This window comes from Octopus bimaculoides, chromosome 25 (assembly GCF_046866305.1).
Source record: "Octopus bimaculoides isolate indiv1 chromosome 25, ASM4686630v1, whole genome shotgun sequence".
Classification (NCBI taxonomy): Eukaryota; Metazoa; Mollusca; class Cephalopoda; order Octopoda; family Octopodidae; genus Octopus; species Octopus bimaculoides.
The window spans coordinates 33,688,371-33,760,459 of record NC_142952.1 but is presented as its reverse complement, the minus strand read 5'-3'; the positions used below and the strand labels follow the sequence as shown (position 1 = coordinate 33,760,459).

Genomic DNA, 72,089 nt, shown 5'->3' with positions numbered 1-72,089 from the left:
ACGTGGGACCATGTGGTTGGTAAGCAAGCTTCTTAACACACAACCACACCTTGAATTTTTTTTTTTTTTTTTTTTTTATGTTTTCAAATTTAAATTTATTGCAGATGAATTACAAATCAAAACTGAGAAAATTTCATACATATTATCAAAGTGAATACAGTTTATCATCATCGTGTAACATCCTTTTTCCCTGCTGGCAAGGATTGGACAGTTTGATGACAAGAGCTGACCAGATACCAGTTGTCTGTTGTGGCATGGTTTCTATGTCTGGATGCCCTTTTTAACGCCAATCAATTTACTGAGTGTGCTGGGTACCTTTTATGCGCCACTGGCATGGGTGCATTTATGCAATGCCAGTATGAGTACATTTTTAAGTGGTACCAGTACCTGTGAAAGACAAGCCGTATTTATAGGACGGCAGTGATTCTACTTGGCTTGGTGTGTTTTTTCTCAAGTACAGCAGATCGCTGCAACTCTCGGCCCCTTCTCATTTCCTCAGTGAGATTCCGCATCCAAAGCTATATATATGTACATACACACACATGATGGGCTTCTTTCAGTTTCCGCCTACCAAATCCACTCGCAAGGCTTTGGTCGGCCTGAGGCTATAGCAGAAGACACTTGCCCAAGGTACCACACAGCGGAATTGAACCCAGAACCATGTGGTTGGGAAGCAAGCTTCTTACCACAGTCATCACCATAATTATTTAATGTCCGTTTTCTATGCTGGCATGGGTTGGATGAGTTTGACAAGAGCTGGCAAGCCAGAGGGCTGTGTCAAGCCCCATTGTCTGTTTTGACATGATTTCGATGGTTAGATACCTCTTTCTAACGCCAACTACTTTACTAAGTGTGCTGGGTGCTTCTATCGTGGTACCAACACCAGTAGGGGTCACCAAGTAATTTGTAAGATACGAAAAAGAAATTCCCCTTGACCAGAGGTGGAGTGGAGGTAGTATTGAGGGAGGTGGCTTTGAGCCAGTTGATGAGAAGTTAAAAGAATAATAGAGAGAGAGAGATAAGGGTTTTTGTGTTTGCCCTACCCATAACTTAGCAGTTCAGGAAAAGAGAATAATAGAAAACGTATCAGGTTTTAAAAAAGTTTGGCTGAAACCCTTCAAAGGCAGTGCTCCAGCATGGTCATAGTCAAATGACTGAAAGATTGTGTGAGTGAGCCTTGTACTTCCTTGTGTCGTGTATGTAAACAATGGCGTTGTTTTGTCTATTGACCGTGCAGGTATATCGACATGTCCTGACATGTTGTGCAACTTGTGTAAATAAAAGACCTGTTTGTGTTGTGTTGTTTGTTTCCTGTTCTCTGTGTAAACTTATCTGAGCTGTTTGTTGTTCAGTAAATTGGGAGAGGATTGACTTACTTGGAAACAATTGGGGATTGATGATCGGAAGGATATCTGGCCCTAGAAAAACTCTTGTCTGAGCCATGCAAACATAGAAAAGCAGACGTGACAATGACGAAGGTGAGTGGACAAGGAGAACATGAGTAGGACCAAGGGTCATCGTAATCATCATTTGATATCCATTTTCCATGCTGGCATGGGTTGGACGGCTTGACAGGGGCCCACATCGATTGCCTGATTTGGCATGGTTTCTATGGCTGGATGCCCTTCCTAACACCACCCACTTCAAACAGTGTACTGGGTGTTTTTTTTTCATAGCACCAGCACTTTTTATGTGGTACCAGTACCAATGCTCTTTATGTGGCACCAGTGCTTTTTACGTGGCACCAGCACCGGTCCTTTTCATGTGGCACCACCACCAATGCTTCTTATATGTGGCGATCCACGATATTCAAAATGCCGAGAATGGTTGGTACCTGATGATGAAGAATCCCAATACACAATTCTGTGGCCTGGCTTCAGAACACTTGGAAATTCTTGCCACTTCATTCTATTTTTGTGTAAATGTTTCCATCTAGAGTTGAAGTAATTGGTTGGTTCTCTCTTTGATTCTCAGGAGTCTTTTTAGCTCCGTTTCTGAGAGATTCTGTAGATTGGGCAGAAATACTCTCATCATCAGAATCTGTAAAATGTCTTTTATTTACCCCACCCTCCACCTTCCCTCAAATACACTTTCCACTCAATCAAAGCAAACTTTTCCTTTTCTTTACTTTGCCTTGCAAGTTCTTTGGTGACCTCTCTGGTGCCAGTGTCACAAAAAAAAAAAAGTACCCAGTACATTCTGTAGAGTGGTCAGCATTAGGAAGTGCATCCAAGTGTAGAAACCATGCCAAGGCGGACATCAGGGCCTGATGTACCTCTGTGACTCATTGGACGTTGTCAAACCGTCCAACCCATGCCCGCATGGAAAATGGATGTTAAATGATAAGGATGATACCTCGATGCTGTCACCATATTTACCATCCCCTCCAAGCTGGTTTACATGGGCAGACTGGAGTCCATTCCTCTGACATTCTTGGAATAAAGTAGCTGCCATAATGTTCTCCAGTGTCAGTGATTTTGGTCAAGAATAGGTATGAGGAATGATTTCTTTGTATTTGGTTCCACTCCACCCAAAAAATGTTTCTTTTTTGCTTCTTTTATTCAGCAAATTCCAGTAACAGCAATGGAACTTCGTTTAAACGAGCGAAAACAATATCCATTCCCGTGGATATGTTACCTGAGATTGATGGATTCACAGTAAGGTGGGATTATGAAGATTCTGGCAAATGGTTGCCTCATTCGGACAGTATTTCTGAACAGTTGACTGACCGCTATAATGGTGGTGACACCGAAGTAAGCTTGTTTGCTTTTTTATGTTTTTGTTACTTCCATGTTGACTCTCAGCAGGTCTTTCATCAAGTGTTCTCTCTATCTGTCTGTCTGTCTATCTATCTATCTAACTATCCATCCATCATCACTTTAATGTCCACTTTTCCGTGCTTGCCAGTCCCCAGTCAAACCATCCAACCCATACCAGCATGGAAAGCAGACGTTAAACGATGATGCTGATGATGTCAGATAAAAAAAAAAAAACAGTAATGGGTGTGGTCATGATGATGATAGTATTGTTTGGGTGGGTAGTTAAGTATGGGGTGGTGGTGGTGGTGGTGGTAACAACAATTGATAATAAAATTTTTTTTATTTTTAAATGTTTTCATCAACAACAACAACAGGTTGAAGTCACAGATAACTCAGGACGAAAGCTGCTGATATCATTAGACCATCTCATTCAGAAGACAGCAAACAAACCAGTCCGTCAGGGACGGATTCGCTGTTGTTTCCAGGATGAAAAAGATAAAGGTCAGTTTATAACCTTAACCTCAAACCAATACATTTTGTATTTTCTTAGACTCTCTTATCCTATTTGTGTGTGTGTGTGTGCCTCTTAGCATGACTGTTTGGCAAGACATTTGGTTCCAGGTTCAGTCCCACTGTGTGGCACTTTTGTCAAGTGTCTTTTACTGTAGCCTTACGCTGACCAAAGCTTTGTGAGTGGATTTGGTAAGCAGAAACTGAAAGAAGCCCCTTGTATCTCTCTCTCTGTTTATTCACCACTATTGCTTGACAACCATTGATGGTTTGTTTACGTTCCTGTAACTTAGCAGTTCAGCAAAAGAAACTGATAGAAAAAGCACCAGGGCCGATTAGTTTCCCTAAATCGGTCAAGGCAATGCTCCAGCATGGCTACAGGCTGATGACTGAAGCAAGGAAAAAATAAAGATACACTCACATCGCATGTACATTAAACATAGTGGTATAATACTCTGCTCATATCTTCAAACACAGAAACTCCCTTTATATAGACACCGATCAAGCCCCACCGTATGTGTAAGGTGGAGTTACAGATATGTCCCTGATGATCCTTCATAGCAACTTTGCATTGATATAAGCCTCACACAAATATAACATTATCAAACTTGTTCTCCAAAAACTAGACTTTTTCTTGAAGAATCGAAGATCTGATTAGCTGCTGATGTTCTTCAAAACTGATGTACAATCTACAGCACTGCACATGTATCTGGTCTCGTGTTGTAGTTACACAAACACAAACATCTTAATCCTTTTGACATCGTATTTCTGTTGAAATACCCTGTCTTTGTTTAAATTAATTTTGAAAATAATGAGGAATTTAGTAAAATAACTTTGTCATTTATTAAGATGGTGTTTGGAACATAAATTAACATGTAATTTCTATGGAAGGTTTTAATTTAGATCACTTTAGCTCTTTTTTTTAACATGTTTCTGTTGAAATACATTGCTTCAGTTGCAATTTTGAAGAATTTAGGAAAAGCTGGAGTTTGTAACATGAAGTCTTGAAGGAAGTTTAATTTCGATCACTTTAATTCTTTTTGTTACCAAATATCTATTGAAATTCATTGCCTTTGTTTTACTTAATTTTGAAAATAATAAAGAAATTAGTAAAATAACTTTGTCGTTATTAAGCTGGAATTTAGAACGTAAAATTAACATGAAATTTTAATGGAAAGATTTAATTTATTGTAAAACCAAGGTTAGTCTCAAGCAAGATGGCACCAAATGGGTTAAACTTTTTTTTTCTTTCTTATTTCTGTTATTTACATGTTTTGATATTTTGTTTCTTTACTTTCAAGAATACTACTCTTGGCAGTGGCAGGCTAAGAATGGAACATGGCAAACATACTGTATCCCATCCAGTCTGGCATTGGAGAAGGCTTTCAGGAAGTCGGTGCCAACAGTAGACATTGTAACAAGTAATCAATCATTCCTAATTGACCTTCAGACGCTGAAGCAGTCAAACGAAGTGGACAATGTCATCTCGTCAGTGCAAAGAATTAAAAGTATGTCAACTTAAACCATTTGCCTGTCCAAAGTCATTTTTACAAATTTGTCCTAAGCATCCATGTTTGTTTCAGACTTTTAGTTATTCCTTGTTTCATGTTCTGGGCATTTTATAAAACTTTCTTTTCAGAAATCCCCAAATATTCTGGGGGTTGAAAGAAATTGGGGATGTGTATCATGTATCATGCATGGACACCGGGGAAATATGTCTGGTGGGTCATCAGATGTGATACACAGGACAAGGGAATAGTCAAAACCTTTTATAATGTTGCAGTAAACAGATGTTGATGTATATCTTGATCCAGCAGACTCATGATGAAGAGTATTCCAGCTGTAACTACTCCCCCCCCTTTTCTTTTCATTGGGTAGAGTGCCTTGGGTTATTTCAGTTTCTTGCATTCCTGGTTCAAATCTAGCCATGGCTGGCCTTATCCTTTTATTCTTCTGGGATCATTAAATACACTCCAAGATTTAACAGGATCTGATGGTCCAAAAATTTCATTGAACTCCAGTGTCCACTTTGACAGGGTCTCTATAGCTAGATACTTTTCCTAAAGCCAACCACTCTTTTGCATTAGATGAGATGCCCCATGGAATCTTAAAGATTTGCATGCTCCAAGTTCAAGTCCTGTCTCCCCCTCACTAGAAAATGAATCAAAAACAAAGAAGAAATAAAACTCAGATCTTCCAGGACTCAGGAAAAAGCAATGATAGGATTGAAAAGTCCTTAAGTAAGTACCTCAAATGATTAATCACCAGTGACTAGTGAGCAACACAACCTCTCTGGTGTGGGTGCACCCAGCATAAACTGTAAAGTGTTTAACAAATGAGTTTAGAAAGCATAGAGTTGAAAGGTGTCTTTTTTGTTAGCCTGGTGTATTTGTATTAGGAGCTTCTGAAGTGTTTTGTCCAGATTGATAATCCCTTATTAATAACTCCTTCTGTATGACACACACTTGCTGGAGGTCCCTGGCATGGTCCCAGTTTGCTAATGGAAACCAGTGAAAGAATACGTCTGTCTCTTCCATTCCACAGGTGGAGCTTCGTCATCGACTTCAGACGACACGGTAGATAACTCTTGTAATAGCAGTACTAGTAGTAGCGCCAGCAGTCGGAATGGTCGTAAGACGAATGCAACACAGTCGCAGGCGACGACGAACCGCAAGAAAAGTGGTAAACCCTGTACTCAGTCTGCGGACAAAGTGAAGAAGGAATGTCCTGAAGAGAATGGTCACAGCAATGAAGACAAGAAGAAAAGTAAGTAGTCTCCCTTCTAAACTCTTTAGCTCCAGATTACTTACGTCATTACTTTTTTGCACATGGCTCAGTGGTTAGGGTGTTCGGCTCAGGATCATAAGATCGTGAGTTCAATTCCTGGCAGCGTGTTGTGTCCTTGAGCAAGACACTTTATTTCATGTTGCTGCAGTCCACCCAGCTGGGAAAAATGAGATGTACCTGTAACTCAGAAGTGCCAACCGTTTCATATTTTATGTCCTGCTGAATCATCCTGCAGACTACATCAATTTCACAAGCAGGCTGTTCCGTTGATTGGATCAACTGGGACACGAGTGGCATTTCGTTTGTTTTTGCATTTTAAGCTCGAATTCTGCTGAGGTCGATTTTGCTTTTCGTCCTTTCGAGGTCAATAAAACAAGTGCTCGTCAAGCACTGGGCTTGATGTTATCTACCTCCCCCCCCCCTCAAAAACTACTAGTCCCCCGTCAAAATTTAAAAATATTACTATTATTAAGGCAGCGAACTGGCAGAACCATTAGTACACCGGACAAAATGCTGAGCAGTATTTCCATCCATCTTTACATTCTGAGTTCAAATTCTGCCAAAGTCGATTTTACCTTTCATCCTTTTGGGGTTGATGAAATCGACTTATCCTGCCTCCACCAAAATTTCAGGCCTTGTGCCTATAGTAGAAAAGATTATTATTATTAGGGCATCCAGGTGTAGAAACTCTGCCAAATCAGACTGGAGCCTGCTGTTGCCATCCGGTTTCATCAGTCAAATCGTCCAACCCATGCTAGCATGGAAAGCGGACGTTAAACGATGATGATGATGATGATGATGATTAAGGTGGCAATCTGGCAGACTCGTTAGCATGCTGTGCAAAAGGCTTAGTGGCATTTCGTCCATCTTTATGTTCTGAGTTCAAATTCCACTGGAGTCAACTTTGCCTTTCATCCTTTTGGGGTTGATATAAGTACCAGTTGAACACTGGGGCTGATTTAATCGACTTAAGTCCTCCCCCAAAAACTGCTGGCCTTGTGTGAAAATTTGAAACCATTTTTATCATTATTATTATTATTATTATTATTGTGATGAGCTGGCAGAATCATGAGTGTGTGGGACAAAATGCTTTGCTGTTTTATGTTGGAACTGTCAACATCTGGCCTCTTACACTTACCCTACAATGTCATTGAAAAAAATATACACTCACATCATTGAAATCTTGAAGTTGCAACATAATGCTTGCTTAATTTAAAACAATGGGAATAAATAAAGATTACATTTAATAGAATAATCTGAATATACTAAAGGGTTACAATATCTACTGCAATGTCATACGTTTTGTGTAATTCTCTGTTACTATTCTTCTGGTTTCTTACAAATGATTTCTTAGATTGCTCGTAATAAAACGGTTAATTTATATTCCAGTCAAGACAGTGGTGGTCAGAGGAATGGCGTCAGTAGACGATGAGTGTCCTTTATTGGGTCGTGTCCATGTTTATACCCAAGGAAATGATGTCTGGGACTGTATGCTTAACCAGGTAGAGTTCAAATTTCTCGTTTATTTGTATTTTATGCTAGAAATAGTAGCCATCAATAAGACTGCAGTTTGATCTGGAAGGTGGGGGTGTATCCTAAACAAAATGGCATTACTTTTTGACTCACCCTCGTATGTATGTATGTATGTCTTATACATCCAGGCAGTTCAACTTACGTCCTTCTTTTTTTCTGTAGACCAATGCACTCAACAACAACAACAAGTTCTATTTGATCCAACTTCTGCAACAAGACAACAGTCGTCACTACTACGTGTGGCTGCGATGGGGCCGCGTTGGATACAAGGGCCAGACCAATCTTATAGACTGTGCCTTAGACTTAAACAATGCCATCGATGTGTTCACCAAAAAGTAAGTAACCCATCACTCTTCAAACACTACTCAGCCACGTATTTACTTAAGAACACAATGCACTGCCTGATCTGGGAATTGAACCCATGATCTTGTGAGCTTCAGTACAATACTTTAATCACAAGGTCATCATTAACGTAAGACATCTTTTGTGAATTTCTCTTTTCCTAACATAACATGATCTTGGCACCATTGTGAATCTTCCTACAAATGGAATAATATTCCTGCTAACAATAATATAGGTTCATGAAGACTCCTACTATGTAATAATGCACCTTTTGTGGGGGTCACTCCCTCTAACACCTTTAGGGTCCATGTAAGATTTTGTTGTTAAAATTTCTGAGCAATAAATTGGTTATGCAGGGTGGGCCAAAAGTCACAAAGGTGTTTCAATATTTAATAAGTTCTGTCTGATTTAACATGTTTTTTATGGTTGGATACCGTTTCTAATACCAACAACTTTATCGAGTGTACTGGGTACTTTATACATGGCAGCAACACCTGTATATGTGTGTGACAGGATTCTTTTAATCTCCGTTAGCAAATTCACTCAAGGACTTGGTCATCCTGGGTCTGTAGTAGCAGACCCTTGCCTAAGGTGCCACACAGTGGGACTGAACCCGAAACCACGTGGTTACAAAACAAACTTTTTACCACATAGCTGTTCTTTCATCTGTAACACATCTATATTAAGTACTTCTTCTGTTGTGTTTCATTCATTCCTGCACGGTTGAGCATTTTCGTTCCTTTTCTTTCAGATTTCACGATAAGACAAAAAACGATTGGAGTGAACGACACAAATTTAAACAAGTCTCAGGAAAATATGATCTGATTCAAATGGATTACAGTACTCAGGTATATATTAATTAACAACTGATGATTACCTTAGATTCCTCTCATCACACTGAACCATTAATTACAGGTGTTCAGATAAAGTTTCTGCTTGTTTGTTCTTATATCCATTTTCCCATTCTTTATATATGTGTTAAATGATGATGATGATGATGATATATGTATATATGAACAACGTCATAACATATATATGTATGTATATATATATATATATATATATATATATGTTTTGATGCTGTTCAAATGCTGCAAGTGATTTAACACCATTTTTCCATCTTCAACCATGTATGTGTATATAAAACAAACTGAAGCACATGTCTAAGCACCAGTCTATGGGAGATGCAACTTCCATTAAGAATTGGTCATCAGTCCATGGTGACCAATCCAGCTTAGCATGGAAAGTAGACAGACAACAATGATGATGATGATGGTGGTGGCAGCAATTAAATAGACAGACATAATAAATGATGTGCTTTTTATTTTTGTTAGGGAAAAGATGATGTTGATGGGAATAATACGAAAAAAGAAAGTGTCTGCAAAGTTCCTGACTCCAAACTTGACCCCTCTCTGCAAGTAAGTTTCATTTTCCTTCTGTAAGTCCCCCCTCCCCATCTCTCTTTTTCTTTCACCACAAACAATGTTGTTCTGTCTACTCTTACACTATAGGCAACACTGTCTATGTCCTGTCACTGTGTTATGTTACTTTATCCATGTTCTGTCTGTAAGCTACATTATCCATGTTCTGTTTCTAAGTTACTTTATCAATGTTCTGTTGCAGAAATTGATAAAGTTAATATCTGACATTGATTCGATGAAAGAAACGGTCATTGAGATGAAATATGATGCACAGAAAGCTCCACTGGGTAAGTTGTGTTGTTGATGTATTTGTGTATGTGTGTGTATTCATAGGTAGGGTTAAAATCGAAGCTGTGTCTTCTTGAAGCACATCAGCTTGTTCCAATTCCATATGGAGATGTCTTATTCATGTGAGGTACACATTACAGTTGAAAATTACTTACAGAGTAATTTATATCATGACAGGAGATTGGAAAATTGTTTGGTATTACTTATTCATGATTACACATATTTCATTTGCTTATGGGAGTTACAAAATGGTACATGCGATAGAAAACAAGTAAGATATCTACTATCAGAAATTCTTCAGACAGAGAATTGAATATTTCTCTGTTTGAAGAATTTCTAATAGTAGATATCTTACAAGTTTACCTAACATGTACACCTATTAGCCATGAGTGCTTTCCACTAAAAAGTTCTTGGCTTTGGGTAAAAGAAAATACAGGAGGATCAATTAATTATTATTTTATTCAATAAAGTAGACAGACAGTTGACCGACAGAACAATTGACCGATTGGACAATTTGTGGTTCTATCAATATAGACATATAGACATATCCTTTGTATAGAAGCATTCTGTTTTGATGAACTCCATGATCGATACTTCCGCATGTCGACTTATTGTCCAATCGGTGAATTGTCTGTCAACAAATTGTCTGCACAAGATTCAACCTATTCCCCTCTCAGATTCACACACCTACTGCAGTGGTCCTTCAGTTTTTTTAAGCCCTTTAAAATAACTCAGAAGGTTGGGCCTCCAACCATGCTTTTTGCAATATCCTTAAAGCCAGGAACTTTTCAGCCCCCCCCCCCCCTCGTACATCTAAAACAAAATATTTTCATGAACCCTTAACATACTTCTGTGTTTACCCAATTTACTATTTTGCTGGTGTGGACCCCCTAAAATTTTATATTGACCCCAGTTGAGAACCATTTACCTAGAAGATAAAACTGTCTGTGATACAACAATGTGAAAGAATAATTAGTAAACAAAAACCCTGCTTTGAATTTGAAGCTTTACAATTAATCTGTTTAATTAAACTTTGCTAGGTCGTTTAACGGTGAAACAGATCCAAGCTGGTTACCAAGCTTTGAAAAAAATTGCTGCCTGTATAGAAAAGAAGAACTTTGGTGCTAGCTTGTCTTCAGCATGCGATGAATTTTACACAAGAATTCCACACACTTTTGGGTAGGTATAGAAGAATTTTTCAAAGCTTTTATGTGGTTATTCAATCTTCTAGAAATAGCAGTTAAACCACCCAGGCAGGGTAGACAGTCTTGTGCTTGCATTTCCCAGATATCGTGGTTGATCCCAAAGCTCTTCAGTGAGGCTTTGAGTGTATTCTAGAAGCGTTTTTTCTCTTGGGATCTCCAACCATGTCTCCCATTCCTCTGGTGACAGTGTTCTCAATTACCCTGCAGAGAACTTACCATTCCTTCTTCCCAACTTAGTTAGCTTATAGAATTGAATAATTTTTCACTCTTGAACTTGTCTTGCTTTGAAGATGGAATTTATGTTTTTCTCTTTTTGTTTTTTGATGTGTTGTGAATGAATTTGTCCATGGAAACCATCTGTCTCACTCATTCTGTTGTGTTGATGTGTGTCCAGCATGAGAAAACCCCCTGTAATCCGTGATGAGCAGACAGTCAAAGAAAAGATCCAGTTACTCGAGGTAGGAAGCATTTTTTTTATTCCTTTGTTGTTGAAATGTTAAATACAGGCGCAAGAGCGGGAGTGTGGTAAGTAGCTCGCTTACCAACCACATGGTTCCAGGTTCAGTCCCACTCCGTGGCACCTTGGCAAGTGTCTTCTACTACAGCCTCGGGCTGACCAAAGCCATGTGAGTGGATTTGGTAGACGGAAACTGAAAGAAGCCCATCGTATATATATATATATATATATATATATATATGTGTGTGTGTGTGTTTGTGTTTGTTCCCCCCATCATCGCTTGACAACTGGTGCTGGTGTGTTTATGTCCATGTAACTTAGCAGTTCGGCAAAAGAGACCGATAGAATAAGTACTAGGCTTACAAAAACCAAGTCCTGGGGTCAATTTGCTTGACTAAAGGCAGCGCTCCAGCTTGGCCGCAGTCAAAAGACTGACACAAGTAAAAGAATACAAAGAATAAATAGGAAAAATGCAAAACTGATTCTGACACACACGCACACATCAAGTTCTGTTCCATGGCATGACATCTTGGGCAAGTATCTTATGCTATAGGCCTGGGCTTACCAATGCCTTGTCAGTGGATCTGGTACATGAAAACTGAAAGAAGCCCATTTTGTGTATGTGTGTATATCTTTTATTTTTTTACTTGTTTTAGTCATTTGACTGTGGCCATGCTGGGGCACCACCTTGAAGGGTTTTAGTTGAATAAATCACCCTAGGACTTATTAACTTTTGAAGCCTAGTACTTAATCAATCAGTCTCTTTTGACAAACTGCTAAGTTATGGGGATGTAAACACACCATCACCGGTTGTCAAGCAGTGGTGGGGGACAGACACAAAGACACACACACACACACAAACACACATATATATATATATATATATATATATATATATATATATACACACACACACACATACATATATATGACGAGGTTCTTTCAGTTTCACAAGGCTTTGGTCGGCCCAATGCTATAAAAGAAGACACTTGCCTAAGGTGCCACACAGTAGGACTGAACCTGGAACCATGTGGTTGGGAAGCAAGTTTCTCACCACACAGCCATGCCTGCATATGGATATAGATGTATGTATGTGTGATGGGTGTAAACAAGTGTCACCGTCTTTTATGGAAAGCATATTTGGCCGTGGTGAGGAATATTTACTTTGCTTGAAAACAAGAAAGGCGTTGGCATCGGGTTGGACATTCAGCCATAAAAAATCTCTTTGGCCCATGCAAGTATGGATGAGTGGACATGAAAAACCATGATAACGATGAAGAATTAGATATATGTAATAAGTTTTCTCATCGTTTCCATTTACCAAACTTCATTCCCAAGGCACTGATCAACTTGATGCTGGTGTAGAATCTATTTGTCCAAGATACAAGCAGCAGGATTGAACCTGTTGCCATACAGCCATCATATGTCAACATCATAACAATCACCATCATTATCAACCACACTATTTCTTAAATGTTTTACTTTTTTTATTTTCCCAGGCCTTAGGGGATATAGAGATTGCCATCAATATCTTGAAACAAGGGGACATGTCAGAAAACCCCATCGACAAGACTTACAAATCCCTGGAATGCGAGCTCACACTCGTCTCTTCAGATCATCCAGATTTCAAGGTAAGACACGTCACAGCTCATCCCAAGATCATTGGAGGACTTTCAAAACATAATCATTAACCCTTCTGTTATATTTCTAACCAAAATATTTTTTTAAAAAATACCTTGTGTCTAGATGTTGTCATGGTAACTAAGTAGATGGCCTCAAACTGTTTTGTTGTCTGTATTTTCCCAGCTTGTGAGCAACTACCTCCAAAACACTCATGCTGTCACCCACAACAGTTATAGAATGCAGCTCATGGAAGTGTACAGCTGCACGAAAATGGCTGAACACAACCAGTTTGTTGATTATGGGAACAGGTAAGACAATTACTACTACTACTACTACTACTACTACTACTATAACAATCATTATCATGATCCCAACCACTACTACTATCACCACCACCACCACTACTACCTGGCATGCAACCACTTGGGGAATGACTTGGTCACTAGAAATAACAATGAAATCTTCCTCAAATCGTAACCTCCTCTCTTATGATAACAGCTCATTAGATGCTGTGTCTGAGGAAATGACAGGATGTTCATGGTTGCATTACCTTTCATCACAGTTTTCCTTAATATGGGTAAACAACAGCAATTTTAACATCCTATGAACGTCCCTGGTCAGGTGAATTATCTCATGAGGCTGTAATAGATTTCACAGCGAAAAAAATGTTGCTGAACAATGGTTAAATAATGTTGTGTGTGTTTAGTAATATACTGGGTTGAAGGTCACTATCTGTGAAGACCTATTTACAACTAAGTGGATAAAAGCTCCCAGCACACTCTGTAAAGGGGTTGGCGTTAGGCAGGGCATCCGGCTATAGAATCCATGTGACAACAGGCAGTTTGGAGTCTCAACAACCACCCAGCTACCCAGTTTTTATCAAACCGTCCAACCCATGCCAGCATGGAAAACAGACAGTAAACAACGACAATGATGGACACCTGTAGCTGAGTATACAGGCCTACAACATCATCCAAACCTCACATATAGTTAAGGACACAGTAAATAACAGGGACTTATTCTATCAAATTAGACAGGGTTTCAACTAAAAAAACATAATACCACATTTCAATGATTAAAATCTCTTTTCAAACTGTTTGCTGTTGTTGTTGTTCATTCTACATTCTGTAAGTGTTTTGTGTTCTTTATTTTCTAGGATGTTGTTATGGCATGGATCCCGTCTAACCAACTGGGTTGGTATTCTCAGTCGTGGACTACGTATAGCACCACCGGAAGCCCCTGTCACTGGTGATATGGTCAGTGTTTACCTTAGATTATTTTCCACTTTTATTACTATTTATCCATACTTGCAACAGCTGCACATACACAAACACACGCATGCACATGTATATGTATACATACATGCACATATAGGGTGCTTTAGAATTTCAATGATGTGATGGTTTATTTTTAGAATGACATTGTAGAGTAGGTGTAAGAGACCCAATCTGGTCAGTTTGAACATAAAACGAGTGGGATATTCAGGTTGGATATGGCCAGTTTGAATACGAAAGAGTTAAGGCAGATTTTCTGCAGCATTTTCCCTTGGTCTGTAGGTCTTGACTGAATATAGGAAATAATAATTGACAGTGACACTTATTTACAACTATCATGCAATGACAAGACAAAGAAATACACATTCATACAGATAAGCACATACACATAGAAATATGATGGGCTTCTTTCAGTTTCCATCTACCAAATCCACTCATGAGTCATACAACCTCATCTTACTCTTTTGTATCAAACTCCCAATCGAAAACTGACTCTGCATTCTTTCCACAGTTTGGTAAAGGAATATATTTTGCTGATATGTCCAGCAAGAGTGCCAATTACTGTTTTGCAACAAAGAAAAGAAATATTGGTCTGGCACTTCTTTGTGAGGTAAGAATTATCTGCTAACTCAATGTTCTTCACTTGAATGTGTGTGTGTGTATTTGAGTTTATAACAACTAGATGTGTTGGTAGAAACTTCTCTTAAAAGTATTTTCAGTGAGCCTTATGTAAAAGTAAATTGTTTTGCATAGGAAATCAAGTTGTCCGTCGAGTATAGTTGCAGTTACTTCCCTTCTGTTTGATGGTGAGTGATGGTTTGTTGATTTATGTGTGCTGGATTCTTTGTCACTATGTGATTAAGGATTTATGATATGGTGATTCTTTTATGGCTTGACTGATGGCCTGATAATGTCTGATAGTTGTGTTTGATGATATATATGGTGGAGGCTTGTTTGATGATTTGTGTGTTGTCTGATAGTTTATTGGTTAATGGTTGTTTGATGATTTGTATGATGGAAGCTTACTTGATGATTTCTGTTGTCTGATGGTTTATTCATTGTTTGATATATAGTGATGGATTGTTTCATGGTTGTCTGATAATTATGTGTGATGATATATACGATGGTGGCTTGTTTGATGATTTCTGTGTTTCCTGATGCTTCAATTATTGTCTGATAATATTTTCTTTTCTAACAAAATATCAACCTTTGACCAGGTGTCACTTGGTGAGATTCATGAGCTGTTGGAAGCCAACTATTATGCGGACAGACTACCTCCAGGCAAAAACAGTGTCAAGGGACTTGGTCGTGTGGCCCCTCACCCCAGCAGTTACCAAACATTGTAAGTAGTTCTAAATGTTTACAAAAAAAAAAAAATTATTTTTCAAAGTTAGAAATATTTACTGCTTTTGTCTTCTCCATCTTTCTCCCACTTCCTTTTACCCTCTCTCTCTCTTCATATATATACACACACACATACACGCATATATATATAAGAGAAAATGGATTGAACAACATTCTTTATTTTAAAATCCCTACAATTGTTACCACACCTCATTACACCAGTTGCACGTTAATGAGATGATATAATGAACCTGTGGTGTAATTACTATCACTTGTCCAAGGTGTAAAATGCACTTTTTCATCATCATCATCATCGTTTAACGTCCGCTTTCCATGCTAGCATGGGTTGGACGATTTGACTGAGGACTGGCAAACCAGATGGCTACACCAGGCTCCAATCTGATCTGGCAGAGTTTCTACAGCTGGATGCCCTTCCTAACGCCAACCACTCCGAGAGTGTAGTGGGTGCTTTTACGTGCCACTGGCACGAGGGCCAGTCAGGCGGTACTGGCAACGGCCACACACATACATGCATTTCAGTTATGCAGTACCAACACTGACATATACATATTCCATAATCCTACACACATTTACCACATGCACTGTTTGCCATTCTATTCTTATACTTCTGTGTTTTTCTTTACAGGAAAGATGGTATGATTATACCAAATGGCGCTGGTTCAGACACTGGTGTTGTTAATCCAGCCGGTTATACCTTAAATTACAATGAATATGTTGTTTATGACACGAGGCAAGTGAAAATGAAATATCTCGTCAAGATTCAGTTTGACTTCAAATAATTCCACAATATTCCTAACAGACAATATCTGTCTTCCATATATATGATATATATATATTGTTGACATATAGCACCAGGACAGCTCCTGTTTGAGCAGATAGACTTATGATGCAGCAATACGTTCGGACTTTGATCATGTATCCAGTACCACATCATCCTAGATACACATGTCCACCGGCGTTCATAAGAGGATCAGGTATGGTTGCTATTTCTAGCACATCAAGCAACCACGTGTATGTTATGTAGATACATACATACATAGTTATTTTTTTTCTTTTGTTGTAGGTCTCATACTCACACAAACATGCCACACACTTCCTCATGCCTTTAATTAAAGACAAAAATCTCAATGTTATTTTGTTATTTTCTTATTATTATTTATTATCTCTATTTTTATTTTCCATCCTTCAAGAAACTAAATATTTTGAGATTTTTCAAGTAAAGGAAGATAAAAGAGCCAAGTGTATTCAGCATGAAAGGGGCAACAAAGGGATGCCATATATGGTTGTCTTTTTAAGAATAGTAGCTAAATATCCCCCTTTTTTTTTTACAGTGATCTGTAAAGAACCCATTGGAGAACATAGTCCCAGTGGTAGTCTCTGGGAATAAAAGACAGCAGAGTCAAAGCTGGAATTTCTACACAGGTCTGCTTGGTCAGGGCTGACCTATGGTTAAAAATCGTCTTCACCATTACCATGAACTAGGAATTGTCATTCCAGATTTTTGGTACCAGAAATTAAAATAAATCGTTGCTGTAGTTTAGATTTAGGGCAGCCTCGATGCAGCAAAGCAATAATCAAAAGTTTTCTGCCAGGATCATCCTGTCCATTGCTTCTGAGAGTGTAAGGTAGGTCTGGAGAAGTTGCAGGGGTGTTCTGTACAGGAGGTAAGAGCTGGAGTCTTTACAGATGAACCAAGAGACAGACTGGATATAAGAGAAATCAGCTCAACTTTGCAAGAGAAAAGGCTGCACCATGGTTCTTCTTATGGAGAATGATAAGTGATCCAAATGGAAGGAACCTGAAGACCTGAGAAATGGTGATGCTTTAAGACAGGTAAGTAACAGCCTTATAAAAAGCAGATGTGATGGTGTGTATCTTTGTATATATCCTCATCATTCTTTAACATTCGTAATCCGTGCTGATGATTTCACTTGGCTTGATGGATCTTTGCAAGCTTGGCATTTCATCACTTCATCCCATGTCTCCCTCTTCCACAGTTTCCTTCCACCGGTAGAGATCGGCACTTCTTCACACACCTGTCTACAATCCATATGCATCACATGACCATAACGCAGTCGTCTCTCTCTCTCTCTTACACACCACTTCTTATTCCCAACTTTTCTCTCAAGGCACTTACTCTGTTATACACGCTTACTAACCTTTCACATCCAGCGAAGCATACTAGCTTCCTTTCTTTCGAGCCTACACATGTCCTCAGCAGTCACAGCCCATGTTTCACTGCCATGTAGCATGGCTGTTTACACACAGGCATCATACTATTTGCCTTTCAATATACTTTTGTATATTGTTTATAATATATTGGCAGAATCGTTAGCACAAAATGCACAGCAACATTTTTTCCAGCTTTAAATTCTGAGGTCAACTTATCTTATGATGACAAAGTACAAGTTGAGTACTGGGGGGGGTGATGCCATCAACAAGCCCCTTTCCCACCTGAAGAAAGATTTACAACAGCAGAGGGGTATGTATTTGATTTTGTTTACATTTTATTTATCATTAATGTTATTTTTGCTGTTAAAAGCCATTTATGAAAATATTTCATTTTGTTTTTTTTTTTAAATATTTGGAATCTCTTCTCGGTTGTTAGTAGATTCACATCAGTGAGTAATGACCAGCTAGACTACTGTCCAAGTAATATTGTCTGTCATTACGTTCTGAGTTCAAATTCTGCCGAAGTTGACTTTGCCCTTCATCCTTTCAGGGTCAATAAATTAAGTACCAGTTGCATACTGGGGTCGATCTAATCGACTGGAACCTCCCTTAAATTTCGGGTTTTGTGCCTAGAGTAGAAAAGAATATTTTCTGCAGAAGGGATACCGCAATGTTGTAGCATGGGCAACCTCACAGAGAATCCTCCCCATGCATTCCAGGAGAGCCCTGCTTGGATCTTTCCACAGACCCTGTCATTCACTGCTAACAATGTACGGCAAGGGAGATATATCCCTATTTATAAAACCCGTAACACATCTCAGAATATCACAATATTTAAAGGGGTCACAAAGACTAAAGATCCTTTATAGATGCAGCTGTTGTCCCACCCTCTACTGCTCCCCCACCCCTCGTTCTTGTCCTCATAAAATTTTCAATCTCTCTGGGGTGGGAATGAGGCCTGTCCTATCCACAAAGTTTTCAAAAAAAGAAAAATGGCCAAGTTAGACTATGTAGTTCTAGATGCAATATGCCTGGAAAATGAAAAGACAGGATGGTCACATACGGAACAACTTAGATTTTAAGGTTTTCTACTCACAGCTGATCTGACAATAAGCAGCAACAACAACCACCACCAGATGGAGCTTCAAAAGGAATTAATTTACAAATGGAAAGATATTTACAATGTTAGTTACCTGATAGAATAACAGGAAAGAGAAGTTTGTTCGATTGAAAGAGAAGTGAATGAATGTGACTGATCTGATGTCATGTCAAAGATTAAAGACTTTTAATGATGGAAAAAAATATTTACTTATTTTTATACAAGAATGGCAAATCTAACGGACCATTTGTTGACTGGAAATGTCACCATTTATAGCCATAACACAGCATTGATTGCAGGCATTCCCACACCTATATTTATGTATGTGTACGTATATATATATTTTTTCAATTGCTGGACTGTAACCATTCTGTGGCACTGCATTGAAGGGATTAAGCAAGCAAATTGACCCCAGTGCCTATTTTTCAAGTTCAGTACTTGTTTTATCAGTCACTTTTGCTGAACTGCTAGGCTACAATGACATAAACATTGACCCTAGTGCTCAGCTGGTACTTATTTTATTGACCCTGAAAAGATGAAAGGCAAAGTTGGCTTCAGTGGAATTTGAACCAAGAATGTAAGGATGGAGAAAAATGCCGCTAAGCCCTTTGCCTGATGTGCTCACAATTCTGCCAGCTTGCTGCTTAATAATAATAATGGTTTCAAATTTTGGCACAAAGGCTGCGATGTTGAGGGGCAAGGGGTCAGTTGGTGCCAGTACATGATGAGGGTTTCTTTTTTTAAATAATGAACTGTAGAAAGATAAAAGATGAAATTAACCTCAGCAGGATTGTAAGAAATACCACAAAGCTCTAATAATTATGTCAGCTTGCCTCCTCAAGAAAAAAGAAGAAAAATACCAAAATATAAGCACAGGTACCATCACTTATGATTCTGCCCACCCATCACCCTGTTATTAACCCTTTAGCATTTAAAGTGGCCACATCCGGCCCATATATTCTGCCTGCTTTATGTTCAAACTGGCCAAATCTGGCCTATTGCACTTATCCTACAATGTCATTCTAAAAAATAAACAGTGCACATCATTGTAATCTCAAAGCTACAAGATAATGCAGGATTAATTTGAAATGATGTGGATTAGTAAGTACTACACTTAAGAGAGTAATCTGAATGCTAAAGGGTTAAAACTGGCAGAATCAGTAGAGCATCAAACCAAAATACTTAGTGGCCTTTCTTCTGGCTCTTGATGTTCTGAGTTCAAATTCTGCCAAGGTCAACTTTACCTTTCAGAGTTGATAAAAATAAGTAACAGAGAAGTACTGGGATCAACATAACTGAGTTATTCCCTCCCCTCAAAATTGGGGGGGGGGGTGATTAATTCCTTACATAGGCATAAGGCTAGAAATATGAAATGGAGGGGATTAGTTGATTAGATCAACCCAATACATTACTGGTATTTTGGGTTTTTTTAAAAAAATCTAACCCAGAAGGATTGAATGCAGAGTTGGCTGTGATGGGATTTGAACCCAGAACATAAAGGGTCTAAACCGAATACCACAAGGCATCTTATCTGCCTCTCTAATGTCTCTGCCAATCCAAAACAATAAAAAAAAACAAAAAAAACTAGTGTTGATTAGTGACCCCCAGTATATGACTGGTATTTTATTTCATTAACTCCCACCCCCACCCAAAAGAATAAAAGGCAAGGCAGACCTCAGCAGAGTTTGAACTTGGATTATAAACACCTGAAAGATGTGCAAATGAATAAATAATAATAATAATAAAAAAAGACAAGAAGAATAATAATGAGGATGATAGTTAATTGTTTATAGTTTTGAAAGGTTGAGCAAGTCTCTCTGCCAATATTATGTTATACTCACTTCAAGTACAGCAGATAATAAATAAGGGGGGGCCTGGTTTTATTTATTATGTACTTCCAAAAACAATCAACCCATTTCCTCAGATATGTAATTGAGGCTCCAAGACTGTGGTAGGAAAAACAAAATCTATTTTTAGAACTTCAAAATTGGAATAACAATCATTTGGGACGAATTTGGAAGAAAATATATTGAAAAAGAAGGGTGGGTGGGGGTCTCTCCCACAGCTCTTCGGAGAAAAACAAACACCTGCTCTCAGACAAGAATTAGTGTTAATACTATTAGTTTTTTTTTTTTTTTCTGAGACAACTCCATTAGAAATTATTATTATTATTTTTTTTTTTTTTTTTTTTTTTTCCTGCAATATTTACATCTATATAACATTTCAAATGGTTTGATCCCCGGTTGTTGTCAGGTGTTTTTGTCTTGGCTATGTACATAAGAGGCCGACTTTATCCAGTTCTTTACTATGTAAATATATCTTGGAGAATGGCACCTGATAACGACTGGAGATCAAAACGATCTCGGAATTCTAATCATACTAACATTGAAGATTTCTTTCATCAATCAGTCACTTTCTGAATGAAGGCACCATTCCATTCCTATCGTAGACTTTGCTCTGCTCCAAATATACTCAGTTTTGGTGGAAAGAAAGAAAGAACGGTTAACTAGGCCCCAGGGTGAAATTTTGTGATTGAAAGGTGTGAGGCACTGAACTAAAGTATAATTATATGCCTGGTTTACTTCCTGTCTCTTGTATCATCATCATCATCATCATCACAAGCTGAACTATTAAACTGATTTCAGCAGACAATTTCATTTTTAGCCAACACTGATTATCTGCCCTTGGATTGCAGACTAGAATCAAATCTCTACGAAATATAAAATTCAACAGCTACAGCTCTACAAATCAATAATAATAATAATAATAATAAACCTTTCTACTCTAGGCACAAGACCTGAAATTTTGAGGGTGGGGGTTAGTCGATTACATCAGCCCCAGTACTCAACTGGTACTTATTTTATCGACCTCAAAAGGATGAAAGGCAAAGTCGACCTTGGCAGAATTTGAACTCAAAACAAAGATGGACAAAATGCGTTTAAGCGTTTTGCCAGGCATGCTAACAATTCTGCCAACTGGACGCCTTAAAAAATAATTGTTCCGTAAGCACAAGGCCACAAATTTATATTATGAAAGATAGAAATGGTCAACTGAATGAATTCTAGCAGTCGAATGGGACATTTTTTGTTTTTTATCCAACTTTCTACTAAAGGCACATGGCCTGAAATTTGGAGGGAAGGGGACTAGTCGATTACATCGACCCCCAGTGTTTCACTGGTACTTATTTTATCAAACTCCGAAAGGATGAAAGACAAAGTTGACCTTGGCTGAACTGAACTCAGAACATAATAACAGATGAAATGCCGCAAACATTTTGCCTGGCCTGCTAATGGTTCTGCCACCTCACTGCCTACTAATAATAATAATATTAATAATAATTAGATATCTGTGACAAGATCTGCAAGAGTTTTAATTTAGTTTAAAGTTAAGAATAGTCTTTGGTATCAGCTTGTGTGCTGCAGCAGTCAGCTCTTACTGAAAGTGCGCTGTAAACTTGGCTTTTGTTTTTTATTCACACGAACTAACATTGAAGGTTTGTACATTCCTAATTTGAGACCATTGAGAGCACAGTGTCGGTTGAGATAAACTGAAGGGTCGGCTGCAGATTGCTGGGCTACAGTTTTGGGGTTGACATTACGACTAGAAAATTTGCTTTCTGTTGTGAAGCTGTTGAGGGATTCTAACGAGTTGGAATTAGTTGAGTAATTATTGCTTGGAAGTTGGCATTCGCTCTTTGTTGACCGTCGCCGCATGCTACGGTTATATTCCATCATGTTCTGATGACACCACGAGTCTCCGTTGATTCGAGCCACACCAAACTTGATACCAATTTTCTCAGTCGGTGAAAGCGTATCAGGAGAACAGCACGAATGAGAACGAAAGCGTTCTTTGGAAGGGGGAGGATTCGGAACAGTTTCCCAAGATAACTCTGATGGCATTGGCGACAACGATAATGGTGTCTTTTCGTCATCACCTGACACTTTGAAATTTTCGCTATTCGTTTCAAAGAAGCTGGCCAAACTGCTCACCTCATCAGAGGCCTCGGACAGTGCTGAAAAGTCCAGATTGTTACAGCTATCGAGTGAAGGGCTTCGAAGTAACTGGCTCACCTGTTCCTCTAGATTGTCTTTTGCATCAGAATCTTCCAGGTGAGAAATAGGTGTAACCACAAATGAGGCATCTTCAAGATGCTCAGGACCATTGTCAAAGGTGATTAAAGAATGTTGATTATGATCATTGTCTTCGTTGCCATTAGCAACGTGACAAGAGGCAGATGTGATGGTTGGCCCAGGATCCATAGTTTCAGGAGGAACGTTAGGAATACATGCTGGATCAGTTGTTGGGGTTTTTAAATCGGTAATGTTCTGAGTGGGGGCTGGATCTTCAGAATTATTTGCAGAGATCTCAGATATGGAATGTAGTAATTCACTTACAGAATGAGGGTCTGTGAGATTAAGGTTCTCTTGACTGTCTTTTATGAAAATATCTGCCGTGTGTGTAATGTTTTCAACACTGGTAGCCTGTGACTTCTCTTGAGAAGCTGTTATAGAATCTGCAGGGGAACTATCCCCAGCATCAGTGTCTTCAACGACAGTTGGGTCGTCCTTTGAGGACGTCATATTAGATGCCAAGCCCACAACAGCTGTAGTGACCCTGGTACTTGTGCCGCCACCACTGTTGTCGTCTTGGGGAAGACTATCTTGGGAACTACTTGAAAGTTTATGATTGTCAGCAGATTGCAATCGCTGCAGTGCATCGGGGAGACGGGTGTTTTCAGAGTTGGATCTTCTTGAGCAATTCATTTTCTGAGTTTCGGTTGGTTTGCAACTTTGGTTTGGATCAAAATGGCTATCGAAGCTCTTTGAACGGAATTTACCTGAAAGGCTGGCAGCTTTCCCTGGAACACTGCCCGAAGGAACTTGACAAGCGATACGAGGCCCTGCAGTTATGAATCTATTTTTGTGTTTTTTCAGAGCATTTCGTCCAATAAATAAATGGTTCATAGCTTTTGGCGACTCAATTGTAGGCGTGATGAAATCTGTGTGTGACTTCTGTTGGTAAGTATTGGCAGCTGGAAGACAAGAAGAAAAGGAGGAGATGTACGTGTCTGTGTGTTTGTCTGCGTATATATATATATATATATATATATATATATAAAAATGAGATGACAAAGGAATAAACAATTATGACCTTCATTAGCTTATATTTGTTTCTGCTGAGATGCAGTGGACTCATCGTTGAGTTCCTGATTAACAAATTATAGCTTCTTCAGAGCTCTGTGTGTGTGTGTGTGTGTGTGCATGTAACAACGATAAAAGAAGTTAAAATACAGGTTCATATGTTTGAAAATTATATATATATATAAAATTTATAAGCTTAAAGCTTATAAGTGATCACCGTGCATTGACTAAGGAAAATAGTCTAATATTGGAGCATATAAACCCCTTGACAGAAAAAAAAGTAGGGTTTTCCATATGGGTGGGACTCAAAATCCACACCTCTAGGTTTTCACAACATATATCATCATCGTCATCGTTTTTAAAGTCTGCCTTCCATGCTAGCAGACTCTCCTGTCATGAATGACAGCTGCAGGTTCTGCAATTTTTTGCTGAACAATCTGCAAAGACGATTTGTTTACAGTGGATCAAATCAATATTGCCTGTGCAGATGCATGGTGTGCCACATGTCAGATGTCAAAGTGATTGCAGAGCCATGGGAAAGGATGTGATTTGCTCAAGAATGCAATGTACCAGCCAATCCAGGGATTGAACCCACAATCTCACGATCACAAGTGCAACACCCTAATCATTAGACCACGTGTTCTCACTCACTGACCGGACAGAGAGGTAAATCAGAGACAGGTAGACAAAAACAGACAGTAAGGAAGAGGACAAAAACACTGAGAGACAGACAGACAGATATTTACCTGACAAAATAATATGGGCTTGAGCTTGTCTTTGGCGCAGCCTTTGGTATTGTTTCTTCAAGGCACTTAAATCAGTTGTCATTCTTTCCATGTAGGCCGAAGATCGATTCACTGTCAGGTTGGAATCGGTAACTGAAGGCATTCCGTAGATACCAGGTCCTACCATTGATATATCATTGCAGTTGGTGTTTGCAGTGCTGCTTACGTCTCCTTCTAAACCTGTTTTAATTGCCAGAACAGATTAGTTGTCAACGGCAGAGTTAAAATTCAGTTCTTCAAATTGACAATAGAAATCTTTTTCTCTCTCACACACCCATTCACACATTTTTTCTCTGATTCTTTGAAGGATTCAGTTTTTATTTAGAAACCATAAATTGGATGAAATATATCCCCATACCATTAACTCTTCTGGTACCCACCTAAACTGACTCTAGTTCTATGATACAGAAACACACACATATACATATATACGACAGGCTTCTTTTAGTTTCTGTCTACCAAATCCACTCACAAGGTGGAAGACACTTGCCCAAGGTGCCACGCAGTGGGACTGAACCCGGAACCATGTGGTTGGTAAGCAAGCTAGACACTCCAACCATGACCAAGTCATCTATTTAGAGGCAATAAATACTATAGATTCTCTAAAAAAGCCATCTTTTTTAAGCTAGCAGAGTGTGATGTGAGGGAAGTTTGGCTTCTGCTTCTAGCAGATCAAGAGATTGCACAGGGCTCTTACATTTCTGAATACATAAATGGTGCTCTAACCAGTTGTGTAGCAAGGAGTTTGGGCTGCCCAGTACAGCCATGACCATCCTCCCTTTTTGTTATTCGACTATCACTCATGCTTCTTGATCTGTAAAGAGGCTGGCAAGCAAGCAGACAAGGGGCTAATGGGGTCCCTTTAGTCATTTCAAGGACATGGCTTATAGCACTTAACAGAATGTACTGGGGTGCACTTTTCATGGTCTCATTCCTAGAGAGGTCATCATGTTCTTAGGCGCAGGAGTGGCTGTGTGGTAAGTAGCTCGCTTACTAACCACATAGTTCCGGGTTCATTCCCACTGCGTGGCACCTTGGGCAAGTGTCTTCTACTATAGCCTCGGGCCGACTAAAGCCTTGTGAGTGGATTTGGTAGACTGAAACTGAAAGAAGCCTGTCGTATGTATGTATGTCTGTGTGTTTGTCCCCCCCAACATCGCTTGACAACCGATGCTGGTGTGTTTATATCCCTGTAACCTAGCAGTTCGGTAAAAGAGACTGATAGAATAAGTACTAGGCTTACAAAGAATAAGTCCTGGGGGTCGATTTACTCAACTAAAGGCGGTGCTCCAGCATGGCCGCAGTCAAATGACTGAAACAAGTAAAAGAGCGTATGTCCTCAACATGGCTAAAGGGACTTCACAACCCCATGGCTCTGCTTGCTCACTGCCTTCTCTACAGAGTGAGAAGCAAGGATGATAGTGACAAGAGAGATTCTGTGAAAGGTGAGGCTGAGGCCCGAGAAGATATCCTGACGTCTGAAGTTTGCTCTCCCCCCCCCTCTAAGTCACACACAAGAACTTTTGTCATCAACGGCAAGTTTCTTCTCAATAGAAATAAACGAAGTGAAAAACAAACCTTTTGCCTTGTTTGCCGAGTTCAGAGATTGGAGGTTGAAGAGGCCAGTGAAACAGCGAATGGCTTCCATGTCTTCTTCGTCGAGGTCATCGTCACTGATGGACACACCACCACCATCAAACTGGTTCACTTTCTTACCACTGTTAGCAGTCCCACTGAATGGGCGAATGTTGTAAGTGTATTTCTCCCGTAACTCACTCAGTTGTGGAAATGGGAATGGTGATATTGAGTAGATTGCCTGAAACGGAGAGGAGGTCAGTGGGGGGTGAGTTAGAACTTAATTGTTATTTATTTTTAGCTATTAGCAACAGAAGCAGTTTTTGTAATGAATATATATACATGCATGCACACAACACACGTCTGACTTAAAATATACATAAAAATAATATGGAATTGATGTTATTTACCTTTATTAACTTTTCTGGACTGAACTTGTCCCCACTGACCATTTCTTGGGTCAGTTCACCCATGAGAGTATAGAACTCATCAGCGCTGCCAACCATTAATATTCTCCTGTGGTGACAGACAGACAGACATGTCAGGATACATAAGAGAAAGCGACAAAGCTTGGGACATGAGAAGAACATTCTACAGCAATAAGGAGAAACTCATTTCTCTCCATTTTATACATACTGTATGCAATGCATGTATATCAGTGTACACACACACACACACACACACAATTATTAAAATTGCTTCGAGCAGTGCTACTCAAACTGGTGGTCCATGGACTGGTGCTGGTCCATGAGCTATCAGCTTCTGGTACGTGGTGAGTTTCCAGAAAAGAAAGAAACATTATAAAATGCTTATGTAATATTATTTGTTTACAAAATAGATATAGGATAAAAAAAAAATTGTCAACTTTTATTATATTCATTATATATATTGCTTCCAGTATAAATTTATATTACTAAGAAATATTACTGGTCCCTGGCAAATTGGAAAAAAAAAAAAAAAAAAAAAAAAAGAACTGCTGGTAGGCCACATCAGATTGTTTGAGAAGCACTGGCTTAGAAGGACATGTTAACCTCATAAAGGGATGGTTACATTCAAGGAAAAACTGGTTCTATACCTAATATTTCAGAGAAATAAAATTTCTTTAAATCAATAGGTAATATATTTAGAATGAACGGAAAGGTCAGAATGTAATACCGTAATGTATATCTTTTTCTCTGATGAAATTCTGTTAACATAAATACAAATTTATAGCATAAATTTGTAATTTTCCTTTTGAACGCGAATGGAAACAGCCGTAAGAAGTAAAGATTACCAGTTCTTTAATAATAAATAATTATTTTTATCTGAAATCTCCATTTTCTTTCCTTCATTTAACTGAACATGAATTTTATTCTTCCAACCCATGCTAGCATGGAAAGCGGGCGTTAAACGATGATGATGATGATGATGATAGACACACATATATATATACAACAGACAAAAAATTAAAGGTATTCTAGAAGTGACCATCCCCGTTTTGTTCTAGACAATTTAAGACTTGTTTATCCAACATGTCCCTCCTGTTTTTTTAGGACAGCTGAAAGAGAGATGAGGTTACTATTTCTAGCAAACTGAGTGACCAAATAGAGTCTCCTTTATTGAATCCTGTTTGTGTCACAATGCGCTTCACATTGTTTTTTGTTTCCAAATGATGCTGCCTCGCTGGATAAGCATGCAAGCCAACATTCTCCCCTGGTTGGAAGGGAATCCCATCACAGGTTATCCATTTACAGCTGACTAAAGATAAAATGTAAAGTTACCTTTTCGAGTCATGTTGACTCATAAGGGCCAGCTTCCCTGGTGTTTATATCTCCCCCACCCAAATGGGGCATTGGTCCATTGCAGGATTACTCATTTTTGCCAGGTAAGTCCAGTTACCAAGTATGGCTTGCAGACAATACAAAGCCATCGTTTGCAACACACAGCCCAGGCTATAACAAAAGACAGTTATGATGCAGCACCTTAGGATTGAACCGGAGTCCATGGCCACTAAATCCCCAATAACCTAACAGACAGAGATGTGAGAATTATCAGATGGAAATCATGTATGCTTACTTGGACAGTTTGTTCCAGATTACCAATGCCGCTCGTAGTAATATCTCAGAACCTTCCAGTAATATAGAATCCCACAATCGGAGAACGGTTTTCTTTGGAAGACAAGTTGCAAACAGAGTCAGAAACCATTGCATTGTGAAGACATTGGTTAATGGAGGCTCATAGATGGCACCTGACAAAACAAGAAAAAACATGGTTTCAAAATCAGATTTACTTAACATTTTCTGATACCATATCTGGTTCTTTGATACAAATTCTTGGACATAAAGTGATCTAAATTAAAACACATCAAAACTCATTTTAATTTATGCTCTTTACATCAGCTTAATAACAACAAAGTTATTTTAGTAAATTCATCGTTATTTTCAAAATTATTTAAAGTAAAGACAAAGTATTTCGGCAAAACGCTTAAACTAATTTAAATTAAAATTCTCCTTCAAAATTTCATTTTAACTTATGTTCCAGACACCAGCTTAATGACATAACCATGTTGCTAAATTCTTTATTATGTTGAAAATTAAAACAAAAAGCTCTTGTGGCAAAAGGTTTAAACTGATTTACATTAAAGTCTTACATCAAAATTTCATGTTAAATTGTTCCAAACATCAGCTTAATAATGGCAAAGTTATTATTAGATAGTAAGGATTATTTGTGAAGGCGCATGGTTCAGTGGTTAGAGCGTCAATCTTATGATTGTGAGGTTGTGAGTTCAAATCCCGGACTGGGCTGCATATTGTGTTCTTGAGCAAGACATTTTATTTCACATTGCTCCAATTCACTCAGCTGTAGAAATGAGTTGCGAGGTCACTAGTGCCAAGCTGTATCGGCCCCTTTGCCTTTCCCTCGGATAACACTGGTGGTGTGGAGAGGAGAGGCTGGTATGCATGGGCGACTGCTGGTCTTCCATAAACAACCTTGCCCAGACTTGTGCCTGGGAGGGTAACTTTCTAGTGACAATCCCAGGGTCAGTCATGACCGAAGGGGGTCTCAGCAAGGATTATTTGCCAAAATAACATGGTAGTAGAATATTATTGTTATTTAGCCCCAGGAAGCATCGTCTCCAGCTGGCTATACAACACAAATGTAAGTACCTGTGTACTTACATTTTCAAACAAGGGAGAAGTAGAAAATTTCTATTTGTAAATCTCAGTAACAGTATTCTAGAGTAAAGATTATTTGCAAACATAACATTGGTAAATAATCTTTACTCTACAGTATTGTTACTGAATATCTCTCATTAAGAGATTTACAAATAGAAATTTTCAATTTTATTTTATTAAAATTCTTTGAAGAGCATCCAGCTGTAGAAACTCTGCCAAATCAGATTGGAGCCTGGTGTAGCCATCTGGCTCACCAGTCCTCAGTCAAATCGTCCAACCCATGCTAGCATGGAAAGTGGACGCTAAACAACGATGATAATGAAGTCCATGTATTTAGACAGAGATATGGTAACAAAAGGGTTAAAGTGATCTAAATAAAAAGCTTCATTCATTTTATGTTAATTTATTATGTTCCATACACCAGCTCAATTAATGACAAAGTTATTTTAGTAAATTCTTCATTTTGAAATTCAAAGGCAGTGCATTTCAACAGAATTATGGTGACAAAAGAGTTAAACAAAAATATTAATTTGTTATTCCAAAGCATTAAAAAAAAAAAATGAAATTTTAAAATGTGTGTGGGTATACCTGATTCAAACTGTGGTATAAATGGTATATACTTTATTAACCCTGGAATAATGAAAAGTGAGATAGGCCCTAATGTTATTTGAACTCAGGATGCTAGAATGAAAGGCATTTAGTTCTTATACCTGCCTACATTTCTTAGTTCCCCACCACAACCACCACTTTCACTCACAACTAAATAATTCCAGGTGTTATCATTTCAATCATCCGTCCCCTCAATAAGAGTTTCTAATTTAAACCCAAACCCCATCAATTTTCAGAGGGGGGGGGGGGGTTTAGTTGATACCATCAACCTCAATAATTGAGCAATACTTTATTCTGTTGGCCCTCAAAACATTGAAAGCCTTCATCAGGCTTACATTACACATCCCTCACAACCTTAAAATACCCACATTACTCGTTCCTTACAACAGCCTTGACAAGGCCCTCATCATACCCTCAAAAAATATTAACATTCCAAAGGGGGACTACAAAAGTAGTCAGATCCTAAAATACATCATCATCATTTGATGCCCACTTTTGCCGTATTTGCTTTTGTCAGACAGGATTTGTTGAGGTATATTATATTTACGGCCAGATGCCCTTCCTATTACAAACCCTCACCTGTTTCTGAGTATGGTAATATTTTCCTTTGGCCTGCAAGAGTTTTGTTCTGGTTCCACATAAAAAAGCACTCATGTCAGTCCCACATACAAGGCACCCAGCACACTCTAAAGTGGTTGGCATTAGGAAGGGCATCCAGTTGTAGAAACCATGCCAAATCAGACTTAAACACAGTACAGCTCTCAAACTGTCCAACCCATGACAGCATAGGAAACAGATGTTAAAGGATGATGATATATTCAAGGGACTTCTTTCAGTCTCTTAAGGCTTTGGTCAGCCCAGGGCTATAATAAAAGACACATGTTCCAAGGTACCATGTGGTGGGATTGAACCTGAAGCCACATGGTTAGGAAGCAAGCTTCTTAACTACCCAACCATACTCACACCCTTGAATATATAAAATAATCTTTAAAAAATAGAACAGACAACCTCTCTTACCTGATGCTTCTTCCTGAGCTGCTTTCTGTAGATTTTCCAGGTGCTGAGAGAGATAAGGGAACTTCCAGTGCAGCAGGTCCCTAAAAACAGCCATGTCAACAGATAAGGCACGCAAATTGTTGGCAAAATAACTGTCAGGTAGCACGTGGTCGATGAGGTAAACCATAACCTGATAGAAAGAAACCAAAACATTTAATTAATTAATTGAAGGTAATATAATTAACGGAATGAGTTAGAAGAACCATTAACATGTTGGACAGTATTTCTTTCAGTTCTTTATGTTCTGAGTTCAAATCCTGCCAAGGTCAACTTTGCCCTTCATTCCTTCAGGGTTATAGATACAGATTACCTGGATTTTCCTTTGTTGTGTAGTCCTAGGTACACTTTGCCTGGATGAAAAACAGGATGGTCACAATAGGGAAAGCATACACTATTAGAGTAGATATATCCGGAGCTAGTGACCACCACCACATACATGATAATGTAATCCTAGATACACTATGCCTGAATGAAAGACAGGATGGTCACAATTGGACAGGAGTGCACTGTTAGATTAGACATATCTGGAGCTGGTGACCACCACCACATATGATAATGTAATCCTAGATACACTGTGCCTGAATGAAAAATGGAATGGACAAGGTTGTCCTAGATACAATGTAAGAGAATCAAAAATAGAAACGGTCAGCTAGGTTCCACAGCCCTGGATCTAAACAACCACTCTCCTCAGCATACCATGACCACCACCACCAAGATATGAAATAGGAAGTCAAAGAAGGTCCAAGAACTGTACTTACTTTCAATGCTTCATCTTCCCTCCTATCAAAGACGTCCAGCAATAATGCTGCTATCACATTGAAACCCTGGCAGTAACCAACGTTCTTATTCCAGCGGGCATAGGCCAGCAGGACACGCTTCAGAACAGCACGTTCCTCCTCGTTGTCATGGCCACTGAAGCTGCGACAACCAGTTCGATGGAGATCCTGAAAAATTAATTTTAGCAGAAAAAGGAAAAGAAAAGGCAAAATTAGTTGATTGTTTGATAAAGACAGTCCTTATGTTCTAAGAGAGAAGCAGAGATAGGGGGGATGTTAAATGCTAAGACAGAACATAAATAAAAGTATTTAAATGGACGTAGCTGGTCAGAAGAAAAGAGATATTACTCAGAGAATTGAACTTACCTTGACAATCTGAAGTCCAAGTTTATTGTCATCTGGATTGCAGCGATCATTAAAAGCAAATCGCACGGTTTTCTCCCAGTCCAGATGGATCTCTTTGATATAATGGTCAGCCAAACTCAGCCACACCTGAAGAAATAAATGAGAAAAAAAATAAATAAAAGAAAAATATAGGAAACTGGGGAGAAAAACAAGAAACAAATCAGGTTAGAAATGTATTAGGATTTATAGAAAAGAAAATATCTTGAATGCACACAATGGAGTGAAACCAGGTCCTAAATTTAGGGGCAGCGGGCATATAAGAAAACAATGTCAGCTTCGGCATTGTTTCTATGGCTGGATGGCCTTCCTAATGCCAACCACTTTACAGTGTATACTGGGGGCCTTTTTTGTGCCAATGGCACAAGTGAGGTCATCAAGACAGGGAAAGAGTAGGAAAAGGGCCAAAAAGAAATCGCCCTTGACCAAGTGTAGGGAAGTATTTGAGACAAGGGATTTTATATCAGGTGTCGAGAGGTCAAAGTATGATAAAGGGACAGGCACAGGTGTGTTGCTATGGCTACCTCATGTTTTATATAGGTGGATAAGAATATCTGGGAAGAAGATAAAGATGGTAGTAATAGGGTGCCAGAGGAAACCCTCAACATAAAAGGTGAGCATAAGAAAGAATAAAGGCAGTGGATCATGGGAACAGGAGATGGGGCAGTTTCATAAGAGGGGGAAGAGAGTGGCAGGTGGTTAGTGATAGGGGTGGAGGTGAACAAAGGTGAAGCTGAAGTTGATGGGAAATACCAGAATGTGGAGGGGGGTAAAGTAAGGAGAGATAAAAGGGGCTCTGATGTGTAAAGTATGGGAGCAGTGGGGAGGGAGGTGTAAGTATACATAACGGTGGCTATAGTGAGTGGGGTGTGATGGGAAGATGAGAGGGTGTTAAGAATGGCAGATATGAGAGGGGTTGAAGATGAAGTATGGCAGAGAAGGGGGAAAGATAAATGGAGGTACAGGATGGAAGAGATTGGTAAAAACGGTGTGGAAAGGGATGAAGATGAGAATGGTTATTAAAGGATGATGATGACATCAATGACACTGTAGTAGAGGATCCAGACTGGTCAGAAGCACAATGGTGAAACAATCCAAAGAATTTCTCAAAAAGAGAAAGCTTACCTTTCTTCTGAATTCCTCAGGAATCCCAAGAGGGAGTCGTGCAACCCCTTTCATAGCATCTACCCATTGTTCATAGGCGTTCTCACCAACCAATGGTGGTTCAATGCTAAACTTAATTCTGGTGTCAATTCCTGGAGAAGAGAAAGGAAAAAAAAGATCAAATAAAAGACATGTTGGATGTTTTAATATTCAGAGTCTGGGATTAACTCTTTGGCATTTAAACCAGCCATATATATATGTCACGGAGGCAATGACCAAAACCTTTGGCATTATATCGCGTTTGAGAAGAAGACCCATCAAACCAAGTAAAATCGCAGTTGTGGCAGATACTAGTATCATGCAAATGGCACCTGTGCTGGTGGCATGTAGAGGCCCCCATTGTACTCTTGTTGTGGTTGGCTTTAGGAAGGGCATCCAGCTGTAGAAACCATCCCAAATTAGACAGGAGTCTGGTGCAGCCTTCCAGCTGGCCAGCCCTGGTCAAATCATCCAACCCATGCCAGCATGGACGATGGACGTTAAATGATGATGATGATTGCCTTCTCATTCTGTGTGAACTTCATACACTGAACACAAACCAAATTCTTTCACTCAGAAACACATTTTATCATCATCATCATCATTTAATGTCCATTTTCCATGTTGGCATGAGTTTTAGGTACACACACACACACACAAGTGAGTGAACAAACAACAAACTAAAGCATGTAGCACTCAATACATTTGATAGGAGTTATGCATATTGTTAATAACAGTTTGACTCTGCTCTGCATAACTTTAAGTTTCATGGATGTGAAGGATATGTCCATCTCATCACATGTTACGAGCATCTGATGTGGAGCCAACTCAAACTTACTATATATATTACTGAAGCACACATGCTGTACATATACAGGCATGTGTGTGTGTGTGAGTGAACAAAAGTTGAGATTCTTGGAGAGTGGAATCTGTTCATTAATGTGTTGTCAAGTGAAGAACTTTATTCCAAATACATTATCAATATTGTCAACAAAAAAAACCCAAAAAACTCAGGATGGTTTTAACTCAAAACATACAAGTCCTGTTTTAACAGATGTGTGTGTGTGTGTCTGTGCATGTTTATATATGTATGAATATAAAAGATAGTGGAAAAACAAAAAAAGGATTTCTATATGAAAAAAGATTATCTTTCCATATTTCAGCAATCTCCAAATGGGACAAGTGCCTTAATGTACACGTACAGTTAATTCAATAAGACAAACTGTCTGAAAGTGGACCCTCCAGCACAAACCCTCGATCACTGAACATAACAAAAACACAAAACCTGACACCCACATAAAGTGGGTCTCGCTTTCCTACAGCCAGGAAGCGAGACCTCATCACTGCACCAACACTGATGTTAGTTTCTGAAACATGAATGGAATTCTCAATTATATTAGGAATTATATTAAAAAATGGTTTAAATATTTTGTGTATTGTGGAAGCCTTATCAATTTATTGCAGATAAATTTTGACAACGAAATCTTATATGGACCCTGGTTGAGGAGCACTGGTGTAGGGCAACGATGAAGGGGATTTCATTCAAACGGGTATGTTTATCCAAAGCACCCTGGCTATCTGGTGGCACATATAACTTGAGATTTGACTGCTGTTTCTAGAAAATCGATCGACCATATGGCGTCAGAGGTCCCCTTAGATAAATAGGATGAGAAAGGTTCCATAGATAAACGATATCACTCTATATTATGTGGTGAAACCCGAAGGTACTATCGTGGTCAATGTGACAGAGGAACCGCTAGAAATAGCAGTCAGCTGTCCCTGAAATTAACCTCAAAAAGTAACAACAATGAAGTTCTCTAATGCTCAAATAGACAGCATGGCCATTGTTGGAAAGCGTTCCATCCCAGTGAAGCCTTCTCAATCAAATCTAACCGGAGCATAAACACTAACAACCACGCCACCGTCATAACATGCAATAATAATAATAATAATAATAATTCTTTCAGTTATGGGCACAAGGCCTGAAATTTGGGGGGTGGGGTGTAAGTCGATTACATCGACCCCCAGTATTCGACTGGTACTTATTTTATCGACCATAAAAGGGCGAAAGGAATTTAGACACAGAACGTAAATAGCCGGAAGATACGCTGCTAAGTATTTTGTCCGACACGCTAAGTAACGATAATAATTTACTATAACAAACAACAACGATCCGACGAGAGGAGCTCCGTGCGCAGTTGCTCGCTAAGCCAGAAATATCAACCAAATTGCCCGCAAATCATCGCAACGTACCGTCTTGAAAAAAGGAAGGATGGATCACATACTGTAGTCCCAGAGCAGTGCTGTAGAGGACTGGATGGTCATTTGTGGAGTTGGGTGGAAGAAAGCACTAAGATGGTCAACACAGAAAAATAATTGATCCTAGATCCGATTGGTAAGGACTGAAACCGAAGTACATTAGTAACAACATTAATGTTATTGTTATCGATGAATTGTAAAAACGAGAGATCGAAGACAGCCCGTTTCTCCAGCTCAGTGTTTCTCAACCCTTCTTTACCTATCAACCCCTTTGATTCTTATTCTACAAGTGGACCCACATAACCATTTGATTGATGTTTAAAAAATCCTATTATATTTTCATAAATATTACAAGGAATTATATGCAAAAATTGTTAAAATATGTTATGTATTGTATAAATATAACCAACGTATCGCACATAAATTTTAACAACAGAATCTTATCTAGACCTCCAAGAGCCATATGGACCCTGCTCTAGTTTTTAAAACATCTAAGAGTAACTTCGACACTGATGCCTTTGTTGATAGAATAATATCAGTAATACTCTGGGGTCGTTTCAGTCGCCTTACATCTCGTCCCATACAAGGTCAGACAGATCAGAAGAAATTCATAACGTACGTATATTTCGTTTTTGTATTGGGTTTGCAAAATTCTTGATGCGAACTTGAGTGTTGAGACATATTTTGTTTCTCGGGAGGGTCGACCTAATTGATTGATGAACCGAACGATTAATCGAACAATTGATTAGTTAGTTGGTTAAATAGATAATCGACAGCTAACCACTACATACATGTGTCAGAATTGGTCCTCTAGATCTAAGAGGCCCCTGACCAACTGCCAATGTGCCGATGCCTTAAGAAGGCACTGACCCACAAGGGAATCCTTTGTACTAGCGGTGAGGAGAAACCTCCTTCACTCATATTCGATTTTGAAACAGGCCTCTCCTGACGTTTCTGAAAGGAAAGCACCCCAGGTGAGAAAGAAAGAAAGAAAAAGAAAAACCGGTTTGAACCTAAACACAAGACAGTCATTTATGTTACAAATTCCTAACAATTTGACGTTTATAATATGTTTCATGCGCTGAGAGAATTCAAACCTTTCCTCAATTTACACCTGTTACAGGAAACAGAAACATTAGATACTGCAGCCCTAATAACGAACCCTGAAAAAGGGTTATATACACAGGATGGTCATATTTGTAATGTCTTTGATCAGAGCCTGTTCAGTCTTTCCGCAAATGTGAGGCCTTGTGTCGATGTCAGAGATGAATAATTACCAATATTATTACATAAACACGAAGACTCAACGTTTAGATAGAACGTGATAAAGGAAGACGATGATGCGCTGTTGTTCCTGATTTTTTTTGTCTTTCTTTACAGCAGATGTTAACAAGAGTGCATATTAAATCATAATAAATCATTCTACCACAAAGTGAACATTGTATAATTTACAGTACAACAATTACAAATAAGAATGAATGGAGCGAGAACTCACCAAAGCTCGAGGGGCAACTAGCAGACTTGCCAAACGAAATAGGGGGTTGTTGCAACCGTCGCCTCGACACAACATCTTGCCGTTTCTTGTTCTTTTTGAACAACCGAGATTCTAAGTTATTCATAAAGGCGAACATATTTTGGCCGTTGAAACTGAATTGCTGTTCAGCTGATATTGTCCAGAATGGTTCTGGAATCGATATGGAAATTCAGCTATCGAATATGGTGTAGTTTCGGACAGAATTAGGTTCGTTCCACGGAAGAGATATGCACACATTTCTTCAATTTCCCAAATGAAACGATCCCAGGTATTAATAAGTGGTTTTCCATCTCTGTCTCCATTTGAGTGTAAGAGTACATTATATATATATATATATATATATATATATATAGTCAGAGAGATTTCGGGTAGATATCGAGATTAGAGAATAAATATATAAATATATAAACGATGTCAAAGAAAGGCTATTTGAACAAAGTACTCATCCATTTTGACATACGGTTCGATAAAACGACGACCCGCGACCATTTTTTGCTTTGAAAAACAGAAATAATTGTCGACAGAGAAAGCCAAGTGCGCGGCGGGGGCGTTCGGCAAAACCTCTCTCACACCGTTTGGTATCGAACGCATAACAACTACGACAGGGGCAGTTACAGTAGTTCCAACTACATTAGGAGGAGTGTGTGGTAACAATATCGTAGTTGTTGTTATTGTTGTCGTCCCGTTATGGTAATGATGATGCTGATGGTGGTGTCGCTCTTTCTACTCCTTAAGAGTCCCATCGAAATACTATCGCAGCCTTCAGGTTGTATGGCTAGGCTGGTTGGTTTGAAAGAGAAAATAAACAAAAGAAAGAGGAAGAATAAGAAGATAAACGAGACAAATGGCCAGGTTTCTTTCTTATTCACTCATTTGGTTATTTTCTCTTTCTTAACTTCCGTCGAGAGAGAGGAAAAGGAAGGAGAAATAAGCAGCATCGATCATTTATCGAATATAAACTGAGCGAGGTATTTGGAAATTGAATGAGAGGAGGAGGAAGAGCGAGAGGGGATGGTGTGAGTGAGAATGCATGAGAGAGCGAGTGGGTAAGAGAGAGAGGAAAAGAATATGAGATAGTGATAGAGAAAGAGTAAGTGATAAAATGAGAACGCCAGTGTCTGAGTGTGGGCGATCTAAGTAATAAATTGAATGAGTGGGCAAGAGAGAGACTCATCCATTGAATAAGAGAGAGAGAGAGAGAGAGAGAGAGAGAGAGAAGGGAAAGTGTAAAAAAGATGACTGGAGGAAAATGGAGAGAGTAAGTGAGCGAGAGAGCATTGAATATAGTAATGAGTGAGTGAGGTAACGTCTGGAGTGGGTCTTCTTTGAGGGAAGTAAATGAGTGAAGCATCAGATGGTTAGAGATTAGAATAAGATAATGAGAGAGAAGAGAAAAAAAAAGGTAAGTTGCCAATAGGAACCTGTCGAGTATCCAGGAGAAAACGAGTTATAATTTCCGAGACGGAAATGGGTCAACTGCAATAATAACACCTACAGAGTGACTAAAGGAAACAGATTTTCGTTTTATGTTCAATGACAAAAACATGGACTTATTTCGTTTCGTGAGTTCGACTTTTCGAAAAAACGCCGTCGACTCTGGAGAGGACACGAAATGACGTTTTAGTAAAGAAATAATTGATGAATGAATTAATGAATGGAAGGGGGGAGATAGGAATATGACGAGGAGAGAGATTTTATAGACAATGCAGTCACGTGGTACGATGACACGGGTAACCACAGAGTTAAGTTTACAGACATATCCTAAGAACCTTGTCAACCTTAGGATTTTCGAATTATTAAACTATCAAAAATTGTAAATCATCATCATCATCAACTTTATTTAATGTCCATTTTCTATGCTGGCAGGGGTTGGTCAGTTTAACAGGAGCTGGCAATGTCAGGAGCCATAGTCTGTTTTGGCCTGGTTTCTACAGCTGGATGCCCTTCCTAACACCAACCACTTCACACTGTGTACTGGGTGCTTTTTACATGGCACCATCACCAGTGCTTTTTATGTAGCACTACAGCAAAATTTTAATTAAATTTTAATTCTCAATATCTGGGTTCGGCAAGACTTCAGCCCGTCCCCCCACCCAAACCACCTTTAAAAAAAAAAATTTTTTTCGACACAAACCCCCTTTTTGGCTATGGGGAATACGAATCTGCAAAAAAAATTGGCAAAAACCAGAATTTTTAAATTACCACCCCCACGCCCATTTCCTTCATTTTTCCCTTTTTTCAGAAATTTATTTTTCAAAATATGCAGAAAAATACGGAGATTATGATTCGGACAAAAATTTCAAAACATTTCTGTATTTACGGTTATGGTTGGAGTTTTAGGATTAGTGTTGGGGAAAAAAGTCAAAATTGAAGAATTTGGTGGGTGTGGGGGGGAAGGAGAGGACAAAACCTAACAATGCCCATTTTTGTCAATTTTCTGGAACCTCCGAATCCGAAAACGGGGGTTTCTGGCAAAAAAAAAAAAAAAAATTTGGGAAGTAATGGGGGTAACGGGCGGAAGTCTTTCCCTGGGTTCCTTTCCCTCAAGCATAACATTGCTAGACATAAATAACATTTAAAATAAAATGCCTGTTTCTTGAGGTCTTACGGTGGGACTTGAAACTACTCCTATAAAACAAAGTAACAACAGCAGACATAAAATTCTAAATTTTGGTAAAAGGCTGGCAACTTTCAGGAGAGAGGTTACTCTTTTACTCTTTCATTTGTTTCAATCATTTGACTGCACGCCGGGCAAAATGCTTAGCGGTATTTTGTCTGCTGTTATGTTCTGAGTTCAAATTCTGCTGAGGTCAACTTTGCCTTTCATCCTTTCAGGGTTGATAGATTAAGTACCAGTTATGCACTGGAGTCCATGTAATCAACTAGTCCCCTCCCCCAAAATTTCAGGCCTTGTGCCTATAGTAGAAAGGATTACTTTCTTACTTTTTGTCTTATTATTAACACCATTGTCAAATATTCTTACATGAAAGAAACTCCTCAGATTAACGATCTTTTGTTTATCGATGACTTCAAACTGTTTGCTAAGTCAGAAGACTAAACTGATACATTTGTTAAAATGGTATGTTATAGTTGCTAGGATATTGGAAGGGAGTTTTTGTCATCGCAAAGTGTGAAGGAGTTAATATGAAAAGGGGTTAAGAAGTAACATGCAGAGAGAGTCAATGTTAGTGATCCTAAAAACTGCTGTAAACACTTGGGTGTATTAGGATTAAAAATCTAGAAGGAATCATGAAAACAAATGTTACAGAGACATATTTAATGAGGTTGAAAATGTTACTGAAAAGCAAACTACATTCCAGAAAATTAATCACAGCCAGCAACAGCTGGCCTGTGAGATTGACATGCTACAGTGCTGCCATCTTTAATTGGGTTAAAGGGGAGGGGGTAGAAAGACCTTAATACTAATACATGGTGGTTGACAATAGAGACAAAACATTGTATTCATGGAGCATGGCAGACATGGCTGTGTGGTAAGAAGCTCGCTTCTAAAGCAGCGAGCTGGCAGAATCAGTAGCACGCTGGGCAAAATGCTTAGCAGTATTTCGTCTGTTTTTATGTTCTGAGTTCAAATTCCGCCAAGGTCTACTTTACCTTTCATCCTTTCGGGGTCGATAAATTAAGTACCAGTGAAACACTGGGTCGATGTAATCGACTTGATCCCTTTGTCTGTCCTTGTTTGTCCCCTCTATGTTTAGCCCCTTGTGGGCAATAAATAAATAAGAAGCTTGCTTCCCAACCACATGGTTCTATGCTCATTGCTACATACGTATATTGTTATTAGCTTGGATGGCGACTTCCATCAGGTATCACATTCAGATCACTCTACTACATCGATATATGATCAATGGAGGGCAGCGAGCTGGCAGAATCATTAGCACGCTGAGCAAAATGCTTAGTGGTATTTCGTCTGCCAGTATTTCATTCTGAGTTCAAATTCCACCAAGGTCGACTTTGCCTTTCATCCTTTCGGGGTCAATCAATTAAGTACCGGTTACACACTTGGGTCGATGCAATTGACTTAATCTCTTTGTCTGTCCTTGTTTGTCCCCCCTATGTTTAGCCCCACCCCCACCCCTGTGGCCAATAAAGAAATAAATATACACACATATGTTAGAAGTAAATAGACACCCCATAAAACATCGTTTTTCTGTTTATTCTAACTTGTAAAGGTTTATATTTCTTATTAATTGACATTTTTAGGTTTCAGATTCTATATGTGACTGTTTTTAATCATGCCATGTATAAAAGAAGCCTTGTATTTCAAAGAGTCCGTATTGTGGGTCATTCTGAAGGTGGATATAGTCAGCGTAAAATCGCAGAAAACCTTGGCATCCCGCTTTCCACAATTAATAGAGTGATTGTGCAATTCACCAAAGAGGGGAAAGAGTCCACATCACCTTGTCCAGATCAACCAGGACTCTTCTCTTTGTTAAGAGAAGTGTGGAGAATAATCCGCGTTGCAAGGCCCCTGACATAGCAGAGCAAATTGATGTCAGTCCCAGAACAGCTGTCAGGTATCTTCACAAACTTGGTTACTATAGTAGAACAGGAAGAAGGAAGCCATGTCTTTGACCAGCCAATATGAAGTGGACAAAAGATTGGGCCAGTGAGGCCATTAGCATTTTGGGACACTGTCATATTCTCTGATGAGTCCAGATTTGCTGTATTTCCTAACAGTGGTCGAGTGTGGGTTTGGAGACTGTGTGATCAAGAATTTGATGTGAAAAGATTGCAACCAGCAATGAAACACAGCAGCTATTTTGTGATGGTCTGGTGAACAATTTGGAGCAATGGTTGATCAGAGCTGGTGGAGTGTGAGGAAAAGATAAACTCAAATAAATATGTGTCCATATTGCAGAAAGGCCTCCTTCCAAACTTCTCCAGTGGTGAAATGATTAAAGAAGACTCTCAATTTATGGGAGATGGGATTCCTTGCTACACGGTCAAAATGACCCAAGATTTGTTGGAAAAGAATGGCATTAGAAAGCTTCCAAGACCAAGCCAGTCACCAGATATGAACCCTATAGAACACCTCTGAGGCATAATGGACCGGACATTTCATAAAAAGAACAAGAAAGCATCTTCAAAGCCAACACTGGATATACATAACAACCCAATTCACATCACATGTTCTACAAAATTAATCATCATCATCGTTATCAGCATTTAACGTCCACTTTTCGTGCTGGCATGGGTTAGACGGTTTGACTGGAACTGGTAAGCCTGAGAACTGCACCAAGTTCCAGTCTGATTTTGGCTTGGTTTCTACGGCTGGATGCCCTTCCTAACGCCAACCATTCCAAGAGTGTAATGGGTGCTTTTTATGTGCCACCGGCACGCGTGCCATTTACATGACACTGGCATTTTTACGATTCCACGAGTGCCATCTGCATGACACTGTGGTATGACGTCAGTGACTGGGGAGCTGACCGGAAGAGGAAGAAGGGCAGAGGGAGCCTCGATCGGGATTCGTGCCCTTTTCGAACGGGGTCGTGGTCAGGAGAAGACGCGCTAAGCGACGGTCTAGGTTTGGGAGAAGCAGCTGCTATTCCTAGTGTTCTTCGGGTCGGGGCAAGCTTCGAGGATCGGATACCGCAAGACAGACTCGCAGTGGACGACAGGAAAACCGAGGTAAGGCGATTACATCTACTCGCACGCATACACCACAGACACTGGCCACGACTAACGATTTCACTTGGCTTGACGAGTCTTCTCAAGCACAGCATATCGCCAAAGGTCTTGGTCACTTGTTAACGCCTCTGTGAGGCCCATCATTCGAGGATCAGGCTACCGGCAACGGCCACACTTACGATTTTCACGGGTACCATTCACATGGCAACAGCCACGACTACAATTTCACATGCTATAAAATAATACAACTCACATTACACTAGAAATTAGAAGCTAAACCACACAGCAAAACGTACAAAATAATAGAGGAGTCCATACTCGTCCGATACCCACAAAAAACAAGAACATATATTGTACACACTTCAGGAATACAAATGAGTGCAAAAGTGGTGCAGTAAAATCTCGAATGAAACCACAAAAGAAATAATAAAAACAACAACCATGATAGTCTCCAACATAGGCACAAGGTAATATATTTTTTAAGTAAATACATAAACTCGGTACTTCTGACCAATATTTACTTTCAACTCGATATAAAAAGTACTAAATTTCTGGGCACTATCATGCTAATAGCTGTCAGAAGTGAAAGTGCTCACTGCTAGTGAAGTATCTGTCTGTTTGCCTGCATGCCTGTTGCTGGCCTGTCGATTCTTTGGCTACTGACAGCTAATACCATGACTGGCCGAAGCGAGCTATATGTCTGTCTGTCTGTCTGTCTCTCTCTCTATCTATCTATCTATTACTCGAAAGTTATTGGAACAAATTTGACACCTATATCCATGCGTTTGAAAACACAGAGTATAAGGGAACTCGCGTCCGCGCTAGCTAGTCGTGAGTGGTCGATCCTATTATTTTTAAACTTCAAACTTCATTTGTTTTCTATTTTGATAAATTCTCTCTGTTGAAAATTATATTTTTATATTTTAAATAATTTGCAATTTCAGGAAATATGTTTTTATATTAAATTTGTGTTTTCTAATAAGGTGGACGAGTGATTGATAGATAGATAGATAGTAGATAGATATCAGTAAGTAAGTAAGCCAAAGTATCAACTCAAACCAGCAGGCAGACAGACAGACGGATATAGGTGTCAAATTTGTTCCAATAACTTTCGAGTAATAGATAGATAGAGAGAGAGACAGACATATAGCTCGCTCCGGTCAGTCATGGTATTAGCTGTCAGTAGCCAAAGAATCGACAGGCCAGCAACAGGCATGCAGGCAGACAGGCAGACAGACAGATACTTCACTAGCAGTGAGCACTTTCACTTCTGACAGCTAATAGCATGACTGCCAATTTCTGATACAAAAGTACTAAATTTTTTTTTTTATGGGAATGAATAGAAGAAGGGAGAGCACTCTTCACAAAAACTATGAAATCGAATTATTTCCCTTAGCATAAATCTAGTTTTACGTTACATTTTTATTGTCAGACCCTAAAGTAGTCGACACATTTTATACCAGTGATATTCTAGGTTGATTTCAAAGAATGACACTCGACTTGTTGGTAAAATTAGTCTTTGGACAAGCCCCACAAAGAAAAAAAACCGGCTATCAACGAAAGAAAAACGAATAAAATAAAACAATCAGGCACAGGCGTAGCTGAGAGGTAGAGTTCCCTCCTCAACTATATGGTTCCAGGTTCGATACCACAGCAAGTTACCTTGGGAAAGTGTCTTCTACTATCGCCCCAGGTCAACTAAAACCTTGAGTAGATTTGGTAGGCGGAAACTGACAGAAGCCCGTCGTATATGTCTGTGTGTGACCACTACTTGACAACTGATATTGGTTAAATTTGCAGTTCGGCAGAATAAGTCCCAGTTCTTAAATGAATATTGGGATCGTTTCATTCAATTAATACCCTTTAAGGCAGTGACCTAAGACGTAAAACAAGTAAAAAAAAAAAAATTATGAATAAAAGATTACTTATGCTAGGTTTCCTTCTTTCAATTGGAGGTTATATGAAGCAACTTAGGTTGGATGGTCACAACTGGGGTATCTTTTCTGCTCTAGGCACAAAGCCCGAAATTTGGGGGGGAGGGCAGTCAATTAGATAATGATAATGATGATAATAATAATGATGATGATAATGATGATGATAATAATAATAATAATAATAGTAAACTTACGGCGCTTCAGAGAAGATGCTTGCAAGAAAGCTGTGACGAGGTCAAAATTGCAACTGAGTTTGGCAATTCGATGATCTCTCCTCTTTAATTGGCGCACCAATCTGGCTGACATTTGATTGATATCATAACGGAGACTAGATTCAATTTCTTTGAGTTTCTCAAGACCTGTTCGTTAATAAAAGGGAAAAAGAAAACGTCAGAGAGAGAGAAAGAGAGAGAGAGAACCAAATAGACGTTGTTCGCCTCACGATTTTTTTAAAAATTTCTTCTGCTTCATTTTTTTTTTCAGTCTTCTTTGTTTCAATCTCTGAATTGTGGCCATGCTGGAGCAATACCTAAAAAGAATTGAGCAATTTCACTCCAGCACTTATTTTAAGTGACATTTGTTTTGCCCTTCTCTTATTACTGAACTACTGAAGTAAGGGGGACAGAAACAAACCAACAGTGGTAGGGACAAACAAGGATGCATGCACGCACACACACACATCATCAATATTTTAATGCCCACTTTTCCTTGTTTGCCTGTGTCAGACGAAAGTATGCTGACAGTTTTCTATAGCCAGATGCCTTTCCTGTCACCAACACTCATTTGATTTCCATTATAGAAACGGGAAGAAAACTATCCTCTTTTTTTTAAAGAGATTAGTGATGGGGGACGTAAAATGGATCGTCTATAACAATGTGAAGCACAAGTGATCCTGGAGGATATCCATTCTTCTATCTACTATTTCATGCCTTTATAAATGGTGAATTCCCTGCCTGGAACTTTCATACATACTCATCTTGTCTCTGATGACGGAATACCCAGTGTATGGAGATGCCAACCTTCCACTTGGGATATCCCAGAAACAGCTGTAAGACATCCAATAATTAATTGATTGATTAATTAACCAATTAATTACTTCAAATTTACCTTACTATAGTTAGATATTTTAAATGACTTGAGATACTCGTCCTGCCTTGGTTTTGTTGTCCTTTTTCCTCTAATATACACCTGCTAACCCGGAAGCCTACTATGGATCCCTAGCTCCAGCCTCAGCTGTGAACTTGGAACCTAACGGATGACCAATTATAGCCCTGACACAGTGGACCTATTCGTTTAGATCACCACTGAACTAAACCCCCTCATATTCTTTATATATATATATATATGTATGTGTGTGTGTGTGTGCACACACACACACATATGTATGTATATACACACATAATATACATACATGTACATACATATGTACATAAATGTGTGTGTGTGTGCATGTACAGGTGCCTGCGTGTGAGTGTGCATGTTGCTATAAGGTGTAGATATTACTATTCGAATTAAACTTTCAATCTTCTCTAATCTTACACACACACACACACACACAGAGTGTAACTCACAATATGAATTTAGCAAGACCACAATGACCTATCTGAGCCATCCAAGCATGGAAAATGGACATAAAATGAAGACACATACATACTACACACACATGTATGTATGTATGTACGTATGTATGTGTGTATATATATGAAGGCCTTCTTTTCATTGCAGTTGTATAAGTTGATTGAAAAAATATAGATTTAGTTAAGGGAGGGGATATTCTGAGAGAGAGAGAGAGAGAGAGAGAAACAGAAACCGCAAACCCAATATGTCATGTGAGCAGCTGGTACTTTCACGAAAGCAGCTGTTTCAAACATCACCTGATGTCACTTTATATTAAACTTAAATGTGGTGCTTTTAAGTTTTTTTTTTGCACTACTTGAGAAAAACCTATTTCCATTAGGATATGATGGGAAGATATGACTGGCCATGTTTAGTGAACACACTGGGTAATTGGCTTACAACATCGAGGATTCCAGTCGATCCGATCAACGGAACAGCCTGCTCGTGAAATTAACGTGCAAGTGGCTGAGCACTCCACAGACACGTGTACCCTTAACGTAGTTCTCGGGGAGATTCAGCGTAACACAGTGTGACAAGGCTGGCCCTTTGAAATACAGGTACAACAGAAACAGGAAGTAAGAGTGAGAGAAAGTTGTGGTGAAAGAGTACAGCAGGGTTCATCACCATCCCCTGCCGGAGCCTCGTGGAGCTTTTAGGTGTTTTCGCTCAATAAACACTCACAACGCCTGGTCTGGGAATTGAAACCGTGATCCTATGACCACGAGTCCGCTGCCCTAACCACTGGACCATTGCGCTTCCACATGTTCATCATATATACCCATCTAAATAAAAGCTGGAATGTCTTTAATCACAGGTCTGTTACATCGGTGTTGACCGAGGGTTAAACAAACACCACCACAACAACTAAACTGACCGTGAAATATCCTTGTTCTCTTTGGATAAGTCACACTCCAGTGAATCTTAATTGGTGTGTCACACTTCAAGGATATCCTGCTATCAGTCACACCTCACTGATCTCCCTATTGAGCAGTCACACCTCACTGATCTCCTGCCAGCAACTTCCTGCAGGGTGTGTCACACTTCATTGATCAAAATCCAGTGAGGCAAACAAGATCAAAGTTACATAAGAAACTAAAAAAAAAACCCTGAAGAACATCTTCAGAGACCATATAAATGTTTGATATATTTGACAAACCCATGCCAGCATGGAAAATGGACGTTAAAAGATGATGATGATGATGGTGGTGGTGGTGTGTCCAAAGCTATCCTCTTATCTCTAGATTATCAGACTATTTTCCTTAAAGACATGTCTATTGCAAAGAAGGAATCGGCTGCAATTTTTGCATGGCATTTTCTTATTCTTCTTCATAGGAAGATTAATTTCAAGAATTCAAGAATTTTTCTTCTATGGTATCTGACATTCCTTTCTTTGTCATGTAATTGCTGTTTACATGCATGGCATTGGCCACCCTCAGATACTTCTCTTGGTTAATTTTCATTTGTGTGAGTGAGAGTGAGAGAGTAATTGAGTGAGTGTGAGAGAGAGAGAAAATGAAGGTGAGAGAGAATGAGAGGTGTTTGTGTGAGTGTGCATGCGAGCCTGTGAGTGGGCGACTGTGTGTGTGTGGGGGACAAGGCACTGCATGTGTGAACCTGTGAGTGGGCCAGTGTGTGTGTGTGTGTGAGGGGATGAAGCATGTGCATGTGCGAGCCTGTGAGTGGGCGAGAATGTGTGTGCGGAGTGAGGCACGTGCATGTGTGAGTGGGCGAGAGGGCGTTGAGGGGGGGGGCAGCTTTATTGTGTGTGTGTGTTTGAGATATTCCAGTAATATTGAAACATCTGAGAGAAAGAAGCAAGTATAAAACTGTAAGAGAATAGTTACTCATTAAACACAACAATCTGAAATGAAATGGTAAAATTACTGCAGGAATTTGGCAAACCCACCACTTTAAGTAGATTATCAAATTTATTTGCCAGCAGCCAAAACATTATTCCCTGCTTTTCAGGACCTAACAACAAACACAGGCTACAACATCTTACTTAGAAGAATCAGAAACAATCCATTAACATCTAAGACAAGACGAGGCATCAAAATTGTTTGGTTTTTGCAGGTGAGATTGAAGCATAAATTAGAAATGTGTGGGTCAGGTGGGGTGGGGGGGGGGGGTGATAACATTAGAAAAAAAAGCAAAACAAGAAAACTATTCATAATGTAGGACAAAGTAAAATGATGAAAGAACTCAATATACATTATAACAAGTTTATTAACAATAGGCGCAGGAGTGGCTGTGTGGTAATTAGCTTGCTTACCAACCACATGGTTCTGGGTTCAGTCCCACTGCATGGCACCTTGGGCAAGTGTCTTCTACTATAACCTTGGGCCGACCAAAGCCTTGTGAGTGGATTTGGTAAGCGGAAACTGAAAAGAAGCCCGTCGTATATATGTATGTATATATATATATGTGTGTGTGTGTGTGTGTGTGTTTGTCCCCCCCACCATCGCTTGACAACCGATGCTGATGTGTTTATGTCTCCGTAACTTAGCGGTTCGGCAAAAGAGATCGATAGAATAAGTACTAGGCTTCCAAAGTCCTGGGGTCGATTTGCTCGACTAAAGGCGATGCTCCAGCATGGCTGCAGTCAAATGACTGAAACCAGTAAAAGAGGGCGACCAAGAATTTGTAAAAGACTATTTTGACAAAGAATGCTACCCGTCTCCATCAGATTTCCTCTTAAACTCGTTTGTTACCACATTTCTGTTGAAATTTGAAAATAATGAATAATTTAGTGAAATAACAAGACAAGAGAGAGAGAAAAACCAGGGTCACACAAAACCAAAGACAGGCCTGACCCTCTGGTGGTTATGACGAGTGGTTCCAGTTGGTTTGGTCAATAAAACAGCCTGCTTCATGAAATTAATGTGCATGTGGCTGAGCACTCCACAGGCACATGTACAGAGTGTGTGTGTGTGTGTGTGTGTGTGTGTGTAACAATAAGGCATAGAAAAGTATGTGTATCTATGTAAGACCATAGGTTTGTGTGTGGGAAAGAATGCTTATGAACATTTGGGAGGTGACAAAACAGGTGTTGGGTTGAAGGTGTGTGTGTGTGTGTGTGCATTGTATATGTGTTTGCAGTGTGTGTGTGTGTATGCATGTGGCATGTTATGAGGCATGTGATATGCTTTGCATGTGTGTGTGCATGCATTGTATGTGTTTTGCAAGTATGTTTTGTGAGTGTGTGTGTGTGTGTGCATATGTTTTCAGGATGAGTGTGTGTGTGGTATGTTATATGTGTGCGCGTGATATGTTTTGCATGTGTGTATGTGTGTGCATGTGGTATGTGTGTGTGTGGTATGTTTTGTATATTGTATGTGGGTGTTGTGTGTGAATGTGTGCATGTGGCATGTGTGTGTGTATGTATGTAGTATGTATGTGTGTGTATGTGTTTTAAGAGTGTGCACGTATGCATATTATATATGCTTTTGCTGTAAAGGTGTGTGTGGGGGGGGCACTGGCCTGTTTTGCCTCTGTGTGTGTGTGTGTGTGTATGTACGTTGTATGGGTGTGGGTGTGCATGTGAACTTTAAAAAAGAAAAAAAGCCAACTTTACTGGAAACCAGGTATTTTTGTTGGTTTTATTTTCCTCCTCCCCCACCCACCAAACTGACACCACCACACCATCACTACACTCCCCACCCTCACCCCACTCGGGTCCCCAATACCTTCAGTGGGAAATAGGGTTTTTTTGTCAGATATTGATCTGATCAATTTACACACACACACAAACAGTTCACAGCCAATCACAGATGTTAAAAACTGGGGTGACAGCAGTGGTAGTAGTGGTGGTGGTAGTATTATTATTATTATTATTAGTAGTAGTAGTAGTAGTAGTAAAGGGGTAATGATTGATGGTAGTGATGTTGGTGGTGGTAGTACTAGTAGAAATGAAAGTAGTAGTAGTAGTTGTTGTGGTGGTGGTGGTGGTGGTGGTGGTGGCATGAGGAGATTTGGCAGTTATTTCTAACAGACCTAACAAGTAGTATTTGCAGTAGCAGTGTGGTGGTTGTGGTGGTAGTACAAGTGGTGCAGAGATACTCCCTGCAAGATACTTGCGAATACTCCATAGGAAGGAGCAGCTCTGTGGTCACATTGTAGCCACTCCATCATCATGCACGATTCATCACCATCATCATCATGAGCACAGGCATGGCTAGGTGGTTAAAAAGCTTACTTTGCAACCATGTGGTCTTGAGTTCAGTCCCACTGTGCGGCACACACATCACATGATGTGTCAAGTGACCAACCTGACTATCAAATGTATTGAGTCATCCCATAAATAACTGCATAAACCAAAAGTCGGAGGGGAACAGGATAAACTACACACATCAACTTGCTATAAAAGCAGGTAGTAATTTTACCTTGCCCTTATTCTTAGTGCAAGTTTTGAAGAGTGCAGTTCGATTTTAACAGTTATTTTTTCAAAGCTATAATTGAAGTAACAAAGGAGAATATTTGGCATATTTTGCTTTATGAGTTCAATAAAGGCAACAATGCAATGGAAAATGCGAGGAATATTAATGCAGTAAATGGGGGATCGGACAATAAGCGTAAGCCAGTGTCAACGGTGGTTCCAGAAATTCCGAGCCGGAAACTACAGCCTAGAAGACAAGCCTCATCCTGGAAGATCTGTAGAGCTTGACGAGGGCATCCTGCAAACCCTGTGGAACAAAATCACATTGTAACTTAAGGAACTAGCAGAGAAGCTTGGATTTCGTCATTCAACCATTCATCGACACCTGCACCAGAAGAAAAACGACCGTGTTGGGTTTCAAGATGAAAGGTGTTCTTTCATCAGGATAATGCTTGGCCACATACAGCGAGGATAACATTCCAAAGGCTGGAATTGTTTGAATAGGAAATGATGCCCCACCCACCATATTCACCAGACATTGCCCCATTTGATTATCATTTATTCTGCAATCTTCAAAATCATTTGGACGGAAAAAATATGAATTCTGTAGACGAGGTCAGAATAGTACTGGAGGAGTATTTTCCATCACAAACATGAATTTTGGAAGAGGGGCCTTGTGAGTCTACCAGATAGATGGAAGAGCATTGTAGAAAATGAAGGGGAGTATACTTTAGATTAAAAAAAGAACTTTGTTTATCTTAATTTTGAAAAATAAAAGAAGTATAAAAGAACCACTTTATTTCTGGGCTGAGCCAATATATAACATCTGATAGTCTGGTTGATCACATGACATCGATGTACAACATCACCGGGCACAATACGCTTTGCATCATTTTAGCTTTTGAATGATGCCACTCCACTGTGAGTGAGTGAATTTCAAACAGTCGTCTTCAAACAGTCTTCTTCAAACAACCATTTTCAAACAAACACTTTCAAACAACCATTTTCAAACAATGTTCACATAATCGTAAAGCAACAGTTGAGCTGAGTAAGATTTGAACTCAAAATACCATAAAACAAATGTGACAAAACATTTCAAGGTGAACAGCCTTTTTTCTCTGCTGTTTCTACCAGGTCACCATTTTTTCCCCAGACTGAATATTAATAAGGCCATTAACAACAGCAGTGGTGGTGGTAGTAGTAGTAGTAGTAGTAGTGCCACCACCACCACCACTTTGCAATTATCCAAGCCACACTAATGTTCTATTTATATTCTGATGCAAAGAAATCAATAATTTCATTTTCAAGTTCACACACATGCACACACAGTCAGAAGAAACATGTGTGCAGTGAAGCCTTCATAGAAATACACACACACACACACACACACACACACACACACACACACACACACGTATATGATAGATAGATATGTGTAAACAACAATGAGAAGCACAATGAATTGCAGCAAACATATTGGAAGTGTACCCATGCACATTACTAAAAACGAGTGGCTAGGCGCAGGAGTGGCTGTGTGGTAAGTAGCTTGCTTACCAACCAAAATGGTTCTGGGTTCAGTCCCACTGCGTGGCACCTTGGGTGTCTTCTACTATAGCCTCGGGCTGACCAAAGCCTTGCGAGTAGATTTGGTAGACGGAAACTGAAAGAAACACATCGTGTGTGTGTGTGTGTGTGTGTGTGTGTGTGTGTGTGTGTGTGTGTGTGTGTGTGTGTGTGTGTGTGTGTGTGTGTGTGTGTGTGTGTGTGTATATATATATATATATATATATATATATATATATATATATAAATATATCATCTTCATTATTTAACGTCCGCTCTCCATGCTAGCATGGACTGGACGGTTTGAGTGAGGACTGGTGAACCAGGTGGCTACACCAGACTCCAATCTGATCTGGCAGAGTTTCTACAGCTGGATGCCCTTCTTAACGCCAACCACTCTGAAAGTGTAGTGGGTACTTTTTATGTGCCACCAGCATGAGGGCTAGTCCGGCGGTACTGGCAACGGCCATGCTCAAATGGTGTTTTTTTACGTGCTACCTGCACAGGAGTCAGTCCAATGTTTTGTTCACATGCCACCGGCACAAGTGCCAGTAAGGCGAAGCTGGAAACGATCGCGCTCAAATGGTGCTTTTTATGTGCCACCGGCATGGAAGTGAGACCGCTGCTCTGGCCGTGATCCTGCTCGATATCTGCCACGACTGCGATTTTGCTCAGCTTGATGGGTCTTCACAACACAATGCCAAAGGCCCTGGTCATTGCCTCTGTGAGGCCCAACACTCAAAAGGAACTCAGCCACTTTGCCTCCATGAGGCCCAATACTTGAAAGGTGTTCTTTACATGCCACCATCACTAAAAGCAAATCATTTGTGCAGGTTGTTTAGCAAGGAATTACCATTTTTCTAGGACTACAAGAGACTACCATCATATACGTGTGTGTGTAGGGTGCATAGAGAAGTGGTTAGAGTGTTGCACTCGCGGTCACAAGATCATGTTTTGTGTTCTTGAGCAAATCAATTCATCTCATGTGCTGCAATCACTTCAACACCTGTTCATGTGCACCTGTTCAGCCAAAGGTGATTTGATAAAGCAAGTAAACTAATGTGCAACGCATGTATTTCATTCCTATAAACAGATCATCTTGAGCAAGTCTTTCAGCAAGAAATTGCAGAACTGCCTTTCTCAAACCCTAAAGACTACCATGTGTGTGTGTGTGCGTGAGAGTGAGTGTGTGAAGGTGAGGGTGTGAGTGTGAGGGTGAGAGAGAATGTGTGTGAGTGTGTGAGAGAGAGAGTGTGTGTGAGAGAGCGTGTGTGAGAGAGAGAGTGTGTGAGTGAGATAGTGTATGTGAGAGAGCGTGTGTGAGAGAGAGCGTGTGTGAGAGAGAGCGTGTGTGAGAGAGTGTGTGTGCATGTGTTTCTGTGTATGTATAATTCATTGATGTACATCACCAGAAAGATACCACTATGAATAATTGTGACATTTGTTCTGACCTGAGGGGCACACACTCCCTTGTCACTTCCTGCCAGCAGACATGAAGTAGACACAAGTGACTGTTCCATTGAGGAGCAAAAACGTTATAAGGAATCTCTATTACGTTGCTTGACATGCTGGAAATAATAACCAAATCACACACACTACATTGGATAACACAGTCCTACACAGAGCGTGATGGTGGTGGTGGTGGTGAAGAAGAAAGAGAGAATGTAAGAAAGGAAGAGAAAGACAAGGAATGAAAGAAAGAAGAAAAGAAGAAAGGAGGTTAGGGAAGAAGAAAAGGAAAAGAGAAAAGAAAGAAATGGAAAACTAAGGAAGGAGAAGAAGAAACAATAAGATAAAAAAGAACAACAATGACAAAAAGAAGAAAAAATAATTAAAAAAATGGAAAATGTTATGAGGAATTGTAAATCTTGTCAGAAAAATGATACAAGATATAATTATGCGAAGTGAAATAGTTTTGACCAGGTCAAAATGGAGAATATTAAATATTGTAATGATGGTGGCTAGTTTATAAAGATGACAGCTGTTGCTGTAGATAACAAAAGGGAGATACAGAATGGGATTGTGTCATCGTCATCATTATTATCCCTTTTCCATGCTGGTATGGGTTGGATGGTTTGATAGGTGCTGGCAAGCCAAAGGGCTGCATCAGGCTCCAGTCGTGTTTTGCCTGGCATGCTAACAATCGCATTGCTCTGCGATCATGTTGACACCTGATGTGTGGTACACCATGCACCTGTTCAGGTAACGTCAATTGAATGGAGGGGAGAGTGAGCTCATCTGTGACACGAACATTTAATCCCTAATAAACAAATCATTTGTGCAGGTCATTCGACAAAAGCTGAACACCCCTACATCGTCTTCGGCAGGAGAGTCCATCATTATTATTCTTTTTTACTCTAGGCACAAGGCCCGAAATTTTGGGGGAGGGGGGATAGTTGATTAGATCAACCTCAGTATGCAACTGGTACTTAATTTATCGACCCCAAAAGGATGAAAGGCAAAGTCGACCTCGGCAGAATTTGAACTCAGAACATAACGGCAGGCGAAATACCGCTAAGCATTTTGCCCAGCGTGCTACCTTCAGTCTATCATTATTATTACATGTTTTATGAATTAGCAAAGATATTGTCTTGAAGTTTGGCACCAACATGTGTCCTTGAATCGGGAGAGTCTTTTTGGGGATTCTAGCAGAACAAAGGATTGCACTTTCTGCAGGTCAACAAGTCAATTCCCATATTCTTTGATCTCTTCGGTAACATTTTGGGTGTTGTGCCAAAAGTGCACTAAATGCCACAGGAATAATTGTTGTTTATTATTATTATTATTATCATCACTAAGATGGTGAGCTGGCAGAATCATTAACACGTCAGGCAAAACTCTTAGTGGTATTTCATCTGCCGCTGCGTTCTGAGTTCAAATTCTGCCGAGGTCAACCTTACCTTTCATCCTTTCGTGGTCGATTAAATAAGTACCAGTCAAGTGCTGGGGGAGGGTAATCGACTAGCCCCCATCCCCAGAATATTTTCAAGGCCTTGTGCCTAGAATAGAAATAATTATTATTATCATTAAAGTGGAAAGCTGGCAGAATTGTTAACACACCAGGCGAAATGCTTAGCATTTCATCCATCTTTATGTTTTGAGTTCAAATTCCGCCAAGGTTGACTTTGCCTAATCGATAAATTAAGTACCAGTTAAGTGCTGGGGGTCGATGTAATAGACTATCCTCCACAAATTCCAGGTCTTGTGCCTATTAGTAGAAAAGATTATTGCTATCACCATTACTTGATACTGACCAAAGGGGAACCCCCGCCACCACTGTCTCTCACAAGACTCACCCTCCTGCCTAACATAAAAGTAGTTTTTCTTGGCTAAATAACTAAACTGCTATCAAAGTTATCTGAGAAAAGATGTCAGGTTACGAGAAAGGTTTATTATTATTAGTTCTCATTCTGAAGATAACCAGCTGTTGGGTCTCTAAAAAAACCATTCGGAATATTCTGGAAGGAAAACTTATCTTTCTTAAATTGCTCACACTGAAATCAATCTGAAGTGAGGTCATCTAACCATCTTGGCAACTCATGTTGGTGCTGTTATCATGGTAGTCATATATTTATAGATATTGCATGGCACCTTGGGCAAGTGTCTTCTATTATAGCTTCGGGCTGACCAAAGTTTTGTGAGTGGATTTGGTAGACGGAAACTGAAAGAAGCCTATCAGGTGTGTGTGTGTGTGTGTGCTCACCATTTGACTACCAATGTTGGTGTGTTTATGTCCCTGTGATTTAGCAGTCTGGCAAAAGAGACCAACAGAAGTATCTGGCTTTAAAAAAAAATAGTGGAGTCAATTCAACTGAAAAATTCTTCAAGTGAGTGCCCCAGCATGGCCACAATCTAATGACTAATACAATACTATATATATATATATATATATAATTATCATTTAACATCTATTTTCCAAGCTGGCATGCATGGATTGGACAGTTTGACAAGATTCAGTGAGCCACAGACATTGTGATTTGTGTCAGCTTGGGTATAGTTTCTACAGCTGAATGCCCTTCTGAATGCCAAGAAAGGTAGAAAAAAAAACAGAAAGAAAGGGAAACAAACTTTAAATGCATAGAAACTACATTGATTCTAGCCACCATAGCTGGTGAGAGGCACTATATTTAACTGTCTTTTCCCTTTAATTGTTTTCAGGTTTCACTTTGAATTTTCATTCTTTATATTCACTCTGATATGTATGTGTGTGAGGGGGAGAGAGAGAGAGAGAGAGAGAGAGAGACTTACTAATGCTCTAATTCTCTTCATTTCAAAGTGGTGCTCTAGCATGGCCTTTAGCTGTGACAGTTAAAAACAAAACTAAGTTTCACATGTTGACATAAACAATATTTTGATATAAATCAATAGACAATGAAGAGTAAGAAAGTAGAGACAACACGTGCTACCAAATATCATATTTCATATATCAGATAACTTGTAGATAACACATGCTATCAAACAATGTACTTTATGTATCAGAGTTCAAACCATGTTAATATCAATAATGTAATGTAATATGGTGAGGGCCCATGGCCTTGTGGTCAGGGTGTTGCACTCATGATTGCAAGATTGTTGGTTCTGTGATCACTTTGTCATCTGAAGTGTGGCACATTGCACACCTGTACAGGTGATGCTGATTTGATGATGGGAGGGAGTCGATATACAGCACGAGTATTTTTGATCACTATAACTCTTTAGTGCTCAAACTGGCCAGATCTGGCCTCTCACACCAACCCCACAATATCATTCTAAAATTAACAGTTATCTCTTCAAAATCTCAAAGTTACAAGATAATGCAGGATTAATTCAAAACAAGGTAAACAAATATATTTGACAGTGTGAAGGCGCATGGCTCAGTGGTTAAAGCATTGGATTCACAATCATGAGATAGTGAGTTCGATTCCTGGACTGGCCTGTGTGTTGTGTTCTTGAGCAAGTCACTTTATTTCACATTGCTCCAGTTCAATCAGCTGGAGAAATGAGTTGTGACGTCTTTGGTGCCAAGCTGTATCAGCCCCTTTGCCTTTCCCTTGGATAACATTGGTGGCGTGGACAAGAGAGGCTGGAATGCATGGGCGACTGCTGGTCTTTCATAAACAACCTTGCCTGGACTTGTGCCTCAGAGGGGAACTCTCTAGGTGCAATCCCACGGTCATTCATGACCTAAGGAGGTCTTTACTCTTTCCCCCTATATTTCATCTGTCTTTACATTCTAAGTTCAAATTCCACCAAGGTTGACTTTGCCTTTTATCCTTCCAGGATCAATGAAATAACTACCAGTTATGTACTGTGGGTTAATGTAATTGACTAGTACCCTCCTCCAGAATTTCAGGCTTATTATTAAGGTGGTGGGTTGACAAGGTCATTAGCATGTCAGACAAACTACTTCACAGAATTTCTTCTCGTTATGCTCTGAGTTCAAATTCTGCAGAGATCAACTTTGCCTTTCATCCTTCCAGGGTTGATAAATTAAGTACCAGTCGAGTGCTGGGGTCGATGGAATCGACTTATCCCCTTCTCCAAAATTGCTGCCCTTGTGGCAAAATTTGAAACCATTATTATTGCTGTTGTTACTTAAGCACCATGCAGAGGGTTTGAACCCAGAATCATCCGATTTCAATGTGGATATGTTAATCTCATGGCTACGTGTGTCTTTGCACATGTATCACCACTACTACTACTACTACTACTACTACTACTACAGGACACAGCAAGGCTGCCAAGCTATTTATTGTAGCTAGGTCATGGGAAAATAGCATGTGTGTGTGTGTGTGTGTGAAGGTTTGTACGTGTGTGTGTATGTGTATTTGTGTGTATGTTTGTATGCATACATTTGTGTGTGTGATGTCTACACAATGTTACATCACACATCACATCCATGAACAAACAAGGATGTCTGTATGGCCAGTCGACCTGCTAGAAATAACAGTTAAATCTGCCTCAAATGACACTAATATCTTTTAAAAGAAAAAAAAAAGAATAACATATCTTTAAAAACAAGGCAAAATGATCATAGCTATGGTATAGGATCATAGGCTACCAAGGGTTAAACAGCATTTTCAGAATCATTAGCGCATCAAATGAAATGCCTTGTGGTGTTTAGTAACTACCCCTTATGTTCTAGGGAGAGGGGTTGAGAGTACCAGTCATGTACTGGGGCGGGGATCAGTTTGTTCCTACAAAGCATCTTTGGATGTGAACAGAATTATAAGATTAAAACATAATACATTTCAGTTTGATAAAAAAAAAATGTTTTTTTTTAGAAAAAAATCCCCGTATTTTATAGTTACAGCATCTATTTTCCAGAACTTTCAGCTCCAAAACCATTCTGGATCACAGGTTAGTGAACCAAGGGTTGTCGCCACTAGATTTAACAAAAATCTACTTGAATAATTAAATGAAAATCAAATAACTGTAGGTTGGTATGAAACAGGTTTATTAATGCTCTTCTGAGCAGGTTACTTCAAAGAAGACCACCTATTAAACTAGTCTGGCAAACATGGGAGTTTGACATTTTTGCTTATAAATTACTGTGGATTAGAAAAGATTTCAGACCATCAGTGTTTGGAAAGTTAGTGCCTTACCTGTTTAAACCCAATCAGAGGTGCAGGTGTGGCAAGAAGTTTGCTTCCCAACCACATGGTTCTGGGTTCAGTCCCACTGCGTGGCTCTTTTCAGCATGTGTCTTCTGCTATAGCCTTGGGCCAACCAAAACCATGTGAGTGGATTTGGTAGACGAAAACTGAAAGAATCATGTGTGTGTGTGTGTGTGTGTGTGTGTGTGAAGGTGCATGGCTTAGTGGTAGTGAGTTCAATTCCCAGACCAGGCTGTGTGTTGTGTTCTTGAACAAGACACTTTATTTCACATTGCTCCAGTTCACTCAGCTGTAGAAATGAGTTGCAATGTCACTGGTGCCAAGCTGTATCAACCTCTGCCTTTCTGCGATCACTTCATTTGACTAAAATTCCTCAAGGTGATTGTCCAACATGGTCACAGCCTAAAAACTGAAACAAGGTATAGGACACCACATGGTCATCCCTCTGATGCTCTACAGACCCAGCCAGCTCACCACAGATACAGATAGCCTTAACATAATTATCAGACAGAATCAACAAGACAGATAGAATGTGACAAGGCTGGAATTTTAGAAATTACCAATATTGTCCTCCTGGCTTTCTCACAAATTTTGTTTGCCCAGTTTTATACACAGACTTTGGGTCAACCCAAGGCAGGATTCTAATTTAACCCTTTAGCATTCAGATTACTGTCAAAAATAATGCTTATTTATCCACATCGTTTGGAATTAATCATGCATTATCTCATTATCTCTGAGATTTTGATGGTGTGATTGTATATTTTTAGGACATTGTAGGGTAGGAGGGAAAGGCCAGATCTAGTCAGTTTGAATTTAAAGCAGTGCAGACATGGCTGTGTGGTAAGAAGCTTGGTTCCCAACCACATGGTTCTGGGTTGGCAGGTATCTTCTGTAGACCAAAGTCTCGTGAATGAATTTGGTAGACGGAAACTGAAAGCCCATCGTGTGTTTGTTCCCCCCCACCCGCCAATCATCACTTGACAACCAGTGTTGATGTGTTTACATACCTGTAATTTACCGGTTTGGCAAACAAGACCAATAGAATAAATATTAGGCTTGGGGAAAAAAAAGGCCTGGGGTCAATTTGTTAGACTAAAAGCCCCGAAAGGTGATACTCCAGCATGGTCGCAGTTAAAATGACTGGAACAAGTACAAGAATATAGACCAGATACAACCAGTTTAAATACTAAAGGATTAATACTTATTCTATTCCCCACCATCCGGTGTTCTTTTGTTTACATCCTAGTCATTTCATGGTTTCAGCAAAAGATCAACAAAAATAAACACTAGATTTAGAAAAGTACTGGAGTCAATTTGTTTGATTAAACCCTCCAAGGCTGTGCTCCAGCATGACCACAATCTAACGAATGAAACAAGTTAAAAATGAAGATGGACGAAATTCCAAAAAGTCTTTAGGAAGTCGCCATAATTGCTAGACAGAACAACTAAGGGTTCCTCAAATCAGGCCATCTTGTCATAAAAGCAGAAAGGACAAGTTGGATAATATAGTTCCATATAATACATGGTGAAACCTAAAAAGATAAACCTGGTGGTCACAGCTGGAACGTCTCTAATCATAGGTCTGTTTGATTAGGTTTGGCCTTGTCTCGGGAGAATCGTGAATATTGCTATCGTAATACAAGCCGACAGTTACCAGAAATATGATCCATAAGCCATATAGACACACATACACACTAGAAATATTAGCTATTATAGTATTATACACACACACACACACACACACACACACATACATACATACATACATGCACGCACAACAACTAACATGACACAACCACAATTAACACACACACATTCGTAACATCAAATAGCAGTGACATTTTCAAAAGGAGACCACAACTAGTAACAAGCAATAATTAGGTTCAAAAGTAGGCTATGTTACACACACACACAAAGAGGAATGGTTGGTGGAGAAACTAGGAAAAAATTAAAAAACCATGGCTATGTAATTAAACAGATGATAAGTCAGACAAAATACTGAACATTTCTCCGGGTTCTTTACATTAAGAGATCAAATCCTACCAAGACCGACTTTGATTTCCATCCTTTTGGAATCGATAAAATCGAGTATCAGTCAAGAACTGGGTTCAATGCAATCAACTGGACCCCACCCTCCAAAATTTCAGGTTTTGTGCCTACAGGGGAAAAGATTATTTGTTCCAATGCAAAAATTACCAGGCAGAGAGACAGACAGAAACAGAGACGACATTTTAAAATAGTCTTTAATAAGGCCACCAAACATTGAGGTGCAATTTATTTTCAAGAGTCCACTAACCATAAATAAAATCTTCCATTTAATTCCTGGAAATTATCAAAACATTTAACAACAGAAATATTTAGCCGTTCTTTTATTTCATCTTTATTGTTTTTTTGTTTTTTTTTAGATAATATAATAAGTGAAACTAAATTACGCCGGATGTGACATTATTAAAACCCCATAATTTCATTATATTTCTATTACATCTTACTGATGTATGCTACATGCATTAATGCAAGTAGTGTTAAATGACCCCCACCCAACAAATAAAAGATTGTCTTATGTCTTATATTTGTTACAGTGAGTCACTCAATGTCAAATTTTAACTTTTATAAAAAGTCACTCAATGTAACAAATGTAGAACAATCTTTAAACATACTTTTATGCTGTTTCCACCTTCATTTTTTTAAATGTGTCTTGATTCTTATGAATTCTTAACTCCTTTTTCAACTAAGAAATAAAAATATAAATATATATAGATAGATGTATATATATATAGAGAGAGAGAGATAATACAGAGTAGGGTTCAAAATGAATGTGAACTTAAATTGCGACTTCTTTATCCAGGGCCCAGAACCTAACTGTTTATTTACTTTACTACCCCTCTCTCATACACACACACACACACACACACACACACACACACACATATATATATATACAGACACACACACATATATATATATATACAGACACACACACACATTCTCTCTCTCTCTCTATATATATATATAGCGGTTTGAGGAAAGAAACCGATAGAATAGGTACTATGCTTAAAGTACCAGGGTCAATTGTTCGACTACACCCGTTTAAAGTGGTGCTCCAGCATGGCAGCAGTCAAATGACTTAAACAAGTAAAAAAAATAACAGAATACATATATGTGCCCATATCTGTGTGTGTGTGGATATATTGTGAATCATTGGTGAACAACAGTTGGCCAGGGCAGAGAGAGAGAGAGACACGACAACACAGTCAGGACATGGTGTCAACATAGCTTTATTTACATTCTGCCCTTTAATTAAGTTGGCGGATGTCGCTCACTTCGAAAATACATCCGGCAGTCGGTGGTGCAACAGGTGTATATATTCGAATTTATATATATGACACTGTGTAAACGACGGATAAATACACGGTGTGTATAGCTATAACATTTACTAATTAAGATTAAAATGTCATTTGCAAAAAAAAAAAAAAAAGCATTGCGTATGTGTGTGTGTATTCTTGTATACGTTTCAGCACAAGGGCTGTGGCCATGCTGGAGCACCGCCAGTATAAGTAACAATGGGCTTGTCCTCATGAAGCACATCTAGTGTGTGTATATAGAAATATAAACCTTTTTGCTATATACAGCCCTGCCTACTGTACCCATTTTCCCCTCTTCCTTTTCTTCACCCGATTCTTCTACTTCACTTCCGTCGCCTTCTGGTCGTTTTCCTCCCCCGGTATCATTATGCGTATCCATCCTCTTGCCCCTCCCCCTCCCACCCCCACATACTCATCCCGCATCCACACATTTTTATCGAGTTAGAAAACAGATCTAATGGATACACAAATTAATTAACAAATCCACATACAATTGTTTCGTTTCACAAACAAAATCAAAATTACAGAACATATATAAATATATAATTCGAAATGCAAAATTATATATCTATATGTTTTGTAATTTTAATTTTGTTAGGGAAATGAAGCCGTTGCCAGTACCGCCTGACTGGCCTTCGTGCCGGTGGCACGTAAAAGCACCCACTACACTCTCGGAGTGGTTGGCGTTAGGAAGGGCATCCAGCTGTAGAAACTCTGCCAAATCAGATTGGAGCCTGGTGTAGCCACCTGGTTCACCAGTCCTCAGTCAAATCGTCCAACCCATGCTAGTATGGAAAGCGGACGTTAAACGATGACGATGATGATGATGTTGATGAAATAAAGCAATTGTAGGTGAATATGTTAGGTAATTAATTTGTAGCCATTAGGTCTCTCTGTTTTCTAACTAGATTATATATAATTCCCATATAATCTGAATCTACACAATCCGAAGTCTGTTTGTAGAAAAATGCATTAAAAAATATCCATTTTTCTGGAAGTTACGAGGAAGCAAAGTCGGTTGGGGCACAATTGTGTAGGTATGCCATATTGTGTTAATCGATCATAAACGACCCCTCGCTACAAAACGAAATGGGGTCGCATAGAAACGGCATGCTATATAATCCATGAGACTTTTTCCAAAAATTCTAAACCATGGGGTTTCATTATCTATAAAATGTACTATAAAACACTAATTAAGTCAGTTTAATTAATCTTAGTAATTACAGTCTCTTGTTGTGTCTTATAAAGTGTTATTTACATTAAGTGTGAAACCCCCCCCCACTTGAATATCTACAAAAATTCTAAGGCGTGTTATTTTATGTCTATAAGATATACTATACAACGGTAATTAACTCAGTTTAATTAATTTGGGTGGTCGTTGATGTAAAATGATAATGATTTATTTGTAAACTGGGGAATGTAACATCATTTCCGATAACTTAACCCATCCAAATAAAATTTATTTATATACACTGGAAACTTTAATGGTAATAATATTTGTACTAAAGGCGCAAGACCTGGGAGTTAGTGGGGGAGTTGGGGGGGGGGGGGGGAGATAGTCGATCACATCAGCTCCGGTGCTCGACTGGTACTTAATTTATCGACCCCGAAGGGCCAAGTCGACCTCAGTGGTATTTGAAATCAAAACATAAAACCGGAAGAAATGCCATTGGGTATTTTGTCCGACGCGCTCCAAGGCCGAAAGTTTTGAGGTATTGTAGAGTTTGGTCGATGGCATCGATCCCTGCACTTCACGAGTGCTTTATTTTATCGACTCCTAAAGGATGGAAGGCAAAGTTAACTTCGGAAGAATTCGAACGCAAATACAAAGAATCAAAACAAGCACACGAAACAAAGCATATTTTTCTCAGTGCTAACTCGTTTATCGAAATAGTTGTGGTTTTCAATTTTGGTACAAGGCCAGCAATTGGGGAGGGGGGCAAGCGAGTACACTGACCCCAGGACTTGACTCGTAGTTGATTTTATCGACCCTAAAAGGGTCGATGAAATAAAGAACAAATTTGACCTCGAAGGATTTGATCTCAGAACGTAAAGAGCCGAAAGAATTGCCGCTAAGCATTTTGTTCGACGCGCTAACGATTCTACCAGCTCGAATTTCTTTTGAAACTTTTCCTTAAAGAAAAAGAAAAACGAATGCCAACGAAGTCTAGAACTATGCCTAAACATATTGTCATTTTGTCAAAGTTGACGTCCCCCCCCCCAAAAAAAAATCTATGACGAAATTTCCATCTCATTCCGACTCTTATATAATTTCATAATGTCACACAAAATGCTCGAAAACTAGTAAAGAAAGCAGGAATTTTTAACATTCGGATCCGTTCAAAAGAAAACCATTTTTAATATAAACGCAAAACCAGATATTTCCTTTTGAAGAATGTATAATTGATTAAACCGATACCAAAACTTGATTGGAACTTATTATCGATTCCGGAAGTGGATTTCTACAATCACTTAGGTTTTACATTTTCTAATTCATATTCTACCGATGTCGATTTGCGTTACATGCTTCCAGGATCAATAAAATGAATACCAGTCAAACAATAGGATCAATATAAACGATTGTTTTCTACCTGAGAGGCGTAGTAAGTGTGGGAGAAGGGAGCAGTCACCCCAGCCAGTTTTAAGTGCGAAGGGGTACGAAATTTCCTCTGGCCTTATCGCTCCACACTTTAATTAACATAAAGTAGTGGTCGGTCACCTCAGCCAGGATCTCCACCTTGTTCGTATGAACAACTCTTGTGAATTAAGAGACGTTTTACGCAATATCTCACACAGTTAACATACAATTGCAGAGCAAGTGCTAAATCGAAAACTAAACAAACTTCTCGGCAATAAACAACGATGTCTACTAACTTTATTTAGTAATCTTGGCACGTGGACGTCCGGCCATGAAACAAACTATAATTTAGGACCGTAAAAACGCATTAAAAAGACCAATTTGAACGTAGGACTGTAAAAGCAAGAGTAACCACATAAATAAAGTGGGGACGCTAAAAGTGTCTTTTGCTCCCTGGTGCTGAGTTCTCTTGTAAAATGCGTGTCCCTTGTGTCAAATCAATATCAAAAGGAAGAGTTCAATGTGCTCAGAGGTTTGACTCGCTGTCTATGTTTCGCCGATAAAAGAAGGCGGGTGGGGTCAAATAATTAATATGATTAAACAAGCAACAACTATAATAAATGCAGACACAATTGGTGAGAATTCTGCAAGTCACTAAGAAGTTGGTAATACAAATTATTCAACTGGCGATGCAATAATAATAATAATAATACAGATACTCAACAAAAAAAGTCGGTGTCGGACAGATGAATCGGTTTTATCAGGAGTTGTCGAGTTTAAATGCAAACTAATTAACTTAAAGAAATAAAAAGCGAAATATAGACAGAATATCAAATTGATTAGACTTTTAAAGAAGGAGTAGGGGCCTGTTTCAAAGGGTTTGCTATTTGGTCGTTAAATTATTTATAAAATAAGAAACCAACAGCGAAGAAGGCTCTACGTTGCTAGAAATAACAGCCAAATCTATAACTGATACGGGATAGCATATTTACTAACGCAATTAAAAGATATACTGAGCTTGATATATATATAGATATATATATATATATATATATATATATATAATCGCTAGTCCTATAAAACGATTATGAATTTAAAATTCTATTCACTCTCGGACTTATCTTTGAGTACTTATTCAAGTGGTCGAAAGTAGCTTCTTTTGAACTTGTTACCCCCGAAATGAATACATACATATATATATATATATATATATATATATATATACACACACACACACATATATACGTATATTGGGTGTTGTCACACTTAAAACGTCTTTAATTATGGCTTAGTGTGAGTTGAACAAAATATAAAACTAAAATAAGTTATGGTACCCTTACCAACGGACACCCTTACCTTGGTTTTCCAAATAAGCTCGGCTGAATTTTTTTATCCTCCTATCTTCGATTTCCAAGTGATATTCCGACCTGGCCGTTGTGTAATAATGTGGTATCTCCGCAGCACTCGAATATTCCGTAAATGTGTCACTATCAAAGCTATCTCGGTAGCTATCGTACCACTGATCATAAATTTCGAACAGTAAATCATCGAAGATTGAACCACGGGGTCGAGATTGTCTGCAATATGTGGCCCCTCCATAACTATGATCCGGTAAATATCCAGAGTTTGTTGGACTAGACTCGCCCGTCTTGTCATGCTGCTTCTCGTTAGAGTTGATAGCAGAACAGTGGACTGAGTCTGCCTCTGAGACCGGCGCCGTGGTTAAAGTTGATGTTGTAGCTGTCCCCGAAGTTAAAGCAGAAACAGAAATAGCTGGGTGCATGTAGGTCCCTTGTAAACGGTCATCGACGGACGAAGTCCTGCCTCTGTGCGGACGGACCTTGCCGTTGCTGTCACTGAAGAGAGAGGTAGATTTTCCCAACCTGGGACTTGTAGAGGAGGACATGAGTGGTGGACTTTTGCCAAACGTAGCAACGCTTGACCGACGCGTGGGTGGAGTGGTACCCGTGAGGAAAACATCGTCGTCGGAGCTGTGTACCTTTTCCTGCCGACCTAATCTTTGTTCGCTGGTGACTGTTTCCTGTATGTTATCCAACTGAGTCTCCAGCACTTTTTCCATCATCATACCATGTTGGCCTCACTTGGGGGAAAAAAAAACCAACCAAGAACTTACCCTCAAATTGTGAACCAGAGTTTAACACAGCCGTGCGACTGCCGTGACAGCAGCAGGCGTTATAAGAGTGTAGTATACGTAGGTCAGTGTGTGTATGTATGTGAGAGAGAGAGAGAGGGAATATAGTTATCGGTGTGTGTACTAGTATATATATATATTTGTTTTTTTTTACTAAGTACACACCAGCTGCTCGACTTGGCTACTCCTGATTACAATTATTATTATTATTATTATTATTATTATGGCTCAGAGTCGAAACTGGGACGATTTTCAACCTCACAAAATCCACTATCCATGCAATTCGCAGTTTGCTCAATTAAATGTCGAGTAATGTTTAGCTTCGTCTCTTTACGTTCTAGGTTCAAATCCCATCGAAATCAGTAATTTTTTTATTTTTTTAATCGTTCTGGGATCGATAAAATTCAAGTACTAGAGTTGATCAGATCGACTATATGAGTGACTCATGCCAATCATAAACATAATAAACTAAATACTTTCACGGCCGCAGTTATTTCTTTTTACGTTCTGAATTAAAATCATAAATTTTTCCTTTAAACCCCCCTCCCCCTCTCCCTCTCCCTCTCTGTCACCGGAGTCGATAAAATGTCAAGTCCTCTCTCTCTCACTGAACCCACCAAGTTATGTCATGCGAACAGTCAGGCCTTAAGCACTTAAAAGATTTTGATGTCCCCATTTGGGGGCCTTCGAAATTTCCCAGCATACAAGTCGACATGGTGTATATATATAATATCAATCGCCATGTTGGACCACTGAACTCAACGCTTTTTTTTTTCATTCTCTCTTTATTTATTTCCTTATATTGTTTTCTGTTGAAGAGCGTAGGCTCGAAACATAAAAGACTTTCTCACATTACTGAGCGTCAAACTAATACACCTGCTTGTTGTTCATACACCTGCCTTCGTCATTGTTTTTCTATAAATTTGAACAATGTATATATATATATATATATATATATATATATATATATATATATATGTATGTATGTATGTATATATGCATGTATGTATGCATGTATGTATGTATGTATGTATAGAGTGTTTGAAGTGGTGTATAGATATTGTATATTGAGAAAAAGAAGGCAGTCAGAATTTTGGATAATTCTTTATTAGCGCTCTCGTTTGTTTATTGAACTCGTCAAGATAATATCAAAATGAATCATTTTGATATTATCTTGACGAGTTCAATAAAGAATTATCCAAAATTCTGACTGTCTCCTTTTTCTCAATATGCATATATATATATATATATATATGTATATATATATATATCATCATCATCATCATCGTTTTACGTCTGCTCTCCATGCTGGCATGGGTTGGACAGTTTGACTGATGACTGGTGAGCCAGAGGTTGCACCAGGCTCAATCTGATCTGGCAAAGTTTCTACAGCTGGATGCCCTTCCTAACGCCAACCACTCCGAGAGAGAGAGAGAGAGAGATATAGCAGTGAGAGAGAGGGAGAGAATTACTGCGAAACCAAGTGTATTGATAGTGATCCTTGCCAAATGGTGGCTGAGATAAATGCAATAAACTCTATGTTGTTTTCGATGTTGATGCTGTTTTGTGACATCAGCAGCGATGGTGACTGCTACTGCTACTGGCCGTAGTTGGACAACCAAGGATTTTCTGTTGTTGGATCAGAACTACTAAATGACTGCCGTATTTGTCCGTTCTTTATATTTTATCGCAATGACAAGTGATATCATTGATTTATGTAATAGGAGAAAGTTTAATAAACAGGTTTGGTGGTCGATGTCATATCAACGAAACAAAACGTCTGGTTGGAAGAAATTTCACGAGATCCGTCTGCTGCCATATAAGAAATAAATAATAAAGGATGGTGGGATAAATTATATTGAGAGCTGAGGTTTATAAGTCATGATCAAAAAGTGATGAGTGAACCAAGAGTTTTGGTTTCGAATCCTGGCCAAATATCTTGTTATACAATTGTGACCATCTCTTTTCTTTCAGATTCATTTCACCTGCGATCCAATAATCTATGATTCATCCGTGGCCATCTACTTTATCTTCTTTTACTTATTTCAGTCAATAGACTGCGGCCATGCTGGAGCACTGGCAAAACGAGTTTTAGTCCAACAAATCGCCCTTTATTTTCTAAGCCTTGTAATCATTTAATCTGTCTCTCCTGCCCAACCGATGTGTTACTGGGGACGTAAATAAACCAACATCAACGACAGGCTGTAGATAGACAGATAGTAATGCTGGTGTCTTTGTGTCTGTTTTCACCCAACTCCATCATCGGTGTTGGTTTGTTTACGTCCTCAGTAACACAGCGGTTCGGCAAGAGAGATGGATTACAATATATATATACTCTCTCTCTCTCTTCCTCCTTTACTCTCTCTCTCTCTCTCTCTCGTTGCTCACACATGACCTTCGTCCATCTTTCCTTTCCTCACGTGATTATCTTTCTTTTCCTTCAGTCTGTCGCACAGACCAGACGCATTCTTATGTCTCCTCTCCTATCTTTGGGGAAAGGGATTAGTCGTTTACATGGACCCCAGAATTTCACTGGTACTTAATTCATCAACCTCGAAAGGATAAAAGGCAAAGTTGACCTCTGCGGAATTTGAACCCAGAACGTAGCGATGAGCGAAATACCGTTAAGGAGTTCATCCAGCGTGCTATCAGCTCTGCCAGTTCACCTCCTTAATCTGAGTAAACAATGCATGAAGTCTGTTGCTCTATCAGCCCTTTTTACCATCCTGGGGCCTTTGTGTGTGTGTGCTCAGTTATTAATGTACAAACATATGTGTGTGTATGTGTGCTTGTGGATATGTTTGTGTGTGTGCGTGTGTGTGTGTGGATATGTTTGTGTGTGTGTGCTCAGTTATTAATGTACAAACATGTGTGTATGTGTGTGACAAAGTGTGTTATTGTATGCACATATATATATAAGTCTATGCACAACAGTGTGAGTGTGTGTATATAAATATATGTATGTAGATAAATAACAGTTGTTTATAAAAAGCAAGGGAGAGAGAGAGAGAAAGAAAGAGAGAGAGAAAGAGAGAGAGAGGGAAAGAGAGAGAGAGATAGATAGAAGAAGTGAGAAGGGAGTGAGAGAAAGAGAAAGAAGCTCAATTGCTTGCTCTCTCTCTCTCTCTCTCTCTCACTATACACACAAACACATAAATATATATAAATGTATGTATGTATTGGTATATGTTCTCAGCCGTTGTTGTGACATCTGTTCCACTGTCAACATGTGTCATATTATTTGTGACATGTCTTAAAACTTGTAACTCAATAATATCTCATTTTTTTTTCTCAAGCTGCCCACATTTTCTTCCAGTCACACCCACATACTCACTCATACCCTTTTCCCCCCTATATCTTCCTTATCTCTCTCTTTCTCTCCTCACACACTCTCTCTCCCACCCCTATCTCCCTCTCCTCCTTTCTCCCTCACTGTCTCTCACTCTCTCCTCCTCTTCTCTCTCCCACTTCGTCTCACTCTGTCACTCCCCCCCTCTCTCTCTTTCTGCCTTGCTCTTTTCTTTCTTTCCTTCTTTCTTCTTTTTACGTTCAACCCACCCCCCCAGGTTGAGCTCCAACACCCACAAAGACAACCTTTGCTTTTTATCCTTGCAGGGGCCACAAAACAAACAACACCTGTTATCCCATGTGACCCTGTCAGTGGTCGTGCCACATAAAAAGCATTCAGTCCACAATGTGGAGTGGTGGGCATTTGGAAGGGCATCCAGATGTAAAAACCTTGCTGAAACTGACCTCACCTGTACTGGTGCCACATAAGAAAAAAAACACTCAGTCCATTCTGTGGGGTGATTGGTGTTAGGAAGGGCATCCAGCCACAGAAACCAGGCCAAAACAGACAGAGAAGTCTGGTGCAGGCTCCTGCCTGGCCAGCTCCTGTCCAACCGTCCAACCCATGCCAGCATGGAAGGCGGACGTTAGGCAATGATGATGATGACAATGACATACCATAGTCTCACACACACACACACACACACACACACACGCGCGCACACTAACAGGTGCTCCTTCAGTTACAACAACAAGGCTTCCAGTTGATCCGATCAACGGAACAGCCTGCTCGTGAAATTAACGTGCAAGTGGCTGAGCACTCCACAGACACGTGTACCCTTAACGTAGTTCTCGGGGATATTTAGCGTGACACAGAGTGGGACAAGGCTGACCCTTTGAATTACAGGCACAACAGAAACAGGAAGTAAGAGTGAGAGAAAGTTGTGGTGAAAGAGTACAGCAGGGTTCGCCACCATCCCCTGCCGGAGCCTCGTGGAGCTTTAGGTGTTTTCGCTCAATAAACACTCACAACGCCCGGTCTGGGAATCGAAACCAAGATCCTATGACTGTGAGTCCGCTGCCCTAACCACTGGGCCATTGCGCTGAGTAAACCATGGTAAAGCAAACAGTTGAAGCCTGGTGCAGCAGCTCACTAGATTACCAGCTCCTATCAACTGTCCAACCAATGCCAGAATGGAAAATGGATGTTAAATGATGATGGTGATTAATATAAGCTTTCCATATATATTAGGTCTTATTTAAGACATGTTTTCCATGAAAAATAGAGTGTCTGTAGGGCTTTCATAATTCAACTAGAGTTACTGCTTTCAAGATGTCTTTGTCAACGAGCCTAGGCACCTTCTCTCATTCCTACTCTCTCTATTTTTGTCCTTTATTTTTTTACTCTGTTTCCCTCAAACTAAGATAATCACACACAACTGCTGGATTTTTGACAACCAAAATCAATTTTTTTTTCCTCACACACACACGTGCACATGTATCTATACATACTCCCCTACGTGCACACACACATTTATGGGAAGTTACACCTGTTCTCTTGTACAGTTTTTTTTGCCAGGCTGTACACACACACACACACACACACACACATGTTGTAGCAATGAACTTTTTAAATTGTTTCATAAACAGACAATGCAAGGTGTCATATTTTCTTTGCTGTTGTGGATTGCATAGTTTTCTC

At 39.3% G+C, this 72,089-nt stretch overlaps 2 protein-coding genes across 5 annotated transcripts in view; one reads left to right on the top strand and one right to left on the bottom strand.

The window, feature by feature from the left end:
* LOC106873875 (poly [ADP-ribose] polymerase 2) overlaps positions 1-16,697 on the top strand; it is a 19,353-nt gene extending 2,656 nt beyond the window's left edge. Inside the window, exons 2-18 of the mRNA XM_014921397.3 lie at positions 2,566-2,753; positions 3,134-3,260; positions 4,571-4,777; positions 5,814-6,035; positions 7,446-7,558; positions 7,752-7,924; positions 8,683-8,779; positions 9,266-9,349; positions 9,555-9,639; positions 10,681-10,819; positions 11,240-11,303; positions 12,802-12,933; positions 13,109-13,233; positions 14,082-14,181; positions 14,711-14,809; positions 15,417-15,541; positions 16,190-16,697. Coding sequence (XP_014776883.1) covers positions 2,566-2,753; positions 3,134-3,260; positions 4,571-4,777; positions 5,814-6,035; positions 7,446-7,558; positions 7,752-7,924; positions 8,683-8,779; positions 9,266-9,349; positions 9,555-9,639; positions 10,681-10,819; positions 11,240-11,303; positions 12,802-12,933; positions 13,109-13,233; positions 14,082-14,181; positions 14,711-14,809; positions 15,417-15,541; positions 16,190-16,343 — 2,234 coding nt within the window. The 3' untranslated portion in view covers positions 16,344-16,697. The remainder of the gene's footprint in view (positions 1-2,565; positions 2,754-3,133; positions 3,261-4,570; positions 4,778-5,813; positions 6,036-7,445; positions 7,559-7,751; positions 7,925-8,682; positions 8,780-9,265; positions 9,350-9,554; positions 9,640-10,680; positions 10,820-11,239; positions 11,304-12,801; positions 12,934-13,108; positions 13,234-14,081; positions 14,182-14,710; positions 14,810-15,416; positions 15,542-16,189) is intronic.
* A 4,992-nt stretch (positions 16,698-21,689) lies between these two features.
* On the bottom strand, positions 21,690-67,241 carry LOC106873883 (uncharacterized). 4 transcript variants are annotated; one of them, XM_014921411.3, is made up of 12 exons: positions 66,304-67,241; positions 45,051-45,215; positions 33,460-33,590; positions 32,299-32,424; positions 31,915-32,100; positions 31,118-31,286; positions 30,080-30,121; positions 28,392-28,563; positions 26,747-26,852; positions 26,340-26,577; positions 24,723-24,941; positions 21,690-23,867 (listed from the first exon to the last, which is right to left on the bottom strand). In XM_014921411.3, the coding sequence occupies exons 1-12, from the start codon at positions 67,031-67,033 to the stop codon at positions 22,261-22,263; spliced, it is 3,891 nt and encodes a 1,296-aa protein (XP_014776897.2). In that variant the 5' UTR covers positions 67,034-67,241; the 3' UTR covers positions 21,690-22,260. The 4 variants fall into 4 exon arrangements, with proteins under 4 accessions (XP_014776897.2, XP_014776904.2, XP_014776912.2 ...); XM_014921418.3 differs by lacking the exon at positions 30,080-30,121 and having other exon boundaries at positions 66,304-67,183; XM_014921426.3 differs by lacking the exons at positions 45,051-45,215; positions 66,304-67,241 and adding an exon at positions 37,232-38,260.
* Positions 67,242-72,089: the final 4,848 nt, after the last annotated feature.

What these genes read in the sequence shown, in the direction of transcription:
- LOC106873883 (XM_014921411.3), bottom strand. Translation starts at nt 67,033, where the DNA reads ATGATGATGGAAAAAGTGCTGGAGACTCAGTTGGATAACATACAGGAA. An exon ending in TTGGACTTCAGATTGTCAAG is followed by an intron (nt 32,101 to 32,298) that starts GTAAGTTCAATT and finishes TTAATTTTTCAG; the next exon opens with GATCTCCATCGAACTGGTTG. An exon ending in TATACCACAGTTTGAATCAG is followed by an intron (nt 28,564 to 30,079) that starts GTATACCCACAC and finishes TTGTTTTGTCAG; the next exon opens with GTGCCATCTATGAGCCTCCA.